The sequence below is a fragment of the Pelophylax lessonae genome (genome assembly GCF_965119305.1).
Source record: "Pelophylax lessonae genome assembly, chromosome: 4".
In the NCBI taxonomy this organism is placed as follows: domain Eukaryota; kingdom Metazoa; phylum Chordata; class Amphibia; order Anura; family Ranidae; genus Pelophylax; species Pelophylax lessonae.
Window position 1 is genome coordinate 642,822,551 of NC_138771.1, and position 72,089 is coordinate 642,894,639.

A 72,089-nucleotide genomic window follows, 5' to 3' on the forward strand; every position below is an offset into this window, starting at 1 on the left:
TGACCCTATTCCTATGGAGGTAGGAATCATACGCCCACCATTATCGTCTGTTGAACGAGCCAGGAGAAAATCTCAAAATCTCTGCATGTATTGCGCTTCCGCTGATCATCTGATAAGCGTCTGTCCCCTTGTCCGCAAAAAAGAGGGTGAGTGTTCACATGTATTACTGGCGGGATTAACGACTTCTTTTTCTAATCCCTATCTTTTCATTTATTTGATCTTACAGTGGGACCAAAATAGAATCACTACCAAGGCTATGATCGACACAGGATCTTGTGGGAACTACATTGATACTAGTTTTGTTGCTTTGAATAAAATACCTATTATTTTAAAACCTATTCCCGTTTCTGTTAGCTTAATTAACGGTATTCCGTTATCTTCTGGTCCAATTACCAATCAGACACAAGCACTTCTTGTTACTACTAACGAGTCTCATGTTGAGACCACCTCCTTTGATGTATTACCTTCACCACATTTTCCCATTATTTTGGGGCTTCCCTGGTTACACATACATCAACCAAACATTGATTGGAAAACGCTGACACTAACCTTCCCCTCTCACTATTGCGAGACCACGTGTAACCTCCAATCTTATAAAAAAATCCTGTCCATGGTGTCATATGAAATCACACCTCCACCATGCTATCAGGATCTATCTGAAGTCTTCCTTGAGAAAAATGCTCAAGTATTGCCTCCCCATAGGGACTATGATTGTTCTATTGATCTACTCCCTAATAGTAAACTACCTTTCGGACATGTTTATCCTCTATCTCAGGATGAACTTTCTCATCTTAAGGAATACTTGGATGAGAATTTAGCGAAAGGGTTTATTAGACCCTCTACTTCTTCCACAGCTGCAGGACTTTTCTTTGTCCGCAATAAGGATCTAAGTCTGAGGCCTATCATTGACTATAGGCAGTTAAATGCTATCACAATAAAGGATCGCTATCCTTTACCTCTTATTCCAGAACCCATTGAACAAGTGCGTGGAGCCACCTACTTTTCTAAGTTGGACCTAAAAGGGGCATACAATCTCATCCGTATCCGTAATGAGGATGAGTGGAAGACGGCATTCAGAACTAGATACGGACTATTCGAATATCTAGTGATGCCCTTTGGATTGTGTAATGCTCCCGCAGCATTCCCGCGGTTTATAAATGACATCTTCAGAGACCTACTCGATGTTTGTGTTGTAGTATATCTGGATGATGTACTCATTTACTCTAAATCCTTGTCCGAACATGTAAGACATGTAAGACTTGTGTTGTCCAGATTACTTGCACACAATTTATATGTAAAGCTGAAGAAATGCCTATTTCATAAGGAAGAAGTATTATTCCTAGGATACATCATATCAAAGAATGGCATCAAGATGGATATGACCAAGATATTGTGTATTCTGGATTGGCCTGTACCAACAACTCGTAAGGCATTACAATGCTTCCTTGGGTTCTCAAACTTTTATAGGAAGTTCATCAAGAACTTCTCTTCTATTGTAAGACCGCTCACACAACTTACAAGTGTGAAAAAAACATACAAATGGTCTGAAGAAGCAAATAAAGCTTTCCGCTTGTTAAAATCAAGCTTCACTTCTGCTCCCATACTACGCCATCCAGACCCATCCCTCCAATACATCCTAGAGGTGGATGCGTCAAATATGGCTGTAGGAGCAGTTCTTTCCCAACGACCAACGAATACTTCACCACTCCACCCAGTTGCTTTTTTCTCTAAAGCACTAAGTAGCCCAGAGGTGAACTACCCAGTGGGTGAAAAGGAATTGCTTGCCATAAAACTGGCACTTGAAAATTGGAGACATTTACTTGAAGGTACCCGGTTGCCAATACTCATATATACAGATCATAAGAATCTCCAATACCTTCAGACCAACAAGACCCTTTCCCATCGGCAGGTACGTTGGTCATTGTTCTTCCTAAGATTCAATTTCTTAGTGACCTACACACCTGCAGATAAGAACAAGAAGGCGGATGCGTTATCACGGTTAACCGAAGATAACTGTGCTGAAATCCCTTCACTTCCTATAATACCCCATGACCGTATTATTGGTGTTGTTTGTTTCTTAAAGGAAGAGATTCTGCACAGTCTAGGACTGGATTCACCACCACCACAACTAAGTGCTGATGCAGAAGGCTTCCTCTACTTTGACAACAAACTCTACATACCTCCTGGTATGCGTACTAAAATCTTGGAACTATCACATGACGTACCTATGGCAGGACATATGGGTATGACTAAGACATTTAATTTGCTCACAGGCAATTTTGGTGGCCTGGAATGAAGACGTCTGTACAGAAATTTGTTTCCTCATGTGACATTTGTGCAAGGTCCAAAATTGACACTACAAACCATCTGGTCTACTTTGCAGTCTACCAATACCCAAAGTTCCATGGGAAGTTGTGTCTCTAGACTTCATAGTAGAATTACCACCTTCCAAAGGATTTACTACCATCCTAGTGTCAGTGGACCATCTGAAAAAGATGGCACATTTCATTCCTATTCGCAGACTACCTTCATCTAAGAAAACAGCGGAATTACTAGTGAAACATGTGTTCAAACTACATGGAATTCCAAAGACTCTTCTATCTGATCGGGGTTCACAGTTCATCTCTAAGTTTTGGCAAGCTCTATGTCATATACTACATATTGAGCGAAAACTTACTTCCCCTTATCATCCACAGACCAATGGACAAACTGAAAGAGTCAACCAGTGTATTGAACAATATTTGCGTTGCTACACCTCATACCTACAGGATGATTGGGTGGACCTCCTCCCTTTGGCGGAATTTGCTTATAATAAATTCATCCCACACTTCTTCCACCACGCATCCTACCATCAAGTAATCCAGTAGCCTCTGACTATCTTACCCAAATAAAAGACTCTCTGGGTTTACTTAACACCACCATCTCACATGCTCATAGCCAACAAAAAAGGTACTACGACCTTCGTAGAAGACCTTCTACTCAATATACTATTGGGGATCTTGTTTGGCTATCTACAAAAAACTTGAGGTTGAAAATCCCCAGTAAAAAGCTTGGGCCTCTCTTTTTGGGACCTTTCCCAATCGAGAAACTCATTGGGACATCTGCAGTTCGACTTACTTTACCGGCAGATCTTAAGATACACCCCATTTTCCACGTGTCTCTACTAAAGCCACATATACCCAACCAAGGAATTAGACCTACCATCTTGCCTCCACCTCCAGTACAAGTTGAAGGGGGAGAAGAATTTGAGATTAGGGAGATTTTGGATTCTCGTATCCACAGAGGAAAACTGCAATATCTCATAAGATGGAAAAACTATGGACCCCAAGATGACACCTGGTTGGATGCTTCTGACGTTCACGCATCCAGGCTTATAAGAAGGTTCCACTCTAAATACCCTGAGAGACCAGTGCTATAGGCCTTCTGGAGCCGGCCTTATGGGGGGGGGGGGGGTACTGTAAGATTCTGGTACTTTCAGTACCTTTTAGCCTCTTACTTCCGCATTGCGTTCCACCATTCAGGTAGGTGGAACGCATATAGCTGCATGTCTCTTTAACATCTGATGACGTCATCACTACGCGCCGCTCTGAGCGGCTATTTCAACCGACGCTGTGCACTCACAAGGTGTTCGTGCAAACCGCTTGTTATACATCCCTGTCTGACGCTGCCGAATCCTCCAGCTATCTTCCTATACCTGGATTGACCGGAGCCTCGCTACCTGATCCTTTACCTCGCTACCTGATCCTTTACCTCGCTTACCAGATAGTGATAAGTACCCCGCAGGGGATCCCTTCCTATCAAGTCATACTATCCATTCTTGCATATTAAGAACTGTTGCTAAACTCTAGGATATATGCACTATAATATCTATCACCTGCACCGTTACTTAGATTGCTAGCTCTTGAACCTACTACCACCTGTAACTTATATCCTTGCATTAACTTAGCATCTCCTGTACACTTCATCTGCTATCCCCTACCACCTGTTACTTGTACATGATTGCTAACCCTCCTGCATACTATCTATCACCATCTGCTACCACTCCTGCAACATTACTACCTGAGTGCCTATCATTAATTGCTATCACTACACAAGCCTATCCCTTCAGTATATCACCTCAGTACTATTGCATAGATATCTATCACTCCAGCAACATCTTATCTGAGTGTTTGTGTATGTGCATACTGAAGCGGGCTGAGCCACTATGATGAGTCAGGAGAGTTGGATAAGGTGATTCAACACATCTCTACAAGACTACTGAGTGGAAATTCTGCAGCTGCAAATCCAGGTCACTAAATCAAACCCCAGAGCGTTACAAGGAGAAGGTGACCGGGCACAGAGCTCCTTCTTCTTACCCCTTCCCACCACACACTTATAGAGCTGGGACTGCCGGGCCTCAGATGTGGAAGCTGGAGCCAAGGGATTGATAATATCTAAGAGTACAGGATCTGGGATTTATCCAAAAGAACATATTCTAGGAGCCAGATTGAGGGGATGTATACCTCTAAGCCCACTAAAAGATTCATTTTGGTAAGAAGCAAGTCACTATAATGTTTCACATAGCATGAGATGTTGCACAAGGAGGCAAATCTGCACTGGAAAGAGCATAAGTTGGTCCAATTGGCTTGGTTGCAGTATAATAGATTTCATCTGGTAAGGAGCCACCCACAGTGCACATTTAGCCCCACCTAAGTGGATTGTGTGGAAATTTCTTCACAATTTTTTCCAGAGCACTTCAAGAGAAGAGATTTTTTTGGACACTTACCTGTTTGAAGGACTCTCTTCATTTTGGACTAGTTTTCTGATTATGACTGGTTGTTGGTTTATCAAGTCGACTTATCATTAAGTCCTTACACCCAGCCCATTTGTGGAGGGACATTGTTGCCCCTAATTTGTAGATTGCTGGCACTTTATTTTGTATATCACCCATACATAATGTCACATATTTTTTAGTTTGATGCAATTTATGTTATGCGGTGTTGTTCTATGTTAGTTTATATGTAACACTCAGCACAGGTTGAGCGCACTCTATGTTTTGTTTAATCCAATGATTACCGCTAGTGGCCATAGCATCCAGGTTATCTCTGTAGATCTAATGCTGCCCATTAATAGACAAAATACAGTGAATGAGCACTATCACCCTAAAACTAGTGATGTGCAGAACACCCCTGGGTTCTATTCTACACTTTGGAACTCTCTACCCCAATCTGTCTGACTGTCCCCTAATCTATCCATCTTTAGACGATTCCTGAAAACCCTTCTCTTTAAAGAAACCTATCCAGCTACTAACTAATACACTGTTTCACTTTCTTCATCAGCTCATCCCCACAGCTATTACCTTTTGTATCAATTGACCCTTCCTCTTAGATTGTAAGCTCTAACGAGCAGGGCCCTCTGATTCCTCTTGTTCCAAATTGTATTGTAACTGCAATGTCTGCCTTCATTTTGTTAAGCGCTGCACAAACTGTTGGCGCTATAGAAATCCTGTATAATAATAATAATAATAATAATAATAATACACCAGAACTCCCGAACAGGGAAAAAAGTGCTGATCAGAACCCAAAACTCTATTAAAGTCTATGGGACGACTATAACTTGAAAAATCTAAAGTCCCCATTTTTAGGACATAGATGAAAATGATTGGCCATAAAAAAGGGTATGGGGGTCTGGGTACTACCCTGGGGGATATGTATCAATGAAAAAAAAACATTTAAAAAATATAATTTTTCAATGAGCAATGATTTTAATGATGCTTTAAGTGAAATAATAAAAATGACAAATTCCTTTAAATATTGTGCCCCCTTAGTCCGCCTGTAAAGTGGCCCATCTGTACCTGGTATAGAACCTGCTGCAGTAAAACTGACATAAATAAAAAAAAAGACATTGTGCCCCCCAAAACCTATAGCAAAAAAATGAATTAAAGATAAAATAAACACCCATAAAGCTAGGCAGGCTAGACAGTCTTGCAGATTGCAGAGATTCCAGATCCCCAACAAATTTAATTAGCAACATCAGCATCAGGGGCTTGATAGCTGCTGCTAATCAAGAACTGAGCCATTTTGAGAAATGTCAGCTGGTCAACGGAGTCTGTGGACAGACGCACTATTTTATCTGTTACAAAACCTCCAGCAGTACTGAAAACCTGTTCCAAAAGTTCACTGGATGAAGGGCAGCCAAGCGGCTCAATTGCATGCTGGGCAAGATCTGGCCAGTGGATTATTCTCATGACCCAGAAACCCATTGGATCATCTACTGAAAAGCTCTCCATGTCTGTTTTCGCCCCATAGATAATCTTCTGCAATTTTATGCAGATGCTTCAGATGGGATGTTGAACCTGACAGCCCTATGAGCCGAGGACTTAAAAAAATTTGAAATGCATCACTGAGGCAGCCCCCTTCTCCACCACTTCTCCTTTGACCAACAGAAGCCTGAAATCTAGCTTTTACACGAGACTGTAACTTACCATAGTCTGCAAAGGCATTACATAAACTCCTCTTTAAGGTGTCTTCAAGATATTTAATTCTTTGCTCCCTCTGTGAGGCAGGATGAGTTCTTAGACTTTCCCCTTGTAACCGTGGTCAAGGAAGGTTGACAACCAATAATGATCCTTCCCCATTCCCCAAATTTTTGGGTCCTTTTGCATGCTTTGAAGAATAAGGGAGCCCATGCACTGCACATTTGTGGAGGCATGAGAATCACAGTGTCACTGAGGATTACACTATCTGGAACTACTAAAAAGATGACCAGCGCCATGGAGTGTGTGGGGTAGATAGATATTTGGTAGAAGATTAAAACAGAAATTCCAAATAAAATTTGTAGGTGTAAGCTGCCACCAACCAACCCCTGGAGTACAAGGGTTAAAATATGAGATAAAAGTAGAAAAGGTTGGAAAAAGGCGCTACCTGTGAAAATTATATATTAAAATGATTCTGTGTATGTGCGTTTCTAAAATCAACTATATGCATAAACAGATGAGAAAAAATTCAATGGTGACATAAAGTGCAAAAAGGCCAGTAGACGTCCTATGACAAAACGCATAGGGTGGAGTTTTACGTCAAACGTCACTTCTGGTTTCGGAGCCTGAGCCGTGCAACGCGGAAGCTTCCCGGCGTTCAAACTGATCCTGTTACGCCTACAGAGTGAGTCAGAATCACTTGCGTATAATCGCCTTGTATATCATACTATGGGGTTTCTCTTCTGTTTGAGCACATTGGATGACCATCTTCTTCCAAACTAACCTGCTCAACAGAAACAGAGGGGACCACTGGATTCTGCAGCCTGATTAACGCAGCTGATACCTCATACTGACAGGTTGTATAGAGAAAGTGTGACACCCAGTGGACTCCACAGGTGTAAACACCCTTTTATAAGTTTACTTATTGGAATATTTTGGTTTTTCACGGGTACTGCACCCAGCACTATTCAGGAAAGAGTCTCTCCTTTTCCTAAATGTATTTATCCACTACTTGTTTTATTATTTTAGAGGAACTTTTAATATTTATATTTTTTTTGCACTATATATTTTTTATCACCTGCACCATAAAATAAATATTTATCACAACTTGTGCACCTCTGCTTCAAATTATTGTCCACTGTATACCATTCAATTTATTGTTCACTGTATACCATTCTTTATACACTGAGCACCTTCTTGGGAACGTGAAAACTTAGCCCATTTATTATTTCTTACAGGCATTTTTGCACTTTATGTCACCATTGAATTTTTTCTCATCTGTTTATGCATATAGTTGATTTTTGAAACGCACATACTATCTGGAACTGTCTCTGCTTCAATGCCTCCACAACTGCCATAATTCTTCTCTTGTGTGTTCTGTGGCTTTGCAAGAATGGTGTCTGCATAAAGCTGGCCTTGAAAATAAGTCCTTCTCCTCCTCCTCCCGCTGCTCTGCCTGGAGTGCCCTCTCCATAATAGCACATAGAGTCTGCTGCAGCAGGAACACAAGAGGGATAGTGTCACTAATGCATACATTGTCATGGCTCACCATCCTTGTTGCCTACTCAAATGGTGCTTGTACAGGGCATGCTTCCTTTATCAGCAGCCATTGGTGTGGGAAAAAATGCTGAGCTCCCCTGAGCCTGTCCTTGTGCCATACTTACACAGGTACTCATTGGGGGCCCTCTGCTGCACGTGCAGCCTTTGCAGCATTGCCAAAGTTGAGTTTTACTTGGTTGGCCTGTCAAAAATCAGGATGTTTACGGGCACGTGGAATGCCTGCTGAATTTCAGCCAACTGAACACTGGCTGTATATGACTGCGTGAAGTAGCTACAGATGCTTCTGGCCTGCCATAGAAGATCTTACAACCCTGAGTACCTGTATAAAAAACTCTGAACCACCAAGTTGAGGACATTTGCCAGGCATGGTACATGTGTCAACTTTCCCTGTCAAAAGGCAGACAGAAGGTTAGTGCCATTATCGCACACCACCATTCCTGGCTCAAGCTGCCGTGGCATTAACCACCTTCGGGTCTGCCCCTGCAGAGCTGAATGAATCTCTGCTTAGGTGTGGCTCCTGTCCCCTAGACAGACCAGCTGAAGCACTTTATGGCATCTTTTAGCTTGACTCACTGAAAATCCCCTTGAACTCTTAGGGGGTACTGGTGGTTCATAGGACAGATCTTGCAGCATCACCACCAGCTGCATGGAGATGTGGTGGCAATATAAACTCCAGCACCGAGCCCTGTCCTGCATCCTTCCTAGTTGCAATCAGAGTTACTCAGTGTGCTGTGAATGAAACAATATTGTCCCTGACCATGCTTGCTGGACAATGTGTCATCAGTAATGTGGATCTTGCTGCTGACTGCCTTGCCCATGACAAATGACAATGACAAAACATTGCCATCCACGTGATGGTACATAACTGAAATAGCCTTACATGAAAAGAAATAGCTAACTGGGAACCAACCATTGTGGTACAGCACATTCTGAAAATTCCCTGAAGGGGGCAGAATCCACTAGATGGAACGGCAGGAGTTGTAAAGCCAGCAACTGGGTCAAGCTGAAATTTAGATGCTGGGCATGTGGGTGACAGAGAGTGTATTTGGCATGTGGGTGACAGAGAGTGTATTTTTTTTTCACTGCAGCAGCTGGGGAAGAGAAATTTGCCTGCTATACTCTACAGCTGGTGGCGTGCTGCTGTCAAACTTGTTGCAAGAACCTGTGACACCCTTTGCTATACCATCATTCCCATCAGTCGAGGCTGCTGAGGGGTCATCATTATGAGATACAGCGGGGGTAGAGATGAAAGGCGAAGAGAAGAAGTGTGTCCCTTTTGTGTGGCTTTAGGGTGGTGTTGCCAGTGGGCTAAGTGGTGGGAGATTACATGCCTTTCCAAGCATATGGTACCCAAATGGCTGGTGTTTTTGCCTCGCTTGATCTGCTTGTGGCAGAGACTGCAAATCGCAACAGTGAGAATGGCTGCACATGTGCTAAAAAAGCCCACACAGCTGAGCTCTGAGAAGTGGGTCGGGAGATAGATTGGTTGCTCCCTACCGTTCCATGATGGCTGCCTCTGAAAGACATCCCGGGGTTGTTCACCCCCCTCATTTTCCTTCTGCTCAATCCATCACTCAAGTTGAGTCAGTGACCTCATCATCATCATCCCCTCCATCCTCATTACTGGAGGCAACTTGACAATACCCTGTGGCTGGGGGAACATGACTTGCCATTTTTTTGTTTATCAGTGTTATCCCCTCTCTGTAGGCTCATGTTACTCCCTTCCTCAACCGCAGAACAAACTTTAGAATCAAGTAAGGGCTGTGCATCCTTAAGAAGCAAGTGGCTGATGCTGTGTTGAAATAAATCAGCTGACTCCTCCATGCATGATAGTGGGGCTATGCCAGGAGTAGCTGTGGACAAGGAGGCAGAATAGGCCGCTCTGACAGATGTGGTGGACTGTCAACTAGTGTCAGCTTGGGTAATAGAGGATGAGGAGGATGAGGATGGTTTAGTAAGCCAGTCCACCACCTCTTCTGCATGCTGGTGTTGGGTAGCACGGCCAACATCAGTAAAAAGACAAACGTGCCCTGCCTGAGGATGGACCACGTCCACCTTTGCCTGTGGACACGGGCGCTACTGGCCCCCACATAGTAGCCAGACATCAGGGCTGTTACAATGCATGGTGCAGCGTGCAGTGCATTGTTGGGCACTCGGCAGGAGAACATCCCACGAGTACCCTGCAAATTCAGGTGTTCTACAAACACCCGAATGGGTGCTGTTGGGGCTGAACTGATGCTCGGTCTGGACAGCTCGCCCATCACTAACTAATACAGGAAGTGTTTGTGCTATTGGCAGGATTGCAAGGTAAGAAGAAAAAAGAAAACAAATGAAACTTAAAAAAAGGAAATGCAGTCACCAACTCCAATGAATTGAAATCTGCAATATAATACATTTTTGTTCTTGTGTTTTACTATTATATTAGGAACACATTGGTATTACATTATGAAGTTGTTTGGCTATTAGGATGAAAAAAGGTTTTTGTTTTCTTTGATGTTTTGCTTTGGTGACTATGAATACAAGTTTTGGACTCTTTCATCTTTACAACAGTGCTGGGTTATATAGTTGGCAAGGATTTCAACCAAGAAGAAGAAAATTAAGGAAGATGTAGTTAAGAAGAAGCATGACACATTTATTGTTTTAATTACCACTCCTGCAGTTGGAACAGTCGGAAAAACAGACAATGAAATCCCAATGGTTAAAGAGAATAATTTTGTAATTTGTTTTCAAGGAGGCAGAACAGTATCTTTGAGAATCTTGGAGCAGGCAAGGAGATTGATTGAACACAAAGAAAAAAAAAAAACAGATAACAAATACAATTTTCAAAGGCTTCTGATATTAGCATTGTGAACCAATGATGATGAAAAAGAAAATACCCAACTTTTTATATATTATTCTTTCAGATCATGGAAGTGCACCATTACAGCAGCATAATCTTGCACTCTTGCATTTTGAATGACAATTGCGTGGACATGCAACACTGTACCCAAAAACTAAATTTTTATCATTTTGTTTACACAAATAGAGCTTTCTTTTGGTGCTATTTATTCACCACTGGGTTTGGTAATTTTTTGCAAAATAGACAAAGAATACCGAAAAATTGGGAAAAAAAAAAAACATGTTTTCTTTGTTTCTCGACATATTTACATTTTAACATTTAGTTTGTTACATAACAATAACAGAGACTGGGCCCTGTTTTTTTTTTTTTTACAGTTTTCTCAGGATACTTTCCTTTTTAAGTACATCAAATAATAATTGATATTTAGTGAACTTTTCATCTGCATACTAGGCCTTCCATACAGTAGTTACATAGCTAGTAAGGTTAAATAAATACACCAGTCTATCCAGTTCAGCCTGTGCGTGTGTGTGTGTGTGTGTGTGTGTGTGTGTGTGTGTGTATGTGTCCATATCCATGTACATTGTGTACACGGAGAAACACATTCAAACATTTTTGGAATTTGATGAATTAATATACAAAGTATATTCCTCGCGCCAGGGGATGTATGATATTAAATTATAATAAAAACTATGACTCTAGTTAATAAATCTGTATAAATAAATAAAATTTTATTTTTGGAATTTACCTACACTCCCCGCTAACACAACCAGCTGTGGAAGGGTGTTTCAGATTCTTACCGCTCTAAAAGTTAACTCCTAAGCAGTTATCTTCTCATCCAACTTCATTGTGTGGCCATTTGTCTTCTTTAGGGACCTTAGGCTAAATAATTGCCTTCCAATGCTAGTCATGATTCAAAGATTTGTATATTGTGATCATATCCCCTCCTAAGTATCTCTTCTCCAGGAAGAATAATTTTAATGTTTTTTTAATTATTCCTGATAAATGAGGTCCTACAGCCCCCCTTATTTGTTTGGTGTCCTTCTCTGGACTCTCTCCTGTTGAAGCTTATCCTTCTTAAAGATTGGTGAACAGAGCAGTAAAAAAAAAGCCATTGACAGCTGGGAGAGAATTGGTGTGCTTTAACTGGAGAGGGGGTGCTTTCTAGCCTCATGACAAAGTGCTCCTTAGCCACTTCAGTCCCAAAAGGTTTTACCCCCTTCATGACCAGGCCATTTTTTTAGTACAGCACTGCATTATTTTACCTGACAATTGCATGGTTGTGCAACCCTGGACCCAAATAAAATTGATCTTCTCCCCCCCCCATAAGTAGAGCTTTCTTTTGGTGGTATTTAGTGACCTCTGTGGTTTTTATTTTTTGCGCTATAGACAAAACAATTTATTTTTTACTTTCTGCTATAAAACATACCCAATAAAAAGATGCCAAGATGTATTCTGCTACATGTTTTGGTATAGAAAATACCCAATAAGCATATATTAATTGGTTTGGGCAAAATTTATAGCATCTACAAACTATGGGATACTTTTATGGAATTTTTACTGTTTTAATTTTTACTAGTAATGGCGGCGATCAGCGACTTATAGCGGGACTGTGAAATTGCAGCGGACAAATCGGACACTAAGTGATGCTTTTGACACTTTTTTGGGGGACCAGTGACACTAATACAGTGATCAGTGCTAAAAAATGCACACTGTCACTGTACTAATGACACTGGCAGAGAAGGGGATAACATCAGGGGCATTCAAAGGATTACATTTGTTCCTAGGGAGTTGTTACTAACTATGTGGGGGGTGCTTAAACTGTGGGAAGACAGAGACCCGTGTTCCTGCTTAGCAGAAACACAGGATCTCTATCTTCCCCTCTGACAGAACTGCTTCTCTCGGAACAATCATCAGGTGCCAGCAGATATTGGGTGCGCCAGAGCCACTGAAATCACAGCAGGTCGCTGGCAACGTGTGTGCGCGCCACAGACCCAGAGATAAAAATGATGTAATGATGTAAAAATGGGGTACAGGTACGTGATTTCGTGCAGAAAGGCCATCTTGCTGCAGTATATGCATGTGGGGTGGTCCAGAAGTGGTTAAAAAAAAGTCTACAGTCCTGAGTGATGGAAACCTGAGCCACCTGATGGGTAAATAGAGAAGAGGCAGATAAATTGCATGTGAACGATCCAAGACTAGATAACGAAGATATCCTGAAATAGAAGTAATAGAGACTAGAGATTGTGTAACTAGAGGGTAGGAATGTCCCACTGTGGGAGGGCAAGGCCTAAGAGGATCTGGTCTGGATTCTGGTGATGATGGAGTTGCTGGCACTCCCAGGATTTGTCCTTGCCTCAAAAGAGACAGATTTAAGACAAATACCCATGGATTACAGTGGGAGGTTTCATAAGCAATCATACAGACACAGAATATTCCAACAGCTGGTACAAAAGTCTGACTGGAAAGATAACACACATTTAGGATATTAGACAAACAATTAAAATTAAGTAGAATGGTAGGTTGCCAGAGCAGAAGCAATCCAATGACTTGCACCCAGACAGATGGCTGCAACTCAACAACTTGCAATTCCACAGATGGTTATCAGGAGAGACCTCACAGACAGAAGCAACCCAACAGCTTGCACTGGGACAGATGATTGGTAGAAAAAAGACAAGTGAAAAACAAGAATAAATGCTTAGGTCACAGCAAACAAAGCAGCAGAAGATAGTTATACATCAGATCATTTTGGTCCAGGAGGAGGAAAATAGACACATTACATTAAACAGAGGAAAGGTGAAAAAAACAGAAAGGTAGAAATGGTGAGAATGGAAATAACTGAGAAGAGACATTGGGGTTGATTTACTAAAGGCAAAAAGGTATTTACTTTGCCAGGGAATGTTCTCCTTACAAGGGAAGTTTCCTTAGCTTAACCACTTTACCACCGGAGGATTTTGCTGTCTTGTCCAGGCCACTTTTTGCGATTCGGCACTGTGTGAATTTAACTGACAATTGCGCGGTCGTGCGACACTGTACCAAAACAAAATTTACGTCCTTTTTTTCCCACAAACAGAGCTTTCTTTTGGTGGTATTTGATCACCTGTGCGATTTTTACTTTTTGCGCTATAAACAAAAAAAGAGAGTAAATTTTGAAAAAATAACAATATTTTTCACGTTTTTTTATATGAAATTCCTCCCCAAAAAAATTTAAAAATCAAAATTTTTTTAAATTTTTGGCCAATTTGTTTTCTGCTACATATTTTTGGTAAAAAAAAATTGTAATAAGTGTATTTTTATTGGTTTGCGCAAAAGTTATTGCGTTTACTAACTAAGGGGAAGATTTCTGTAATTTTTGGTGTTTTTTTTTTTAACGAGTAATGGCGGTGATCTGCGATTTTTTTTGCGGGACTGCGACATTGCGGCGGACAGATCGGACCCTTGACTGACATTTTTGACACTTTTGGGGGTACCAGTGACATTACTACAGTAATCAGTGCTATAAATATGCACTGTTACTGTAAAAATGACACTGGCAGGGAAGGGGTTAATTTTATTGGAGAGGGAGGGGTTAATGTATGCGTGGTGCTTACTGACATGTGTGGGGGGAGGTGACTGAGTGACACAGGGACAGATCCCATGTTCAGCTATGCTAAACCCTGCAATCTGTCACTTAGGAGATCCGCCCGCTTTGTTTACACAAGCGGGCGGATCTCCACACTCGATTCCCCGACGATCGGGGAAGAGCAGCGGTGATCGCCACTGCTCCTCCCCTGGCCCGACTCCCGCTGTGACTGAACGCGCGCCGCCCACAAGGGGAGGAGTCCAGCGACGTACGTCTACGTCGCTGGACGATAACGAGCCACATTGCTGCAGTAGAATCAATGTGAGCAGACGTAAAGTGGTTATTTAATTATGTAGAGCTCTGCTTATATCCCTCAGCCAAATGTACAAGAAAAATTATCATTTTAATTGAGAATTGTTTCAAATTGAATTTTCACCACATTCACTAAGCTAAGGGAAAAGTCACTTTTACAGTGAACAACCTATGTGCCTCTAGTAAATCAACCCCATTAGATAATAATCTGCAAGAAATATAAAACAGAAAACAGAGTGTACACAGGAAGAATATAGAAGAGGCAGTGTAAAGCATGCAACCAATCTATGTCCGAATCTAGCCTACAGCCAGTACATAATACTTAAACTGTATGCAAAGTAAACGGATGTGATTGCGACCAGACTTGGATAAATTTGGTCTGATAAGAAAATTATTGGTATCTATTGGAACTCTGTGACAAAAGATACAATTTGTCCAACCAATGTCAAAGGGAAAAAATCATTCAAAATCCTTCAACCATAAAGTTCATTCAAATGAGTGTCCAGAAGGCCGTAAAAACAGGTGGCTGAGGAAACAATATAAATTAAGAAAACCACAATGATCAATCTATGACTGCTAAACTTTTTAAAACAATGATGTAGAATCAGATCTAAAAGATTTCATAGTTGATATCAAGAGCAGAAATCCAACTTCAATTGCAACTTCCTAAATTATTATTATTTTTGTATTATTAATATTATTTACGGAAATGCAAATGCAGACAGTGGTTGATGATTTTATCTACAGCTTTTTTTAAGTCTTTATTCCTCAGGCTGTATATAATTGGATTCATTAGTGGGGTGACCACAGTGTACAGCAATGACAAGAATTTTGTGAAATCCCCCGACTGTCCTCTACGTGGTACCAAATAAACACAAACTAGAGTACCATAATAAATGCAAACCACAGTCAGGTGGGAGCTGCATGTTGAGAAAACTTTCTGTCTGCCGGTAATAGACGGGATCTTAAAAATGGTGATTATTATATATACATATGATACAATAATTATAAAGAATGGGATGACAACAAGAATAAAATTCATTAATTTCACTTCAAGTAGAACATTAGCAGTATCAGAGCAGGAGAGTTGGAGGATTGGATCAAGATCACAGAAAAAGTGATCAACAATATCGGGACCACAAAAATGTAATTGTGATATTGTTAAAGTGGGAATCAATACCACTAAAACACTTAAAACCCAACATGTGATAATCATTGCCCAGCAGAGCTGGACATTCATTGCTAAAGTATAATGCAATGGTTTACAGATGGCCACATATCTGTCATAACACATCACTGTTAGAAGAAGACACTCTGACATTTCTGAAACACAAAAGAAATAAAACTGGGTGATGCAATAAGAAAATGATATTATGATCCCTTTTATCAAAACAGCATGAAGCATGTTAGGAAGAATGTCAGTTGCCAGTAAGATATCCGAAACAGCGAGCTGGGAGAGGAAGAAGTACATGGGAGAATGGAGGGATTTGCTGTAGGACACCAGTGTGATGATCAGGAGGTTTCCACATATTGTCATACAATAAATCAAAAGGAAAAGAAAAAAGATCAGAAATGTTATACCATGTGGAGTCTGAAGTCCTAATAGGTGGATCATGGTAATACTGGATACATTTTTCTCCTCCATAACCTGAAGAGAGAACAAAAAAGGGAAACAGCTGTGTTCAGAAAGAAGAAAAACATTTTAATTAGGTAATCTAACTATTTTGTGCTGGTATATTTATAAAAGATGAAGAAAAGATACTGTATATAAAATGTACCATAAACCATACACTACATGATCAAAGATGTGTAGGCATTTCGACCATCACAACTACATAGGCTTGCTGGACATCCTATTCAAAATTCATGAGAATAATTATGGAGTTAACACCCTCCCACCACCAACCATTTATGATTTGCCTTTAAAAAAAACCTGCACTCATCATGGAAGGCTTTTCCTAAGATTTTGGAGGATGCTTGTGGGATTATTTGTCTACTAGGCTAAAAGAGCATTTGTCAGGTCAGATACCAATGTGGGACAAACAGACCTTGTTCACAGTTGGCATTTAAAATTATCCCAAAGGTGTTCAGTAGGGTTGAGATCAGGGCTATATGCAGACTGCACACATTCCTGTCCATCAAACACATTTAACTATGTCTTTTTGAAGCTGGTTTTTAAAACAGGAGCACAGTTATGGTGGAACACAAGTTGACCTTCCCCAAACTGTTATCACAAGATTGGAAGTGCACATCTAAAATTTCTTTGCATGCTGTACCATTAAGAGTATACATAACTGGAAATATGTGCACTTATTAATTTGGCTGGACATCTGTACAACAGTGTAGGTGAGCAGAACAGTAGCTTAGTGATCAGCACTTCTGTGCACCAAGACATTATTTGTATGGAGTTTGTATGTTCTTTCTCTGCATGTGTGGATTTTCTCCCATCCTTCTGGTAGGTTAATTGCCTACTATCTAAATTGGCCCCAATATGTGTATGTATGGGTGTAACATAGGGACCTTAGATTGTAAACTCCCTAAAAGGTAGAGGTTGATATGAAGTGTGGCGTAAATTGTTTGTGCTATATAAATGCCTGCAATACATAAATAGGGTAAGGTGGCCACAAACATTTGGTCATATATTGTATGTAGCTATGGGATATTTTATAAATTGCTGAGAAGAGGCAACATGTTGTATCATTTGAAATATATGTATGCAATGCTTAGACTTGGTGCTTGATCTCATGACCTGAAATAAGGAATCTCATCAAGGTCAACGTCGTAGTGCTTTGGTCCTTGATCTCATTACCTTAAAGAAATAATCTCACTGCTACCACCATTGGCTATCACCCCTTAAGTCCATCATGAATGCCGCTACCAGACTCATCCACCTTACCAACCATTCAGTGTCTGCTTCCCCTCTCTGCCAATCCCTCCACTGGCTTCCACTCACCCAACGGATTTAATAAATAGCACTAACAACTTATAAAGCCATCCACAACTCTTCCCCCAGCTTCATCATTACCTGGTCTCAAAATATCAACCAAACTGCTCTCTTCATTCCTCCCAAGACATCTTGCTTTATAGCTCCCTTGTCACCTCCTCCCATGCTCGCCTCCAAGACTTCTCCCAAGCTTCTCCCATCATTTGTCTGATTATCTCCAAATCTATCCATTTTTGGTTGATTCCTGAAAACCCTCCTCTTTAAAGAAGCCTATCCAGCGTCTAACTAATACACTGTGTTTTTCATTTCTCTATCAGCTCACCCCCCCCCTACCCCACAGTTATTACCTATTGTATCACTTGATCCTCCCTCTTAGATTGTAAGCTCTAACAAGCAGGGCCCACTGATTCCTCTTTTACCAAATTGTATTGTAACTGTAATGTCTGCCTTCAATTTGTAAAGCCGTGTGCAAACTAGTGGTACGATACAAATCCTGTATAATAACAACAATGGTGATGTTTGGCAGCCGGACTCTTGTTTCAATAATCAGATGAGATCTCAAATTCCTTGGCACTGGTAATTCAATGAGTAGATCTTGAAGAGACCTCCAATTGGTACCGATCATCTTAAATTATGTATTACACCCACAAAACTGGTTTTAAATGCAATTTAGATCTCTTGGCATAGTACCAATTAAATAACACATGTGCAATTAAAAGATGTAAAATAACTGATAATGGATAGCAGAGTATAGGAAATAGCAGTCTCCGGTCTCACTCTCATGTTCTGTCCATCTTAGCAATGGGGTCAAACTCATAAACATCCCTAATGGAATTTCAATAGTCATGATGCCATTTCTTAGATTGTAATGCACACCCAGCACACCTTTGAGCCTAGGCATTATAATCTTAAAATCAACAGCTTAGCAGTAATGTTGATTACAAATTTGGGACCCCAACAGTAGCTTTTCTCCAGACCCTTAATATAACACTGAGCTAGTTGTTTTTTTTTTTTTCTCTGTAGTAGACAAGACTGTTGCTCTTCGAACTCTAGTATTAGTTGCGGTTTGAGCCTAATAACTGGATAGGCAAGGTGTACACCAATCAGCCATAGCAATATGATTACCCCCCTAATATTGAGTAGGTCTCCCTTTTGCCATCAAAACAGCCCTGACTCATTGCAGCATGGATGCTCCTAGATCACTGAAGGTATACAGTGGTATCTGGCACCAAGCCAACACTGGCAGATCCTGTAAGTCCTGTAAGTTGTGAGTTGGAGCCTTAATAGATTACACTTGTTTTTCCAGCACATCCCACAGATACTAGTTGTCAAGTTCCTCAAACCATTCCTGAACCAATTTTGCAGTGTGGCAGGCTGCATTATCCTGCTGAAAGAGGCCACTGCCACCAGGTAATATCGTTCCCATGAAAGAGTGTACTTGGTCAGCAACAATGTTTTGGTAGATGGTGCATGTCAAAGTAACGTCCATATGACTGGCAGGACCCAGGATTTCCAAGCAGAACTTTGTCCAAAGCATCACATCACAAGCGATGCACAAAAACCCAGTCATTCACATGATGTAAAAGAAAATGTGATTAATCAGGCCAGGCAACCTTCTTCCATTTCGCCATGGTTTAGTTCTGATGGTGCACATTGCAGGAGTTTATAGCTGTGGAGATAGGTCAGCATGGGCACCATGACCAGTCTTCGACTACCCATACACAACAAACTGTGATGCCCATTTTTATGGCTTAACCACATTAACCTCATGGACATCATATATTCTTGCTGCCTAATATAACCCACAGGCTTTTTAGATGCTTAGATGCCATTCTCATGATAGAATCAATATTATTTACGTTACCTGTCAGTGATCTTAATGTTACGGCTGATCGGTGTATATCAATCTAGCAATAAAATACAATAAAATCAGTAAAGTATGCTTAACTCATTCAAGGAAAACAAGTAGACATTTCTTGCACAGGTTAACAAAAAGGATACAGTCCATTTTTCAATGAACCTTTTTTAGACCTAAAGTTGAAAACTGAATAAAGGTCCACCTGCCCCCTTCCCACCCCATGCTGCCTGCCTCTGGTCTGGAGTTGCTAGTTCCCTGATAGAGCATGCCAAAAGCCATCACCCAGGGACCAGAAATGTGAAAGGCAGATGCACTGACTGTTTTTTTTTTTTTTAGCTTTTCATGAAGAAGACAGATCAGGCGCGTCTGACCTCAAGGCATATTGTGACTTTAGGTCAGCTTTAATCATTCTTTTATCATTGTAATACATATTTATATCAAATGTATTCTCATGCACTTACAGTATTGTATAACCAGTTGATAATGATTTAATGCTACAAATACAAATTCTAAGGGATTCGGTGCACCACTACGTGTTTGCCCTCCAGTGTTCTATTGACTAGTTATACAGAATAGTGTTCCTTTATATAGAAGTCAAAGAAATTGCATGTAATCCCTGGGAACTGGAAGTGTTTAATGATAATTTCCCAGGGCTCATTATTTTTGATGGGGTAATATATTAAGATTTCTTTTTTTCTCAAAACCATTTTGTTAACTGGTTATTGGAATTAAATTGAATCATTTGAGAACTGTAGGAAGAATATACACTGATTTAAAGCAAGCTTGGGGCCAGGCTATGGACTTTCAAGAAATTACATTACCGTATATACTCGAGTATAAGCCGACCCGAGTATAAGACGAGACCCCTACTTTTACCACAAAAAGATGGGAAAAATCATTGACTCGAGTATACACGTCATTGCGCACGCGCCACCGCCGGGAATAGCCGAAATTACACGAGCGGCGGCGGCGCGTGCGCGGTGACATGTATGCGACGGGCGGCACCATTTTTAAACCTTAAACCCGTCGGAGCGGACAGGACATTTTTTTTTTTCCTTGACTCGAGTATAAGCCGAGGGGGACGTTTTCAGCACAAAAAAATGTGCTGAAAAACTCAGCTTATACTCGAGTATATACGGTACATTAAAAAGCAGCACCTGAGATTTATAACAACACAAGTGACCTCTGTAACTACAGGCACTGCAAAGCAAAAAGCCCCTAAATTAGGCTCAGAAGCAACAAAGTTGTCCAAGGCGACTGTTTCCTCACTCAGTCCCTGTCCTGCTGTGTACGGACTCTAAGTTTAAAAAAGAGATTCGATCGTTGGAAGGCTGCTAAACCAATAGAAGGCAGAAACAGGCAATGTTAAATGACTAAGACTAGGATTTCAGTGCTTCTGCTGTAAGTTTTGATGATGAATTGCTCCACTGTGATTGCAGCTACAAAGATCAGAGATATCTTGTTTCAAAGCACATTTTGTGATTAATAAGACTATGTAGATATCTGAATGATCATAGCTTGGCTGCACTTTCACTCTAACCAGTCTGGCAGTGATTTTACTATAGGCCGGACGGGACTTTTGTTGTGTGGGATGGACATCAGTTGACATCCCCCCCCGGATCACACTTTATGCATGGCCACAAGGCCGTGCTCTGGCGTGTCCTGTCACTGGGTGCGCTCATCAGACACAGCCGATGACTGATCAGTGCTCCAGCTCGATGCCGGTACCATGTGATCGCTGTGACCAATCACAGAAGATCACATGACAATAGAAGTAAAGCTTTCTTTCATGCCATCCATTGTGTACAATGGTGTTGCTAGCTGTGATTGGTCACAGTGATCACATGATACAGACAGGGCCAAACACAGTCCATCTGTACCATATGATTAGTTCTGGGCAATCACAGCTAATTACAACAAAGGAAACTGAATGAAACAATTTCATTCAGTAAAATGCTTGCTTATAGCGATTAAATTCACTGCCATAAGCAATCATAATGTGTAAAAAAAAAAAAAAAAAGAAAAAAACATGTTCCCTTGCCTAGGGTAGTAAAACATTTTTTTTTTTTTCTGTCTTTGACCCTGATCACCACCACAGCAGTTATATGATGAATCTGTACTGCACTGATGACTGTATATAAAAAAAGCAAAAGACAAAAATTGTGTTTTTTTTTTTCATTTACCAAAAAATTATGATAAAAAAAATTTAAATTTCAAAGAACTCACTATACCTCTTACTAAATACATTGCACTGTTTAATTTCCAAAAAATGGGTCTTTTTGGGGATATCTATACTGTCCTGACATGTCCTGGCACGGGAAAGGAGATAGGCCGTCAGTGCATCAGGACAGATCAATGTTCAGATATATAGTACCATAGTTTGTGGACTCTATAACTTCCCTGAAGACTAAATAATATACACTGATTTCGGTTATTTTCACTAAACAAATGTATCAGGGTACATTTTTGTCTAAATTTATGAAGAACATTTATTTATTTGCAAAATGTTATAAACGAAACAAAGAAAACATGTTTTTTTTTTTCAAATTTTTGGTCTTTTATTTTTTTGTCTATTTAGCAAAAAATAACAAACCCAGTGGTGAATAAATACCACCAAAAGAAAGCTCTATTTGTGTAAACAAAATGATAAAAATTTATTTTGGGTACAGTGCTACATGGCCACGCAATTGTCATTCAAAATGTGAGAGTGCTAAAATCTGAAAATTGGCCCGGGCAGGAAGGGGGGTATTGAAGTTGTTAAACTCATTTTAAAATAAAAATGCAATCAACACGTCAATACCTTTCAGAAAATTCTTTTTTTTTATAACATAGGTATTTGTACTATCATACATAAGAGATCTTGTGATCCAAGTTGATGAGGGCACTTCTGCATCTGTGGTACTCCTTTAACCAGGTACAATTATGAATGTAATATTTTTTGCCTTCTTTCTCACCAGTCTCTCTTCATGTTAAGGCCAAAAACCAAGATTATGCTGCTGTAATGGTGCACTTCCATGAAAAAATAATATATAGAAGTTAGGTCTTTTCTTTTTAATCATCGTTGGTTCACAAAGCTGATATCAGATGCCTTTGAAAATTTAATTTATCTGTTTTTTTTTTTCTTCTTTGTGTTCAATCAATCTCCTTGCCTGGTCCAAGACTCTCAAAGATACTGTTCTGTCTCCTTGAAAACAAATTACAAAATTATTCTCTTTAACCATTGAGATTTCATTACATAGTTACATAGTTAGTGAGGCTGAAAAAAGACACAAGTCCATCCAGTTCAACCTATGATGTGTGTGTGTGTTTGCTTTTAACCGTACATTGTATACCCCTGTATGTTGTGGTCTTTAAGGTGTCCATCCAATAGTTTTTTGAAACTATCAATGCTCCCCGCTGATACGACTGCTTGCGGAAGAGAATTCCACATCCTTACCGCTCTTACAGTGAAGAACCCCTTACGCACTTTAAGGTTAAACCGCCTTTCCTCTAGTTTTAGTGAGTGGCCACGTGTCTTATTGTATTCCCTTACTCTAAATAGTTTGTTCCTTATGCTAGGGTCGCCAGTACAGTATTTGTACATTGATATCATATCCCCCCTCAAGCGTCTCTTCTCCAGAGAGAATAGGTTCAGTGCTTGTAGTCTTTCCTCATAGCCGATGTCCTCCATTCCCCTAATTATTTTTGTTGCCCTTCTCTGGACTTTCTCCAGTTCCAGCACATCCTTCCTGAGGACCGGTGCCCAGAACTGGACAGCATACTCCAGATGTGGCCGGACCAGAGTCTTGTAGAGTGGAAGAATAATCTCTTTATTTCTGGAGTGAATCCCCTTTTTTATACAACCCAGTATTCTGTTGGCTTTGCTTGCAGCGGCTTGACATTGCATGCCACTTCCAAGCCTGTTGTCTACCAGTACCCCCAGGTCCCTTTCCATCCTAGACTCACCCAGAGGTTCCCCCCCTAGTGAGTAGCTTGCTTTCTGGTTTCTGGCCCCCAAGTGCATTACTTTACATTTTTCTACATTAAATCTCATCTGCCATGTAGTTGCCCACCCCGTTATTTTGTTCAGGTCTGCTTGCAAGATTTCCACATCCTGCATAGAAGATATTGGCATGCCTAATTTAGTATCATCTGCAAATACTGAGATTGTACTAGATATCCCCTCCTCTAGATCATTTATGAATAAATTAAACAGGATTGGTCCCAGGACAGAACCCTGGGGGACCCCACTTTCCACACCCGCCCAATCCGAGTACTCCCCATTAATCACCACCCTCTGTACTCTCCCCTGGAGCCAGTTCTCTATCCAGGTACTCACCTTATGGTCCATACCTACCTTCCTTAGTTTGTACAGTAAGCGTTTGTGGGGAACGGTGTCAAAGGCCTTTGCAAAGTCCAGATACACCACATCCACCGGCTTACCTTTATCTAGGTGGCAGCTCACTTCATCGTAGAAGGTTAATAGATTGGTTTGGCATGAACGATTTTTCATGAATCCATGCTGATTACTACTTATAATACCGTTTTCATTACTAAAGTCTTGTATGTGGTCCCTTATCATCCCCTCCAAAATTTTGCAGACTACAGATGTTAGGCTGACCGGCCTATAGTTACCCGGGATATATCTCGGCCCCTTTTTAAATATTGGTACCACGTTGGCTTTTTTCCAATCAGCTGGCACCATACCTGTCTGTAAACTATCCTTAAAGATCAAGAATAATGGTCTGGCAATCACCTGACTGAGCTCATTTAGAACCCTTGGGTGCAAGCCATCCGGTCCCGGGGATTTATTTATGTTAAGTTTCTCTAGTTTAGCTCTAAGTCTATCCTCTGTTAGCCATGGCGGCACTTCCTGAGGTGTATTATTTAGTTCGGCCTTACAAGCGGGGTTCGTGTAGCCCCCCGATTCCTTTGTGAAGACTGAAGAAAATAAATTATTTAACACTTCCGCCTTTTCTCTGTCCTCAGTGGCCATTTTTCCTTTATCATCTTTTATGGGGCCAATGTGTTCTGGCCTCGCTTTCTTACTGTTTATATACTTAAAGAATTTCTTGGGGTTCTTTTTACTCTCCTCCGCTATATGTCTCTCGTGTTCTATTTTAGCCGCCCTGATTTCATCTTTACATTTCTTATTACACTCTTTGTAATGCTTAAATGCTGCCAATGACCCCTCAGTCTTGTATTTTTTGAAGGCCTTTTCTTTAGCTCTAATATACATTTTCATGTTGGAGTTTAGCCACCCAGGGTTTAGTTTTGCTCTTTTAAATTTATTTCCCTGTGGAATGCACTGGTCCACCCCCTTGTTAAGTATGCTCTTGAAGCACTCCCATTTTTCCTCCGTGTTCTTTGTTCCCAGGGTTCTATCCCATTTGATATTTTCTAGCAGCGAGCTCAGTTTAGGGAAATTGGCTCTTTTGAAATTCAGTGTCCTTATATTACCCTTGTGTTTCCTATTACTGTAATTAATACTGAAACCAATTGACCTATGGTCACTGTTCCCTAAGTTGTCCCGTATTTCTATATCCGTGAGCAGGTCTGTATTGTTGGTAATCAGTAGGTCAAGTACCGCATTGTTTCTTGTCGGTGCATTCACCATCTGACCCATGAAATTGTCCTGCAAAACATTTAGGAACTGCCGAGCCTTGGCTGAGTGCGCGGTTCCTTCTGCCCAGTCTATATCAGGATAATTAAAGTCCCCCATTATAATGACATTTCCCGTCCTTGCTGCCAATCCTATCTGTAACATGAGGTCCACCTCACCCTCCTCCCTCTGGTTTGGGGGCCTATAGCATACGCCCAATATTACCTTCCCCACCGTGCCTTTCCTTTGAAGCTCTACCCATAGGGATTCTGCCTCGTCCATAGCTCCATTATTAATATCATCCCTCATATTTACCTGTATACTGTTCTTAATATACAAACATACCCCTCCCCCTTTTTTACCCTCTCTATCTCCGCGATAAAGGAAATACCCCTGAATGGTCGCCATCCAGTCATGAGAGCTGTCAAACCAAGTCTCAGTTATCCCCACAAAATCTAAGTCCTCCTCAAACATCAGCAGCTCCAGCTCTCCCATCTTGTTGGCCAGGCTTCTGGCATTGGTATATAAGCCTCGTAATTTTGATGTTTTTAGGCTGCTCTCTTGATTTATCCCCGTACCCACCCTGGGTATAGGAGCTCCGAACACCCTACCGCTAATGCCCCCATTTCTGCCCTCTGAAACTTGCTTTCCACTGGCTAATTCTACATCTGTACCCTCCCCCCTATTCCCTAGTTTAAAAGCCCCTCTAACTTTTTGGCCATCCTCTCACCCAGTACGGCTGCACCCACCCCATTTAGGTGCAATCCGTCCCTACCAAAGAGCCGGTGACCGACTGAGAAGTCGGCCCAGTTCTCCAGGAACCCGAAACCCTCCTTACTGCACCAACTCCTCAGCCACTCATTAACTTCCCTAATCTCCCGCTGCCTCTCTGGTGTGGCTCGAGGTACCGGTAGTATTTCGGAAAATACTACCTTGGAGGTCCTAGTCCTCAACTTAGCGCCTAAGTCCCTGAAATCGTTTAGGAATCTCCGTCTTCCTCTGCCTATGTCATTGGTACCCACGTGTACCATGACAGCTGGGTCTTCCCCAGCCCCACCCAATAATCTGTTCACCCGATCCGTGATGTGCCGAACCCGAGCGCCCGGCAAACAACAGACTGTTCGGCGCACACAGTCTTTGTCACAGATTACACTATCTGCCCTTCTAATAATTGAGTCCCCTACCACCAGCACCTGTCTTTCCTTTCCCTTTCTCCCAGCCTCACTGGAGGAGTTCGTCCCCTGGCAGCTAGGGGCGTCGCTCTGCTCCAGCAATGCTGGTCCCTGACTGGTTTCCCCAACATCACACAACGTGGCGTATCTATTGGGGTGCTCCAGCCCAGGATCAGCCTCCTTGACTTGTCCCCTTCTACCCCTCCTAACTGTCACCCCTCTGCTCTGCTCTGATGCCTGCACCTCCGATACTCCGCCCACCTCTGTGCAGACCCCTGCCTGCACCTGACTGGTACAATCCTGGCTCTCCTCCGGTATGGACATTCGTCTCAGTGTTGCCAGCTGCTTCCCTAGATTCAGGACCTGAGCTTCCAGGGAAACAACGTGCTCACATTTTGCGCATTTGTATTCGCCCTCGATCACATGACCGAGGAACGCATACATATCACAAGATGTACACCGAGTCGCATCTCCACACCCGCCGGGCATTGTACCTACTATCTAATCTAATGGGGATTCAGCGATTTAAGTCTATCCTATGTGGCTATTTCCTGGCTTCCTAACGCTACCTTCTCACCCTCTGGTGTTCCGCTCCACTCACTTGACACCGGTCAGTCACCCAACACTCACAATCTCACAGCCCGGTCAGACGCACAACACTGAGTCGCACAGCCCGGTCAGACGCACAACACTGAGTCGCACAGCCCGGTCAGACGCACAACACTAAGTCGCACAGCCCGGTCAGACGCACAACACTAAGTCGCACAGCCCGGTCAGACGCACAACACTAAGTCGCACAGCCCGGTCAGACGCACAACACTAAGTCGCACAGCGCGGTCAGACGCACAACACTGAGTCGCACAGCCCGGTCAGACGCACAACACCGAGTCGCACAGCCCGGTCAGACGCACAACACCGAGTCGCACAGCCCGGTCAGACGCACAACACCGAGTCGCACAGCCCGGTCAGACGCACAACACCGAGTCGCACAGCCCGGTCAGACGCACAACACTCAGTCGCACAGCCCGGTCAGACTCACAACACAGTCGCACAGCCCGGTCAGACGCACAACACTGAGTCGCACAGCCCGGTCAGACGCACAACACTGAGTCGCACAGCCCGGTCAGACGCACAACACTGAGTCGCACAGCCCGGTCAGACGCACAACACTGAGTCGCACAGCCCGGTCAGACGCACAACACTGAGTCGCACAGCCCGGTCAGACGCACAACGCTCAGTCGCACAGCCCGGTCAGACACACAACGCTCAGTCGCACAGCCCGGTCAGACGCACAACACTCAGTCGCACAGCCCGGTCAGACGCAAAACACTGAGTCGCACAGCCCGGTCAGACGCAAAACACTGAGTCGCACAGCCCGGTCAGACGCAAAACACTGAGTCGCACCGCCCGGTCAGACGCACAACACTGAGTCGCACAGCCCGGTCAGACGCACAACGCTCAGTCGCACCGCCCGGTCAGACGCACAACACTCAGTCGCACAGCCCGGTCAGACGCAAAACACTGAGTCGCACCGCCCGGTCAGACGCACAACACTGAGTCGCACAGCCCGGTCAGACGCACAACGCTCAGTCGCACAGCCCGGTCAGACGCACAACACTCAGTCGCACAGCCCGGTCAGACGCACAACGCTCAGTCGCACAGCCCTGTCAGACGCAAAACACTGAGTCGCACAGCCCGGTCAGACGCACAACACTAAGTCGCACAGCGCGGTCAGACGCACAACACTGAGTCACACAGCCCGGTCAGACGCACCACACAGAGTCGCACAGCCCGGTCAGATGCACAACACAGAGTCGCACAGCCCGGTCAGACGCACAACACAGAGTCGCACAGCCCGGTCAGACGCACAACACAGAGTCGCACAGCCCGGTCAGACGCACAACACAGAGTCGCACAGCCCGGTCAGACGCACAACACTCAGTCGCACAGCCCGGTCAGACGCACAACACCGAGTCGCACAGCCCGGTCAGACGCACAACACCGAGTCGCACAGCCCGGTCAGACGCACAACACCGAGTCGCACAGCCCGGTCAGACGCACAACACCGAGTCGCACAGCCCAGTCAGACGCACAACACTCAGTCGCACAGCCCGGTCAGACTCACAACACAGTCGCACAGCCCGGTCAGACGCACAACACTGAGTCGCACAGCCCGGTCAGACGCACAACACTGAGTCGCACAGCCCGGTCAGACGCACAACACTGAGTCGCACAGCCCGGTCAGACGCACAACACTGAGTCGCACAGCCCGGTCAGACGCACAACACTGAGTCGCACAGCCCGGTCAGACGCACAACGCTCAGTCGCACAGCCCGGTCAGACGCACAACTCTCAGTCGCACAGCCCGGTCAGACGCAAAACACTGAGTCGCACAGCCCGGTCAGACGCAAAACACTGAGTCGCACAGCCCGGTCAGACGCAAAACACTGAGTCGCACCGCCCGGTCAGACGCACAACACTGAGTCGCACAGCCCGGTCAGACGCACAACGCTCAGTCGCACAGCCCGGTCAGACGCACAACGCTCAGTCGCACAGCCCGGTCAGACGCAAAACACTGAGTCGCACAGCCCGGTCAGACGCAAAACACTGAGTCGCACAGCCCGGTCAGACGCACAACACTGAGTCGCACAGCCCGGTCAGACGCACAACGCTCAGTCACACCGCCCGGTCAGATGCACAACGCTCAGTCGCACCGCCCGGTCAGACGCACAACGCTCAGTCGCACCGCCCGGTCAGACGCACAACGCTCAGTCGCACAGCCCGGTCAGACGCAAAACACTCAGGTAGTGATAGGTACTCCCAGACACTCAGGTAGCAACAGGTACTCACAGATACTCAGGTACTCACAGATACTCAGGTACTCACAGGTACTCGGGTACTCACAGGTACTCAGGTACTCACAGATACTCACAGGTACTCACAGGTACTCGGGTACTCACAGGTACTCAGGTACTCACAGATACTTACAGGTACTCAGGTACTCACAGATACTCACAGGTACTCACAGGTACTCACAGGTACTCAGGTACTCACAGATACTCAGGTACTCACAGATACTCACAGATACTCACAGGTACTCAGGTACTCACAGATACTCAGGTACTCACAGATACTCAGGTACTCACAGATACTCACAGATACTCAGGTACTCACAGATACTCACAGGTACTCACAGATACTCAGGTACTACACTACACCCTCAGTCAGTGTACAATCTCAGTCACCAGTCTTACTTACCTAGTGTATGTCCCTTTAAGTCATTGTCTGTTATTCTGATTGTTCCAAGTGCAGGAGTGGTAATTAAAAAAAATAAATGTGTCATGCTTCTTAAAGCGGAGTTCCAGCAAACGAAAAAAAAAAAAATACCTAAAAATACCCCCTGGACAGTCAGGGGTACTGCATTTAAGCAACAATAGCCTCGGAACTGTCCCCTGTTTAACTGACCTTTTAGAAGAAATACTTACCTTGAAAATGTCTTGTCCAGCGCTGCCATCTCAGGTGTAGGCAGCTGAAGCCGGAGTGTCCTTTTCGGTGTCCTCTTCGGTGATGTCAGAGTCCCAGAATGCCCTTCTCGCCACTTCCAGTGCAGGCGCATCATCTCTGCACAGCTTCTGGGCATGCCCAGAAGCTGTTCAGCAGGGAATGATGCACGATGCACCTGCACCAGAAGTGACGAGCAGGGCCAGTGCAGGCGCGTTGACTCCTGGGATTGATGACACTTATCTCCCAGGAGTCAATGCAAGGAGGAATTGACAGCGGGGGCCGCGACCGCAGAGGGAGGAGGAGAAAGGAAGGTAAGTATATTTTCATTAAAAACAAGGTAAGTGAAACAAAAACTAATTTTTAATTATCCAATTCTTTTTCAGGTTTGTGTAAGCTAGCGGCCGGTGAAAAGTTTTTTTTTAGGGCGAAACTCAGCTTTAACTACATCTTCCTTAATTCCTTAAGGAGAACATCTCGCTGAGTACCTCGCAAATTCAGGTGTTCTACAAACACCCAAATAGGTGCTGTTCGGGGCTGAACTGATGCTTGGCCTGGACAGCTCGCCCATTACTACCTAGGACAGGAAGCGTGTGTGTTACTGAGTGCACATGCTCAGCATCATATCCAGAGGTTTTCTTTGGGAAATAGATGTATGAGTGCTGCCAGCATTGCTGAAGAGTTTGTAGGGGTGGGGGGATCAGCCTGTCAGTGCTCAGACCATACGTCGCACACTACATCAAATTGGTCTGCATGGCTGTTGTCCCAGAAGGAAGCCTCTTCTAAAGATGATGAACAAGAAAGCTCGCAAAGTTTGCTGAAGACAATCAGACTGTTCTGATGAGACCAAGATAAAGTAATTTGGTTCAGATGGTGTCAAGCGTGTGTGGCGGCAACCAGGAGTAAAAAGACAAGTGTGTCCAGCCTATAGTCAAGCATGGTGGTGGGAGTGTCATGCTCTGGTGCTGCATGGGTGCTCCTGGCACTGGAGAGCTACAGTTAATTGAGAGAATCATGAATGCCAACATGTTCTGTGACATACTGAAGCAGTGCATGATTCCCTCTCTTCAGAGACAGGGCCGCAGGGCAATATTCCAACATGATAACGACCCCAAACACAACTCCATGGTTACCACTGTCTTGCTAAAGAAGCTGAAGGCAAAGGTGATGGACTGGCCAATAGGGATGGCCTTGCGGTTCGCCCGGCGGTCGGTTCGTGGCAAATTTTTCTTGTTCGCTACCCACCAAATTTGCGGACACATGGCGTAGTTCGCGGTGGCCATATTTGTTTACATTAGGGAGAACTTTGACCCGTGACACAGCCGTCAGGTGGAATGGGACAGCCAATTGAAACATTCCAGCACATGGACAGTCCCCCTACCCTATAAATAGACCTGACCTGGCGGCCATTTCACATTCTGCTTTCTGCCAGTGTAGGGAGAGGTCTGCTGTGCTTATCAGGGAGAGTTTGCTAGACACATATAGCGCTGTGAAGATCTACAAAAGTCCTTTTCATGGTTGGTATTTCGGTATAGGCCTTCTACAGTCTCTTTTCAGGTTAGGGACAGGTATCCAGTGGTTGCTTTAGGGGCAGTTAGAGATCGGCTGCAGTCACACAAATCGCTATTTTAATGTCCACAAAAGTCCTTTTCAGGGCTGGTATTTTGGTATAGGTCCAGTCTCTCTTCATTATAGGGACAGGTTATCCAGTCTGTGCATCTAGAGATCGTCATCTGCAGTGACACAAATCGCTCTGTCAATGTCCACAAAAGTAATTTAAAGTGCTCCAATGTCGTGTTAGGGTCTATTACAGTCTCTTTACTATAGGGAGAGGTATCCAGTGGTTGCTTTAGGGGCAGTTAGAGATCGGCTGCAGTCACACACAAATCGCTCTGTCAATGTCCACAGAAGTCATTTAAAGGGTTGAAAATTTTTTGGTATTGCTGTGGAGTGCACTAAAAAGGGGGGGGAGAGGGGGGTAATCCACGGTATAATATACTTTGTGGAAAGCATATTATAGTGGATTAGTGGTATTATTGTGCACTGTGCAGCATTGTGACAGGTGTGGTGGTGAGACTGAGCGTTTCTGCAGCAATACTACACACAGTGATGAAAGCACTTACAATGTATTATAACTGGTGTGATAGACCAATTGCCCCCCCCCCCAATACCACATATTGAAGTGGGGTGTTATCTAAATATACTTTTACATGTTTATTTTTGTCATTCAACAATATTTGCTGAGTGAAGTCTGGTACACACAGCGCCAAACTCACTGGCCAATTTTTTGAACTGGTGTGATACACTAATGGCCCCCCAATACCACATATTAAAGTGGGGTGTTATCTGAGTAAAGTTTTACAAGTGTATTTGTGTCATGCAACAATATTGCCTCGTTTGCTGAGTGAAGTCTGGTACACACAGCGCCAAACTCACTGGCCAATTTTTTGAACTGGTGTGATACACCAATGGCCCCCCAATACCACATATTGAAGTGGGGTGTTATCTGAGTAAAGTTTCACAAGTGTATTTGTGTCATGCAACAATATTGCCTCGTTTGCTGAGTGAAGTCTGGTACACACAGCGCCAAACTCACTGGCCAATTTTTTGAACTGGTGTGATACACCAATGGCCCCCCAATACCACATATTGAAGTGGGGTGTTATCTGAGTAAAGTTTCACAAGTGTATTTGTGCCATGCAACAATATTGCCTCGTTTGCTGAGTGAAGTCTGGTACACACAGCGCCAAACTCACTGGCCAATTTTTTGAACTGGTGTGATACACCAATGGCCCCCAATACCACATATTGAAGTGGGGTGTTATTTAACAGTATAATATTTCTAAGATTTTATTTTAGTCCTGCAAAAATTTGGCCTCTTGCTGTGTAAACAGTGCTACACACAGTGACAACAGTTACTGGCCAATTATTTGTAGAACTGGTGTAATAAACCTGTGGCCCCCCAATACCACATATTGAAGTGGGGTGTTATCTGAGTAAACTTTTACAAGTGTATTTGTGTCATGCAACAATATTGCCTCATTTGCTGAGTGAAGTCTGGTACACACAGCGCCAAACTCACTGGCCAATTTTTTGAACTGGTGTGATACACCAATGGCCCCCCAATACCACATATTGAAGTGGGGTGTTATTTAACGGTATAATTTTCTAAGATTGTATTTTAGTCCTGCAAAATTTGGCCTCTTGCTGTGTAAACAGTGCTACACACAGTGACAACAGTTACTGGCCAATTATTTGTAGAACTGGTGTAATAAACATGTGGCCCCCCAATATCACATATTGAAGTGGGGTGTTATCTGAGTAAAGTTTTACTAGTGCATTTGTGTCATGCAACAATATTGCCTCGTTTGCTGAGTGAAGTCTGGTACACACAGCGCCAAACTCACTGGCCAATTTTTTGAACTGGTGTGATACACCAATGGCCCCCCAATACCACATATTGAAGTGGGGTGTTATTTAACAGTATATTTTTCTTTTTTTTAATTAATTTTTATTGGATTTTCAAGAAAGTACAAAACACGTAGTAACATGGTGTACAAAGTAAAATTTGACAAATTTGACTTGTGAACATATTGATTGAAAGAGTGTAGAAAACATTCTTAAACATGACTATCATTAATATGGCTGTGATTGCCATGTATTTCAGAAAATTTGCATAGTAGACCATACACAAAAAAACAGAAAGAGAAAGAAGGGGAGGGGAAAAACAATGGAAAAAGGGTGAACAGCAAGGTGGGGTAGTAGCCTTTCCACTCCACGTTGCCTGACATCTGTTGCAGTTACCTCAAGACACGCACAGACCCCAGGAAGCACCCAAATGGGAACATTTCCGCCCCCTGGAGTCGCACATGTCCAAGAGTTGTATTCTTAAAGAAAAGGAAAGAAAACAAGGTTACATTCTAGATGCTCGGAATGCCTCCCATAATTGCCACCTGCTATTGAATTGTTTGAAGTTTTGAGCAGAGCGTGAAAGAATTTTTTCGTATTCAAACAGTATATTTTTCTAAGAGTGTATTTTAGTCCTGCAAAAATTTGGCCTCTTGCTTTGTAAACAGTGCTACACACAGTGACAAAAGTTACTAGCCAATTATTTGTAGAACTGGAGTGATAAACTTGTGGCCCCCCCAATACAACAGATTGAAGTGAGGTGTTATTTAACAGAATACTTTTCTAAGAGTGTATTTTAGTCCTGCAAAAATTTGGCCTCTTTTGCTGTGTTAACTGTGTAAACACACAGTGACAATAGTTACTGGCAAATTATTTGTAGAACTGGCGGACTGACGGACCGGCAGATAGGGAGTAGAGGCAGGCAGAACTTGCATTGCACAAGAGGTACAAAGCAGACAGTCACATCTGGAGCTCCCAGGTCGCCGGCACATGGCTCCGCAGTGTAGGCTTTTTTAATGTGTCAGTTTCTGACACCAGTGTTGCCATCTGCAGCCTTTGCATTAAACGCATAAGTCGCGGTAAGCCCAACACTCACCTAGGCACAACAGCCTTTAGAAGGTACCTGAAATCCGCCATCACCGAGCCCAGTGGGAGAAACACCGTCAGAACCTACAAAGCCACACTCCATGCTCTCACCGTCCAGCCTCTTCTTCTTCTCCTGTCTCCTCACAGTTGTCCAACACTCAACCTTCCATGATGCCGTCGTCTCATTGTTCTGGAAAAAGGCAGGCTTCTGTGGCTCAAATGTTGGAGCGTAAAAAAAGGTGCCTGACAGGTGTCCGACTACATCGGGTTAACAGCCAACGTGGACGCACTGAGGAGTGATGAACCCCTGGACTACTGGGTGGGCAGGCTTGACCTCTGGCCAGAGCTTGCACAATTTGCAATGGAACTGTTGGCTTGCCCCCCGTCCAGTGTCCTGTCCGGAAGGACGTTCAGCGCAGCAGGGGGGATCGTGACCGATAAGCGCACTCGCCTAGCTCATGACAGTGTAGACTACCTCACATTTATAAAAATGAATGAGGCATGGATCTCTGAAGAATTCAACTAATGTGACCACCAGTAGACCATGTTTCATTCAATTCCTCATCACAGGCAACAAATATCTGCCAGACCGCCATCAACCCACAACAATTCCTGGTCCTTGTCTTCACTAAATACAGTGGCATAAAAGGCATTTCATGTCCATTGAATGGCTAATTTTTGGGGCCTATACAGGCCGACACTTACTGTTCTGTGTACTGTGAATGCCTACTGTACCTCTAGCCATCATATACTATGTTCTTTGCTGTCAGTTCAACCCATGTGAGCTATTTTTTGCAGCCTATACAGGCCGACACTTACCGTTTTCTGTACTGTGAATGCCTACTGTACCTCTAGCCATCAAAAATGAATTTCTTTGCTTTCAGTTCAACCCATGTGAGCTAATTTTTGCAGCCTATAAAGGGCCGCCACTTACTTGTGCATACTGTAAACGCCTACTGTACCTCTAGCCATCAAAAACGAAGTTCTTTGCTGTCAGTTCAACCCATGTGAGCTAATTTTTGCAGCCTATAAAGGGCCACCACTTACATGTGTATACTGTGAATGCCTACTGTACCTCTAGCCATCAATAACGAAGTTCTTTGATGTCAGTTCAACCCATGTGAGCTAATTTTTGCAGCCTATAAAGGGCCACGACTTACTTGTGTATCCTGTGAACGCCTACTGTACCTCTAGCCATCAAAAACAAAGTTCTTTGCTGTCAGTTCAACCCATGTGAGCTAATTTTTTGAGCCTATAAAGGGCCGCCACATACCGTTTTCTGTACTTTGAATTTCTGCTGTACCTCTAGCCATCAAAAACAAAGTTCTTTGCTGTCAGTTCAACCCATGTGAGCTAATTTTTGCAGCCTATAAAGGGTCGCCACTAACATGTGTATACTGTGAATGCCTACTGTACCTCTAGCCATCAATAACGAAGTTCTTTGCTGTCAGTTCAACCCATGTGAGCTAATTTTTGGAGCCTATACAGGCCGCCACTTACTTCTGTATACTGTGAACGCCTACTGTACCTCTAGCCATCAAAGACAAAGTTCTCTGCTGTCAGTTCAACCCATGTGAGCTAATTTTTGCAGCCAATGCAGGCCGACACTTACCGTTCTCTGTACTTTGAATGCCTACTGTACCTCTAGCCATCAAAAACAAAGTTCTTTGCTGTCAGTTCAACCCATGTGAGCTAATTTTTGCAGCCTATAAAGGTCCACCACTTGCTTGTGTATACTGTGAACGCCTGCTGTACCTCTAGCCATCAAAAACAAAGTTCTTTGCTGTCAGTTCAACCCATGTGAGCTAATTTTTGGAGCCTATAAAGGGCTGCCACTTGCTTGTGTATACTTTGAACGCCTACTTTACCTCTAGCCATCATATACTACGTTCTTTGCTGTCAGTTCAACCCATGTGAGCAAATTTTTGCAGCCTATACAGGCTGACACTTACCGTTCTCTGTACTGTGTATTCCTACTGTACCTCTAGCCATCAAAAACAAAGTTCTTTGCTGTCAGTTCAACCGATGTGAGCTAAGTTTTGCAGCCTATAAAGGGCCGCCACTTACTTTTGTATACTTTGAATGCCTACTTTACCTCTAGCCATCAAAAACAAAGTTCTCTGCTGTCAGTTCAACCCATGTGAGCTAATTTTTGCAGCCAATGCAGGCCGACACTTACCGTTCTCTGTACTTTGAATGCCTACTGTACCTCTAGCCATCAAAAACAAAGTTCTTTGCTGTCAGTTCAACCGATGTGAGCTAAGTTTTGCAGCCTATAAAGGGCCGCCACTTACTTTTGTATACTTTGAATGCCTACTTTACCTCTAGCCATCAAAAACAAAGTTCTCTGCTGTCAGTTCAACCCATGTGAGCTAATTTTTGCAGCCAATGCAGGCCGACACTTACCGTTCTCTGTACTTTGAATGCCTACTGTACCTCTAGCCATCAAAAACGAAGTTCTTTGCTGTCAGTTCAACCCATGTGAGCTAATTTTTGCAACCTATAAAGGGCTGCCACTTGCTTGTGTATACTGTGAACGCCTACTTTACCTCTAGCCATCATATACTACGTTCTTTGCTGTCAGTTCAACCCATGTGAGCTAATTTTTGCAGCCTATACAGGCCGACACTTACCGTTCTCTGTACTGTGAATTCCTACTGTACCTCTAGCCATCAAAAACGAAATTCTTTGCTGTCAGTTCAACCCATGTCAGCTAATTTTTGCTGCCTATAAAGGGCCACCACTTACATGTGTATACTGTGAATGCCTACTGTACCTCTAGCCATCAATAACAAAGTTCTTTGCTGTCAGTTCAACCCATGTGAGCTAATTTTTGCAGCCTATAAAGGGCCACGACTTACTTGTGTATCCTGTGAACGCCTTCTGTACCTCTAGCCATCAAAAACAAAGTTCTTTGCTGTCAGTTCAACCCATGTGAGCTAATTTTTTGAGCCTATAAAGGGCCGCCACATACCGTTTTCTGTACTTTGAATGTCTGCTGTACCTCTAGCCATCAAAAACAAAGTTCTTTGCTGTCAGTTCAACCCATGTGAGCTAATTTTTTGAGCCTATAAAGGGCCGCCACATACCATTTTCTGTACTTTGAATGTCTGCTGTACCTCTAGCCATCAAAAACAAAGTTCTTTGCTGTCAGTTCAACCCATGTGAGCTAATTTTTGCAGCCTATAAAGGGCCACCACTTACATGTGTATACTGTGAATGCCTACTGTACCTCTAGCCATCAATAACGAAGTTCTTTGCTGTCAGTTCAACCCATGTGAGCTAATTTTTGCAGCCTATAAAGGGCCACGACATACATGTGTATCCTGTGAACGCCTACTGTACCTCTAGCCATCAAAAACAAAGTTCTTTGCTGTCAGTTCAACCCATGTGAGCTAATTTTTTGAGCCTATAAAGGGCCGCCACATACCGTTTTCTGTACTTTGAATGTCTGCTGTACCTCTAGCCATCAAAAACAAAGTTCTTTGCTGTCAGTTCAACCCATGTGAGCTAATTTTTGCAGCCTATAAAGGGTCGCCACTTACATGTGTATACTGTGAATGCCTACTGTACCTCTAGCCATCAATAACGAAGTTCTTTGCTGTCAGTTCAACCCATGTGAGCTAATTTTTTGAGCCTATACAGGCCGCCACTTACTTCTGTATACTGTGAACGCCTACTGTACCTCTAGCCATCAAAGACAAAGTTCTCTGCTGTCAGTTCAACCCATGTGAGCTAATTTTTGCAGCCAATGCAGGCCGACACTTACCGTTCTCTGTACTTTGAATGCCTACTGTACCTCTAGCCATCAAAAACGAAGTTCTTTGCTGTCAGTTCAACCCATGTGAGCCAATTTTTTGCAGCCTATAAAGGTCCACCACTTGCTTGTGTATACTGTGAACGCCTGCTGTACCTCTAGCCATCAAAAACAAAGTTCTTTGCTGTCAGTTCAACCCATGTGAGCTAATTTTTGGAGCCTATAAAGGGCTGCCACTTGCTTGTGTATACTTTGAACGCCTACTTTACCTCTAGCCATCATATACTACGTTCTTTGCTGTCAGTTCAACCCATGTGAGCTAATTTTTGCAGCCTATACAGGCTGACACTTACCGTTCTCTGTACTGTGTATTCCTACTGTACCTCTAGCCATCAAAAACGAAGTTCTTTGCTGTCAGTTCAACCGATGTGAGCTAAGTTTTGCAGCCTATAAAGGGCCGCCACTTACTTTTGTATACTTTGAATGCCTACTTTACCTCTAGCCATCAAAAACAAAGTTCTCTGCTGTCAGTTCAACCCATGTGAGCTAATTTTTGCAGCCAATGCAGGCCGACACTTACCGTTCTCTGTACTTTGAATGCCTACTGTACCTCTAGCCATCAAAAACGAAGTTCTTTGCTGTCAGTTCAACCCATGTGAGCTAATTTTTGCAACCTATAAAGGACTGCCACTTTCTTGTGTATACTGTGAACGCCTACTTTACCTCTAGCCATCATATACTACGTTCTTTGCTGTCAGTTCAACCCATGTGAGCTAATTTTTGCAACCTATACAGGCCGACACTTACCGTTCTCTGTACTGTGAATTCCTACTGTACCTCTAGCCATCAAAAACGAAGTTCTTTGCTGTCAGTTCAACCCATGTCAGCTAATTTTTGCTGCCTATAAAGGGCCACCCCTTACATGTGTATACTGTGAATGCCTACTTTACCTCTAGCCATCAATAACGAAGTTCTTTGCTGTCAGTTCAACCCATGTGAGCTAATTTTTGGAGCCTATACAGGCCGCCACTTACTTCTGTATACTGTGAACGCCTACTGTACCTCTAGCCATCAAAAACAAAGTTCTTTGCTGTCAGCTCAACCCATGTGAGCTAATTTTTGGAGCCTATAAAGGGCCGCCACTTACTTGTGTATACTCTGAATGCCTACTGTACCTCTAGCCATCAAAAACAAAGTTCTTTGCTGTCAGTTCAACCCATGTGAGCTAAGTTTTGCAGCCTATAAAGGGCCGCCACTTACTTTTGTATACTGTGAATGCCTACTGTACCTCTAGCCATCAAAAACAAAGTTCTCTGCTGTCAGTTCAACCCATGTGAGCTAATTTTTGAAGCCTATAAAGGGCCGCCACTTACTTGTGTATACTGTGGACGCCTACTTTACCTCTAGCCATCAATAACAAAGTTCTTTGCTGTCAGTTCAACCCATGTGAGCGAATTTTTGCAGCCTATACAGGCCGACACTTACCGTTCTCTGTACTGTGAATGCCTACTGTACCTCTAGCCATCAAAAATGAAGTTCTTTGCTGTCAGTTCAACCCATGTGAGCTAATTTTTGGAGCCTATACAGGCCGCCACTTCCTTCTGTATACTGTGAACGCCTACTGTACCTCTAGCCATCAAAAACAAAGTTCTTTGCTGTCAGTTCAACCCATGTGAGCTAATTTTTTGAGCCTATAAAGGGCCGCCACATACCGTTTTCTGTACTTTGAATGTCTGCTGTACCTCTAGCCATCAAAAACAAAGTTCTTTGCTGTCAGTTCAACCCATGTGAGCTAATTTTTGCAGCCTATAAAGGGTCGCCACTTACATGTGTATACTGTGAATGCCTACTGTACCTCTAGCCATCAATAACGAAGTTCTTTGCTGTCAGTTCAAGCCATGTGAGCTAATTTTTGGAGCCTATACAGGCCGCCACTTACTTCTGTATACTGTGAATGCCTACTGTACCTCTAGCCATCAAAGACAAAGTTCTCTGCTGTCAGTTCAACCCATGTGAGCTAATTTTTGGAGCCTATAAAGGGCCGCCACATACCGTTTTCTGTACTTTGAATGTCTGCTGTACCTCTAGCCATCAAAAACAAAGTTCTTTGCTGTCAGTTCAACCCATGTGAGCTAATTTTTGCAGCCTATAAAGGGTCGCCACTTACATGTGTATACTGTGAATGCCTACTGTACCTCTAGCCATCAATAACGAAGTTCTTTGCTGTCAGTTCAAGCCATGTGAGCTAATTTTTGGAGCCTATACAGGCCGCCACTTACTTCTGTATACTGTGAACGCCTACTGTACCTCTAGCCATCAAAGACAAAGTTCTCTGCTGTCAGTTCAACCCATGTGAGCTAATTTTTGAAGCCTATAAAGGGCCGCCACTTACTTGTGTATACTGTGGACGCCTACTTTACCTCTAGCCATCAATAACAAAGTTCTTTGCTGTCAGTTCAACCCATGTGAGCGAATTTTTGCAGCCTATACAGGCCGACACTTACCGTTCTCTGTACTGTGAATGCCTACTGTACCTCTAGCCATCAAAAATGAAGTTCTTTGCTGTCAGTTCAACCCATGTGAGCTAATTTTTGCAGCCTATAAAGGGTCGCCACTTACATGTGTATACTGTGAATGCCTACTGTACCTCTAGCCATCAATAACGAAGTTCTTTGCTGTCAGTTCAACCCATGTGAGCTAATTTTTGGAGCCTATACAGGCCGCCACTTCCTTCTGTATACTGTGAACGCCTACTGTACCTCTAGCCATCAAAAACAAAGTTCTTTGCTGTCAGTTCAACCCATGTGAGCTAATTTTTTGAGCCTATAAAGGGCCGCCACATACCGTTTTCTGTACTTTGAATGTCTGCTGTACCTCTAGCCATCAAAAACAAAGTTCTTTGCTGTCAGCTCAACCCATGTGAGCTAATTTTTGCAGCCTATAAAGGGTCGCCACTTACATGTGTATACTGTGAATGCCTACTGTACCTCTAGCCATCAATAACGAAGTTCTTTGCTGTCAGTTCAAGCCATGTGAGCTAATTTTTGGAGCCTATACAGGCCGCCACTTACTTCTGTATACTGTGAATGCCTACTGTACCTCTAGCCATCAAAGACAAAGTTCTCTGCTGTCAGTTCAACCCATGTGAGCTAATTTTTGCAGCCAATGCAGGCCGACACTTACCGTTCTCTGTACTTTGAATGCCTACTGTACCTCTAGCCATCAAAAACGAAATTCTTTGCTGTCAGTTCAACCCATGTGAGCTAATTTTTGCAGCCTATATAGGTCCACCACTTGCTTGTGTATACTGTGAACGCCTGCTGTACCTCTAGCCATCAAAAACAAAGTTCTTTGCTGTCAGTTCAACCCATGTGAGCTAATTTTTTGAGCCTATAAAGGGCCGCCACATACCGTTTTCTGTACTTTGAATGTCTGCTGTACCTCTAGCCATCAAAAACAAAGTTCTTTGCTGTCAGTTCAACCCATGTGAGCTAATTTTTGCAGCCTATAAAGGGTCGCCACTTACATGTGTATACTGTGAATGCCTACTGTACCTCTAGCCATCAATAACGAAGTTCTTTGCTGTCAGTTCAAGCCATGTGAGCTAATTTTTGGAGCCTATACAGGCCGCCACTTACTTCTGTATACTGTGAACGCCTACTGTACCTCTAGCCATCAAAGACAAAGTTCTCTGCTGTCAGTTCAACCCATGTGAGCTAATTTTTGCAGCCAATGCAGGCCGACACTTACCGTTCTCTGTACTTTGAATGCCTACTGTACCTCTAGCCATCAAAAACGAAGTTCTTTGCTGTCAGTTCAACCCATGTGAGCTAATTTTTGCAGCCTATAAAGGTCCACCACTTGCTTGTGTATACTGTGAACGCCTGCTGTACCTCTAGCCATCAAAAACAAAGTTCTTTGCTGTCAGTTCAACCCATGTGAGCTAATTTTTGGAGCCTATAAAGGGCTGCCACTTGCTTGTGTATACTTTGAACGCCTACTTTACCTCTAGCCATCATATACTACGTTCTTTGCTGTCAGTTCAACCCATGTGAGCTAATTTTTGCAGCCTATACAGGCTGACACTTACCGTTCTCTGTACTGTGTATTCCTACTGTACCTCTAGCCATCAAAAACGAAGTTCTTTGCTGTCAGTTCAACCGATGTGAGCTAAGTTTTGCAGCCTATAAAGGGCCGCCACTTACTTTTGTATACTTTGAATGCCTACTTTACCTCTAGCCATCAAAAACAAAGTTCTCTGCTGTCAGTTCAACCCATGTGAGCTAATTTTTGCAGCCAATGCAGGCCGACACTTACCGTTCTCTGTACTTTGAATGCCTACTGTACCTCTAGCCATCAAAAACGAAGTTCTTTGCTGTCAGTTCAACCCATGTGAGCTAATTTTTGCAACCTATAAAGGACTGCCACTTTCTTGTGTATACTGTGAACGCCTACTTTACCTCTAGCCATCATATACTACGTTCTTTGCTGTCAGTTCAACCCATGTGAGCTAATTTTTGCAACCTATACAGGCCGACACTTACCGTTCTCTGTACTGTGAATTCCTACTGTACCTCTAGCCATCAAAAACGAAGTTCTTTGCTGTCAGTTCAACCCATGTCAGCTAATTTTTGCTGCCTATAAAGGGCCACCACTTACATGTGTATACTGTGAATGCCTACTTTACCTCTAGCCATCAATAACGAAGTTCTTTGCTGTCAGTTCAACCCATGTGAGCTAATTTTTGGAGCCTATACAGGCCGCCACTTACTTCTGTATACTGTGAACGCCTACTGTACCTCTAGCCATCAAAAACAAAGTTCTTTGCTGTCAGCTCAACCCATGTGAGCTAATTTTTGGAGCCTATAAAGGGCCGCCACTTACTTGTGTATACTCTGAATGCCTACTGTACCTCTAGCCATCAAAAACAAAGTTCTTTGCTGTCAGTTCAACCCATGTGAGCTAAGTTTTGCAGCCTATAAAGGGCCGCCACTTACTTTTGTATACTGTGAATGCCTACTGTACCTCTAGCCATCAAAAACAAAGTTCTCTGCTGTCAGTTCAACCCATGTGAGCTAATTTTTGAAGCCTATAAAGGGCCGCCACTTACTTGTGTATACTGTGGACGCCTACTTTACCTCTAGCCATCAATAACAAAGTTCTTTGCTGTCAGTTCAACCCATGTGAGCGAATTTTTGCAGCCTATACAGGCCGACACTTACCGTTCTCTGTACTGTGAATGCCTACTGTACCTCTAGCCATCAAAAATGAAGTTCTTTGCTGTCAGTTCAACCCATGTGAGCTAATTTTTGCAGCCTATAAAGGGTCGCCACTTACATGTGTATACTGTGAATGCCTACTGTACCTCTAGCCATCAATAACGAAGTTCTTTGCTGTCAGTTCAAGCCATGTGAGCTAATTTTTGGAGCCTATACAGGCCGCCACTTACTTCTGTATACTGTGAATGCCTACTGTACCTCTAGCCATCAAAGACAAAGTTCTCTGCTGTCAGTTCAACCCATGTGAGCTAATTTTTGGAGCCTATAAAGGGCCGCCACATACCGTTTTCTGTACTTTGAATGTCTGCTGTACCTCTAGCCATCAAAAACAAAGTTCTTTGCTGTCAGTTCAACCCATGTGAGCTAATTTTTGCAGCCTATAAAGGGTCGCCACTTACATGTGTATACTGTGAATGCCTACTGTACCTCTAGCCATCAATAACGAAGTTCTTTGCTGTCAGTTCAACCCATGTGAGCTAATTTTTTGAGCCTATACAGGCCGCCACTTACTTCTGTATACTGTGAACGCCTACTGTACCTCTAGCCATCAAAGACAAAGTTCTCTGCTGTCAGTTCAACCCATGTGAGCTAATTTTTGCAGCCAATGCAGGCCGACACTTACCGTTCTCTGTACTTTGAATGCCTACTTTACCTCTAGCCATCAAAAACGAAGTTCTTTGCTGTCAGTTCAACCCATGTGAGCTAATTTTTGCAGCCTATAAAGGTCCACCACTTGCTTGTGTATACTGTGAACGCCTGCTGTACCTCTAGCCATCAAAAACAAAGTTCTTTGCTGTCAGTTCAACCCATGTGAGCTAATTTTTGGAGCCTATAAAGGGCTGCCACTTGCTTGTGTATACTTTGAACGCCTACTTTACCTCTAGCCATCATATACTACGTTCTTTGCTGTCAGTTCAACCCATGTGAGCTAATTTTTGCAGCCTATACAGGCTGACACTTACCGTTCTCTGTACTGTGTATTCCTACTGTACCTCTAGCCATCAAAAACGAAGTTCTTTGCTGTCAGTTCAACCGATGTGAGCTAAGTTTTGCAGCCTATAAAGGGCCGCCACTTACTTTTGTATACTTTGAATGCCTACTTTACCTCTAGCCATCAAAAACAAAGTTCTCTGCTGTCAGTTAAACCCATGTGAGCTAATTTTTGCAGCCAATGCAGGCCGACACTTACCGTTCTCTGTACTTTGAATGCCTTCTGTACCTCTAGCCATCAAAAACGAAGTTCTTTGCTGTCAGTTCAACCCATGTGAGCTAATTTTTGCAGCCTATAAAGGTCCACCACTTGCTTGTGTATACTGTGAACGCCTGCTGTACCTCTAGCCATCAAAAACAAAGTTCTTTGCTGTCAGTTCAACCCATGTGAGCTAATTTTTGGAGCCTATAAAGGGCTGCCACTTGCTTGTGTATACTTTGAACGCCTACTTTACCTCTAGCCATCATATACTACGTTCTTTGCTGTCAGTTCAACCCATGTGAGCTAATTTTTGCAGCCTATACAGGCTGACACTTTCCGTTCTCTGTACTGTGTATTCCTACTGTACCTCTAGCCATCAAAAACGAAGTTCTTTGCTGTCAGTTCAACCGATGTGAGCTAAGTTTTGCAGCCTATAAAGGGCCGCCACTTACTTTTGTATACTTTGAATGCCTACTTTACCTCTAGCCATCAAAAACAAAGTTCTCTGCTGTCAGTTAAACCCATGTGAGCTAATTTTTGCAGCCAATGCAGGCCGACACTTACCGTTCTCTGTACTTTGAATGCCTTCTGTACCTCTAGCCATCAAAAACGAAGTTCTTTGCTGTCAGTTCAACCCATGTGAGCTAATTTTTGCAGCCTATAAAGGTCCACCACTTGCTTGTGTATACTGTGAACGCCTGCTGTACCTCTAGCCATCAAAAACAAAGTTCTTTGCTGTCAGTTCAACCCATGTGAGCTAATTTTTGGAGCCTATAAAGGGCTGCCACCTACTTGTGTATACTTTGAACGCCTACTTTACCTCTAGCCATCATATACTACGTTCTTTGCTGTCAGTTCAACCCATGTGAGCTAATTTTTGCAGCCTATACAGGCTGACACTTTCCGTTCTCTGTACTGTGTATTCCTACTGTACCTCTAGCCATCAAAAACGAAGTTCTTTGCTGTCAGTTCAACCGATGTGAGCTAAGTTTTGCAGCCTATAAAGGGCCGCCACTTACTTTTGTATACTTTGAATGCCTACTTTACCTCTAGCCATCAAAAACAAAGTTCTCTGCTGTCAGTTCAACCCATGTGAGCTAATTTTTGCAGCCAATGCAGGCCGACACTTACCGTTCTCTGTACTTTGAATGCCTACTGTACCTCTAGCCATCAAAAACGAAGTTCTTTGCTGTCAGTTCAACCCATGTGAGCTAATTTTTGCAACCTATAAAGGACTGCCACTTTCTTGTGTATACTGTGAACGCCTACTTTACCTCTAGCCATCATATACTACGTTCTTTGCTGTCAGTTCAACCCATGTGAGCTAATTTTTGCAACCTATACAGGCCGACACTTACCGTTCTCTGTACTGTGAATTCCTACTGTACCTCTAGCCATCAAAAACGAAGTTCTTTGCTGTCAGTTCAACCCATGTCAGCTAATTTTTGCTGCCTATAAAGGGCCACCACTTACATGTGTATACTGTGAATGCCTACTGTACCTCTAGCCATCAATAACGAAGTTCTTTGCTGTCAGTTCAACCCATGTGAGCTAATTTTTGGAGCCTATACAGGCCGCCACTTACTTCTGTATACTGTGAACGCCTACTGTACCTCTAGCCATCAAAAACAAAGTTCTTTGCTGTCAGCTCAACCCATGTGAGCTGTGAGCTAATTTTCGGAGCCTATAAAGGGCCGCCACTTACTTGTGTATACTCTGAATGCCTACTGTACCTCTAGCCATCAAAAACAAAGTTCTTTGCTGTCAGTTCAACCCATGTGAGCTAAGTTTTGCAGCCTATAAAGGGCCGCCACTTACTTTTGTATACTGTGAATGCCTACTGTACCTCTTGCCATCAAAAACAAAGTTCTCTGCTGTCAGTTCAACCCATGTGAGCTAATTTTTGAAGCCTATAAAAGGCCGCCACTTACTTGTGTATACTGTGGACGCCTACTTTACCTCTAGCCATCAATAACAAAGTTCTTTGCTGTCAGTTCAACCCATGTGAGCGAATTTTTGCAGCCTATACAGGCCGACACTTACCGTTCTCTGTACTGTGAATGCCTACTGTACCTCTAGCCATCAAAAATGAAGATCTTTGCTGTCAGTTCAGCCCATGTGAGCTAATTTTTGCAGCCTATAAAGGGTCGCCACTTACATGTGTATACTGTGAATGCCTACTGTACCTCTAGCCATCAATAACGAAGTTCTTTGCTGTCAGTTCAACCCATGTGAGCTAATTTTTGGAGCCTATACAGGCCGCCACTTACTTCTGTATACTGTGAACGCCTACTGTACCTCTAGCCATCAAAGACAAAGTTCTCTGCTGTCAGTTCAACCCATGTGAGCTAATTTTTGCAGCCAATGCAGGCCGACACTTACCGTTCTCTGTACTTTGAATGCCTACTGTACCTCTAGTCATCAAAAACGAAGTTCTTTGCTGTCAGTTCAACCCATGTGAGCTAATTTTTGCAGCCTATAAAGGTCCACCACTTGCTTGTGTATACTGTGAACGCCTGCTGTACCTCTAGCCATCAAAAACAAAGTTCTTTGCTGTCAGTTCAACCCATGTGAGCTAATTTTTGAAGCCTATAAAGGGCTGCCACTTGCTTGTGTATACTTTGAACGCCTACTTTACCTCTAGCCATCATATACTACGTTCTTTGCTGTCAGTTCAACCCATGTGAGCTAATTTTTGCAGCCTATACAGGCTGACACTTACCGTTCTCTGTACTGTGTATTCCTACTGTACCTCTAGCCATCAAAAACGAAGTTCTTTGCTGTCAGTTCAACCGATGTGAGCTAAGTTTTGCAGCCTATAAAGGGCCGCCACTTACTTTTGTATACTTTGAATGCCTACTTTACCTCTAGCCATCAAAAACAAAGTTCTCTGCTGTCAGTTCAACCCATGTGAGCTAATTTTTGCAGCCAATGCAGGCCGACACTTACCGTTCTCTGTACTTTGAATGCCTACTGTACCTCTAGCCATCAAAAACGAAGTTCTTTGCTGTCAGTTCAACCCATGTGAGCTAATTTTTGCAACCTATAAAGGACTGCCACTTTCTTGTGTATACTGTGAACGCCTACTTTACCTCTAGCCATCATATACTACGTTCTTTGCTGTCAGTTCAACCCATGTGAGCTAATTTTTGCAACCTATACAGGCCGACACTTACCGTTCTCTGTACTGTGAATTCCTACTGTACCTCTAGCCATCAAAAACGAAGTTCTTTGCTGTCAGTTCAACCCATGTCAGCTAATTTTTGCTGCCTATAAAGGGCCACCACTTACATGTGTATACTGTGAATGCCTACTGTACCTCTAGCCATCAATAACGAAGTTCTTTGCTGTCAGTTCAACCCATGTGAGCTAATTTTTGGAGCCTATACAGGCCGCCACTTACTTCTGTATACTGTGAACGCCTACTGTACCTCTAGCCATCAAAAACAAAGTTCTTTGCTGTCAGCTCAACCCATGTGAGCTGTGAGCTAATTTTCGGAGCCTATAAAGGGCCGCCACTTACTTGTGTATACTCTGAATGCCTACTGTACCTCTAGCCATCAAAAACAAAGTTCTTTGCTGTCAGTTCAACCCATGTGAGCTAAGTTTTGCAGCCTATAAAGGGCCGCCACTTACTTTTGTATACTGTGAATGCCTACTGTACCTCTAGCCATCAAAAACAAAGTTCTCTGCTGTCAGTTCAACCCATGTGAGCTAATTTTTGAAGCCTATAAAAGGCCGCCACTTACTTGTGTATACTGTGGACGCCTACTTTACCTCTAGCCATCAATAACAAAGTTCTTTGCTGTCAGTTCAACCCATGTGAGCGAATTTTTGCAGCCTATACAGGCCGACACTTACCGTTCTCTGTACTGTGAATGCCTACTGTACCTCTAGCCATCAAAAATGAAGATCTTTGCTGTCAGTTCAGCCCATGTGAGCTAATTTTTGCAGCCTATAAAGGGTCACCACTTACATGTGTATACTGTGAATGCCTACTGTACCTCTAGCCATCAATAACGAAGTTCTTTGCTGTCAGTTCAACCCATGTGAGCTAATTTTTGGAGCCTATACAGGCCGCCACTTACTTCTGTATACTGTGAACGCCTACTGTACCTCTAGCCATCAAAGACAAAGTTCTCTGCTGTCAGTTCAACCCATGTGAGCTAATTTTTGCAGCCAATGCAGGCCGACACTTACCGTTCTCTGTACTTTGAATGCCTACTGTACCTCTAGTCATCAAAAACGAAGTTCTTTGCTGTCAGTTCAACCCATGTGAGCTAATTTTTGCAGCCTATAAAGGTCCACCACTTGCTTGTGTATACTGTGAACGCCTGCTGTACCTCTAGCCATCAAAAACAAAGTTCTTTGCTGTCAGTTCAACCCATGTGAGCTAATTTTTGAAGCCTATAAAGGGCTGCCACTTGCTTGTGTATACTTTGAACGCCTACTTTACCTCTAGCCATCATATACTACGTTCTTTGCTGTCAGTTCAACCCATGTGAGCTAATTTTTGCAGCCTATACAGGCTGACACTTACCGTTCTCTGTACTGTGTATTCCTACTGTACCTCTAGCCATCAAAAACGAAGTTCTTTGCTGTCAGTTCAACCGATGTGAGCTAAGTTTTGCAGCCTATAAAGGGCCGCCACTTACTTTTGTATACTTTGAATGCCTACTTTACCTCTAGCCATCAAAAACAAAGTTCTCTGCTGTCAGTTCAACCCATGTGAGCTAATTTTTGCAGCCAATGCAGGCCGACACTTACCGTTCTCTGTACTTTGAATGCCTACTGTACCTCTAGCCATCAAAAACGAAGTTCTTTGCTGTCAGTTCAACCCATGTGAGCTAATTTTTGCAACCTATAAAGGACTGCCACTTTCTTGTGTATACTGTGAACGCCTACTTTACCTCTAGCCATCATATACTACGTTCTTTGCTGTCAGTTCAACCCATGTGAGCTAATTTTTGCAACCTATACAGGCCGACACTTACCGTTCTCTGTACTGTGAATTCCTACTGTACCTCTAGCCATCAAAAACGAAGTTCTTTGCTGTCAGTTCAACCCATGTCAGCTAATTTTTGCTGCCTATAAAGGGCCACCACTTACATGTGTATACTGTGAATGCCTACTGTACCTCTAGCCATCAATAACGAAGTTCTTTGCTGTCAGTTCAACCCATGTGAGCTAATTTTTGGAGCCTATACAGGCCGCCACTTACTTCTGTATACTGTGAACGCCTACTGTACCTCTAGCCATCAAAAACAAAGTTCTTTGCTGTCAGCTCAACCCATGTGAGCTGTGAGCTAATTTTCGGAGCCTATAAAGGGCCGCCACTTACTTGTGTATACTCTGAATGCCTACTGTACCTCTAGCCATCAAAAACAAAGTTCTTTGCTGTCAGTTCAACCCATGTGAGCTAAGTTTTGCAGCCTATAAAGGGCCGCCACTTACTTTTGTATACTGTGAATGCCTACTGTACCTCTAGCCATCAAAAACAAAGTTCTCTGCTGTCAGTTCAACCCATGTGAGCTAATTTTTGAAGCCTATAAAAGGCCGCCACTTACTTGTGTATACTGTGGACGCCTACTTTACCTCTAGCCATCAATAACAAAGTTCTTTGCTGTCAGTTCAACCCATGTGAGCGAATTTTTGCAGCCTATACAGGCCGACACTTACCGTTCTCTGTACTGTGAATGCCTACTGTACCTCTAGCCATCAAAAATGAAGATCTTTGCTGTCAGTTCAGCCCATGTGAGCTAATTTTTGCAGCCTATAAAGGGTCGCCACTTACATGTGTATACTGTGAATGCCTACTGTACCTCTAGCCATCAATAACGAAGTTCTTTGCTGTCAGTTCAACCCATGTGAGCTAATTTTTGGAGCCTATACAGGCCGCCACTTACTTCTGTATACTGTGAACGCCTACTGTACCTCTAGCCATCAAAGACAAAGTTCTCTGCTGTCAGTTCAACCCATGTGAGCTAATTTTTGCAGCCAATGCAGGCCGACACTTACCGTTCTCTGTACTTTGAATGCCTACTGTACCTCTAGTCATCAAAAACGAAGTTCTTTGCTGTCAGTTCAACCCATGTGAGCTAATTTTTGCAGCCTATAAAGGTCCACCACTTGCTTGTGTATACTGTGAACGCCTGCTGTACCTCTAGCCATCAAAAACAAAGTTCTTTGCTGTCAGTTCAACCCATGTGAGCTAATTTTTGAAGCCTATAAAGGGCTGCCACTTGCTTGTGTATACTTTGAACGCCTACTTTACCTCTAGCCATCATATACTACGTTCTTTGCTGTCAGTTCAACCCATGTGAGCTAATTTTTGCAGCCTATACAGGCTGACACTTACCGTTCTCTGTACTGTGTATTCCTACTGTACCTCTAGCCATCAAAAACGAAGTTCTTTGCTGTCAGTTCAACCGATGTGAGCTAAGTTTTGCAGCCTATAAAGGGCCGCCACTTACTTTTGTATACTTTGAATGCCTACTTTACCTCTAGCCATCAAAAACAAAGTTCTCTGCTGTCAGTTCAACCCATGTGAGCTAATTTTTGCAGCCAATGCAGGCCGACACTTACCGTTCTCTGTACTTTGAATGCCTACTGTACCTCTAGCCATCAAAAACGAAGTTCTTTGCTGTCAGTTCAACCCATGTGAGCTAATTTTTGCAACCTATAAAGGACTGCCACTTTCTTGTGTATACTGTGAACGCCTACTTTACCTCTAGCCATCATATACTACGTTCTTTGCTGTCAGTTCAACCCATGTGAGCTAATTTTTGCAACCTATACAGGCCGACACTTACCGTTCTCTGTACTGTGAATTCCTACTGTACCTCTAGCCATCAAAAACGAAGTTCTTTGCTGTCAGTTCAACCCATGTCAGCTAATTTTTGCTGCCTATAAAGGGCCACCACTTACATGTGTATACTGTGAATGCCTACTGTACCTCTAGCCATCAATAACGAAGTTCTTTGCTGTCAGTTCAACCCATGTGAGCTAATTTTTGGAGCCTATACAGGCCGCCACTTACTTCTGTATACTGTGAACGCCTACTGTACCTCTAGCCATCAAAAAAAAAGTTCTTTGCTGTCAGCTCAACCCATGTGAGCTAATTTTTGGAGCCTATAAAGGGCCGCCACTTACTTGTGTATACTCTGAATGCCTACTGTACCTCTAGCCATCAAAAACAAAGTTCTTTGCTGTCAGTTCAACCCATGTGAGCTAAGTTTTGCAGCCTATAAAGGGCCGCCACTTACTTTTGTATACTGTGAATGCCTACTGTACCTCTAGCCATCAAAAACAAAGTTCTCTGCTGTCAGTTCAACCCATGTGAGCTAATTTTTGAAGCTTATAAAGGGCCGCCACTTACTTGTGTATACTGTGGACGCCTACTTTACCTCTAGCCATCAATAACAAAGTTCTTTGCTGTCAGTTCAACCCATGTGAGCGAATTTTTGCAGCCTATACAGGCCGACACTTACCGTTCTCTGTACTGTGAATGCCTACTGTACCTCTAGCCATCAAAAATGAAGTTCTTTGCTGTCAGTTCAACCCATGTGAGCTAATTTTTGCAGCCTATAAAGGGCCGCCACTTACTTGTGTATACTGTAAACGCCTACTGTACCTCTAGCCATCAAAAATGAAGTTCTTTGCTGTCAGTTCAACCGATGTGAGCTAAGTTTTGCAGCCTATAAAGGGCCGCCACTTACTTTTGTATACTGTGAATGCCTAATGTACCTCTAGCCATCAAAGACAAAGTTCTCTGCTGTCAGTTCAACCCATGTGAGCTAATTTATGCAGCCAATGCAGGCCGACACTTACCGTTCTCTGTACTTTGAATGCCTACTGTACCTCTAGCCATCAAAAATAAAGTTCTTTGCTGTCAGTTCAACCCATGTGGGCTAATTTTTGCAGCCTATACAGACCGACACTTACAGTTCTCTGTACTGTGAATGCCTACTGTACCTCTAGCCATCAAAAATGAAGTTCTTTGCTGTCAGTTCAACCGATGTGAGCTAAGTTTTGCAGCCTATAAAGGACCGCCACTTACTTTTGTATACTGTGAATGCCTAATGTACCTCTAGCCATCAAAGACAAAGTTCTCTGCTGTCAGTTCAACCCATGTGAGCTAATTTATGCAGCCAATGCAGGCCGACACTTACCGTTCTCTGTACTTTGAATGCCTACTGTACCTCTAGCCATCAAAAACAAAGTTCTTTGCTGTCAGTTCAACCCATGTGAGCTAATTTTTGCAGCCTATTAAGGTCCACCACTTGCTTGTGTATACTGTGAACGCCTGCTGTACCTCTAGCCATCAAAAACAAAGTTCTTTGCTGTCAGTTCAACCCATGTGAGCTAATTTTTGGAGCCTATAAAGGGCTGCCACTTGCTTGTGTTTACTGTAAACGCCTAGTTTACCTCTAGCCATCATATACTACGTTCTTTGCTGTCAGTTCAACCCATGTGAGCTAATTTTTGCAGCCTATACAGGCTGACACTTACCGTTCTCTGTACTGTGTATTCCTACTGTACCTCTAGCCATCAAAAACGAAGTTCTTTGCTGTCAGTTCAACCGATGTGAGCTAAGTTTTGCAGCCTATAAAGGGCCGCCACTTACTTTTGTATACTTTGAATGCCTACCTTACCTCTAGCCATCAAAAACAAAGTTCTCTGCTGTCAGTTCAACCCATGTGAGCTAATTTTTGCAGCCAATGCAGGCCGACACTTACCGTTCTCTGTACTTTGAATGCCTACTGTACCTCTAGCCATCAAAAACGAAGTTCTTTGCTGTCAGTTCAACCCATGTGAGCTAATTTTTGCAGCCTATAAAGGGCTGCCACTTGCTTGTGTATACTGTGAATGCCTACTTTACCTCTAGCCATCATATACTACCTTCTTTGCTGTCAGTTCAACCCATGTGAGCTAATTTTTGCAGCCTATACAGGCCGACACTTACCGTTCTCTGTACTGTGAATTCCTACTGTACCTCTAGCCATCAAAAACGAAGTTCTTTGCTGTCAGTTCAACTCATGTGAGCTAATTTTTGCAGCCTATAAAGGGCCACCACTTACATGTGTATACTGTGAATGCCTACTGTACCTCTAGCCATCAATAACAAAGTTCTTTGCTGTCAGTTCAACCCATGTGAGCTAATTTTTGGAGCCTATACAGGCCGCCACTTACTCGTGTATACTCTGAATGCCTACTGTACCTCTAGCCATCAAAAACGAAGTTCTTTGCTGTCAGTTCAACCCATGTGAGCTAAGTTTTGCAGCCTATAAAGGGCCGCCACTTACTTCTGTATACTGTGAACGCCTACTGTACCTCTAGCCATCAAAAACAAAGTTCTTTGCTGTCAGCTCAACCCATGTGAGCTAATTTTTGGAAACTATAAAGGGCCGCCACTTACTTGTGTATACTCTGAATGCCTACTGTACCTCTAGCCATCAAAAACGAAGTTCTTTGCTGTCAGTTCAACCCATGTGAGCTAAGTTTTGCAGCCTATAAAGGGCCGCCACTTACTTTTGTATACTGTGAATGCCTACTGTACCTCTAGCCATCAAAAACAAAGTTCTCTGCTGTCAGTTCAACCCATGTGAGCTAATTTTTGGAGCCTATAAAGGGCCGCCACTTACTTATGTATACTGTGGACGCCTACTTTACCTCTAGCCATCAATAACAAAGTTCTTTGCTGTCAGTTCAACCCATGTGAGCGATTTTTTGCAGCCTATACAGGCCGACACTTACCGTTCTCTGTACTGTGAATGCCTACTGTACCTCTAGCCATCAAAAAGGAAGTTCTTTGCTGTCAGTTCAACCTATGTGAGCTAATTTTTGCAGCCTATGAAGCGCCACCACTTACCAGTTTCTGTACTTTGAATGTCTGCTGTACCTCTAGCCATCAAAAACGAAGTTCTTTGCTGTCAGTTCAACCCATGTGAGCTAATTTTTGCAGCCTATAAAGGGCCGCCACTTACTTGTGTATACTTTGAATGCCTACTGTACCTCTAGCCATCAAAAACAAAGTACTTTGCTGTCAGTTCAACCCATGTGAGCTAATTTTTGGAGCCTATACAAGCCGCCAGTTATTTCTGTATACTGTGAACGCCTACTGTACCTCTAGCCATCAAAAACAAAGTTCTTTGCTGTAAGCTCAACCCATGTGAGCTAATTTTTGGAGCCTATAAAGGGCCACCACTTACTTGTGTATACTCTGAATGCCTACTGTACCTATAGCCATCAAAAACAAAGTTCTCTGCTGTCAGTTCAACCCATGTGGGCTAATTTTTGCAGCCTATACAGACCGACACTTACCGTTCTCTGTACTTTGAATGCCTTCTGTACCACTAGCCATCAAAAACGAAGTTCTTTGCTGTCAGTTCAACCCATGTGAGCTAATTTTTGCAGCCTATAAAGGGCCACCACTTACTTGTGTATCCTGTGAACGCCTACTGTACCTCTAGCCATCAAAAACAAAGTTCTTTACTGTCAGTTCAACCCATGTGAGCTAATTTTTTGAGCCTTTAAAGGGCCGCCACTTACCGTTTTCTGCACTTTAAATGTCTGCTGTACCTCTAGCCATCAAAAACAAAGTTCTTTGCTGTCAGTTCAACCCATGTGAGCTATTTTTTTAAGCCTATAAAGGGCCGCCACTTACTTGTGTATACTGTGAACGCCTACTGTACCTCTAGCCATCATATACTACGTTCTTTGCTGTCAGTTCAACCCATGTGAGCTAATTTTTGCAGCCTATAAAGGTCCGCCACTTGCTTGTGTATACTGTGAACGCCTGCTGTACCTCTAGCCATTAAAAACGAAGTTCTTTGCTGTCAGTTCAACCCAAGTGAGCTAATTTCTGCAGCCTCTACAGACCGACACTTACCGTTCTCTGTACTTTCAATGCCTACTGTACCTCTAGCCATCAAAAATAAAGTTCTTTGCTGTCAGTTCAACCCATGTGAGCTAATTTTTTGAGCCTATAAAGGGCCGCCATTTACAGTTTTCTGTACTTTGAATGTCTGCTGTACCTCTAGCCATCAAAAACAAAGTTCTTTGCTCTCATTTCAACCCATGTGAGCTAATTTTTGCAGCCTATAAAGGGCCGCCACTTACATGTGTATACTGTGAATGCCTACAGTACCTCTAGCCCATCAATAATGAATTTCTTTGCTGTCAGTTCAACCCATGTGAGCTAATTTTTGGAGCCAATACAGGCCGCCACTTACTTCTGTATACTGTGAACGCCTTCAACCTCTAGCCATCAAAAACAAAGTTCTTTGCTGTCAGCTCAACCCATGTGAGCTAATTTATGGAGCCTATAAAGAGCCGCCACATATTTGTGTATACTCTGAATGCCTACTGTACCTCTAGCCATCAAAAACGAAGTTCTTTGCTGTCAGTTCAACCCATGTGAGCTCATTTTTGGAGCCTATAAAGGGCTGCCACTTACTTGTGTATACTGTGAACGCCTACTTTATCTCTAGCCATCATATACTACGTTCTTTGCTGTCAGTTCAACCCATGTGAGCTAATTTTTGCAGCCTATACAGTCCGGCTTTTACTTATGTATACTGTGAACGCGTACTGTACCTCTAGCCATCAAAAACAAAGTTCTTTGCTGTCAGTTCAACCCATGTTAGCTAATTTTTGCAGCCTATACAGGCCGACACTTACCGTTCCCTGTACTGTGAATTCCTACTGTACCTCTAGCCATCAAAAACAAAGTTCTCTGCTGTCAGTTCAACAAATGTGAGCTAATTTTTGGAGCCCATAAAGGGCTGCCACTTACTTGTGTATACTGTAAAAGCCTACTTTATCTCTAGCCATCATATACTACGTTCTTTGCTGTCAGTTCAACCCATGTGAGCTAATTTTTGGAGCCTATAAAGGCCGCCACTTACTTCTGTATACTGTGAAAGCCTACTGTACCTCTAGCCATCAAAAACGAAGTTCTTTGCTGTCAGTTCAACCAATATGAGCTAATTTTTGCAGCCTATACAGACCGACACTTACCGTTCTCTGTACTTTGAAAGCCTACTGTACCTCTAGCCATCAAAAACAAAGTTCTTTGCTGTCAGTTCAACCCATGTGAGCTAATTTTTGCAGCCTATAAAGGGCCGCCACTTACTTGTGTATACTGTGAACGCCTACTGTACCTCTAGCCATCAAAAACAAAGTTCTTTGCGTTCAGTTCAACCCATGTGAGCTAATTATTTTAGCCTATAAAGGGCCGCCACTTACCGTTCTCTGTACTGTGAATGCCTACTCTACCTTTAGCCAACAAAAACGAAGTTCTTTGCTGTCAGTTCAACCCATGTGAGCTAATTTTTGCAGCCTATAAAGGGATGCCACTTACTTGTGTATACTGTGAACGCCTACTTTACCTCGAGCCATCAAAAACGAAGCTCTTTGCTGTCAGTTCAACCCATGAGAGCAAATTTTTGCAGCCTATAAATGGCCGCCACTTACATGTTTATACTGTGAATGCCTACTGTACCTCTAGCCATTAAAAACAAAGTTCTTTGCTGTCAGTTCAACCCATGTGAGCTAATTTTTGGAGCCTATAAAGGCCGCCACTTACTTCTGTATACTGTGAAAGCCTACTGTACCTCTAGCCATCAAAAACAAAGTTCTCTGCTGCCAGTTCAACCCATGTGAGCTAATTTTTGGAGCCTATAAAGGGGCGCCACTTACTTGTGTATACTCTGAATGCCTACTGTACCTCTAGCCATCAAAAACGAAGTTCTTTGCTGTCAGTTCAACAATTAGGAGCTAATTTTTGCAGCCTATACAGACCGACACTTACCGTTCTCTGTACTTTGAAAGCCTTCTGTACCTCTAGCCATCAAAAACAAAGTTCTTTGCTGTCAGTTCAACCCATGTGAGCTAATTTTTGCAGCCTATAAAGGGCCGCCACTTACTTGTGTATACTGTGAACGCCTACTGTACCTCTAGCCATCAAAAACAAAGTTCTTTGCGTTCAGTTCAACCCATGTGAGCTAATTATTTGAGCCTATAAAGGGCCGCCACTTACCGTTCTCTGTACTGTGAATGCCTACTCTACCTCTAGCCAACAAAAACGAAGTTCTTTGCTGTCAGTTTAACCCATGTGAGCTAATTTTTGCAGCCTATAAAGGGATGCCACTTACTTGTGTATACTGTGAACGCCTACTGTACCTCTAGCCATCAAAAACGAAGTTCTTTGCTGTCAGTTCAACCCATGTGAGCTAATTTTTGCAGCCTATAAAGGGCCGCCACTTACTTGTTTATACTGTGAACGCATTCTGTACCTCTAGCCATCATATACTACGTTCTTTGCTGTCAGTTCAACCCATGTGAGCTAATTTTTGCAGCCTATGCAGGCCTACACTTACCTTTCTCAGTACTTTCAATGCCTACTGTACCTCTAGCCATCAAAACAAAGTTCTTTGCTGTCAGTATAACCCATGTGAGCTATTTTTTGCAGCCTATAAAGGGCCGCCACTTACTTGTGTATACCGTGAACGCCTACTGTACCTCTAGCCATCAAAAACAAAGTTCTTGCTGTCAGTTCAACCCATGTGAGCTAAATTTTGGATCCTATACAGGCTGCCACTTACTTCTGTATACTGTGAAAGCCTACTGTACCTCTAGCCATCAAAAACAAAGTTCTTTGCTGTCAGTTCAACCCATGTGAGCAAATTTTTGCAGCATATAAAGGGCCGCCACTTACTTGTGTATACTGAGAACGCCTACTGTACCTCTAGCCATCAAAAACAAAGTTCTTTGCTGTCAGTTCAACCCATGTGAGCTAATTATTTGAGCCTATAAAGGGCCGCCACTTACCGTTCTCTGTACTGTGAATGCCTACTCTACCTCTTGCCAACAAAAACGAAGTTCTTTGCTGTCAGTTCAACCCATGTGAGCTAATTTTTGCAGCCTATAAAGGGACGCCACTTACTTGTGTATACTGTGAACGCCTACTGTACCTCGAGTCATCAAAAACTAAGTTCTTTGCTGTCAGTTCAACCCATATGAGCTAATTTTTGGAGCCTATACAGGCCGCCACTTACTTCTGTATACTGTGAACGCATACTGTACCTCTAGCCATCAAAAACAAAGTTCTTTGCTGTCAGCTCAACCCATGTGAGCTAATTTTTGAAACCTATAAAGTGCCGCCACTTACTTGTGTATATTGTGAACGCCTACTGTACCTCTAGCCATCAAAAACAAAGTTCTTTGCTGTCAGTTCAACCCATTTGAGGTAATTTTTGCAGCCTATAAAGGGCCGCCACTTACTTTTGTATACTGTGAATGCCTAATGTACCTCTAGCCATCAAAAACAAAGATCTTTGCTGTCAGCTCAACCCATGTGAGCTATTTATTTGAGCCTATAAAGGGCCGCCACTTACCGTTCTTTGTACTGTGAATGCCTACTCTACCTCTAGCCAACAAAAACAAAGTTCTTTGCTGTCAGTTCAACCCATGTGAGCTAATTTTTGGAGCATATACAGGTCGCCACTTACTTGTGCATACTGTGAATGCCTACTGTACCTCTAGCCTTCAAAAACTAAGTTCTTTTCTGTCAGTTAAACCCATGTTGGCTTATTTTTTGGGCCAATACTGGCCGACACTTACTTCTGTATCCTGTGAATGCCTTATGTACCTTCAGCCACAGAATACTACGTTCTTAGCTGTCAGGTAAATGCATATGGGCTAATTTTTGGAGCCTATAAAGGGCCACCACTTACTTGTGTATACTGTGAATGCCTACTGTACCTCTAGCCATCAAAAACAAAGTTCTTTGCTGTCAGTTCAACCCATGGAATGGCCGACACTTACTTTTTTATCCTGTGAATGCCTAATTTTTCAGACTGGGAATGAAAAACAATGGGTCTGTAAAGGTTCCGCCAAATTGTGGAATGAATGCGGACCCATTTTACAGATGTGTGAATGGACCCTATATGTATTAGACAATGTATTTACCGGCTGCTGTCAGTTCTGGCTGATTTATGAAAAGAATATATATTTTTTGCTGTAAAAAAAAAATAATAATTTAGGGCAACTTTTTCAATTGTAATACTTCTGTTATTACATTGTCCATGTGCTGGGACTATTTGTGCACAGCTAGTACGTGTTTTGTGGCTGCAAATATGACTTAAATGTTTTTAAAGTTTGCATCCCATTAAAGTCAATGGGGCCTGCCGCGAACTCGCGGTTCGCTGACTTTTGAGAAAATTTGCAGCTGCCATTTGTGAACCGCCCCGGCCCATGTTCGTCCATCTCTACTGGCCAAGCATCTCTTCTGACCTAAACCCTATTGAGCATCTGTGAGGCATCCTCAAATGGAAGGTGGGGGAGCGCAAAGTCTCTAACAATCACCAGCTCAGTGACGTCATCAGGGAGGAGTGGAAAAGGACTCCAGCGGCAAACTGTGGAGCTCTGGTGAACTCCATTCCCAAGGGGATTAAGGCAGTGCTGGAAAACATTGGTGCACTGATCAGTCATCGGAAGTGACCGATGAACGCACCCAGTGACAGATCGCACCGGGGCACGGCCTCATGGCCACGCACAAGGTACGATCCGGTAGGACATCATCTGGCGTCCATCCCACACCACAAAAGACCGGTCAGGCCTATAACAAAATGATAACCAGACTGGTTAGAGTGAAAGTGCAGCCAAGCTATTATCATTTAGATACCTACATAGTCTAATTTTTCACAAAATGTGCTTTGAAGCTGATTCATTCAGTTTATTTTGTTGTAATTAGCTGTGATTGCCCAGATCAGTGATCAGAGCACCAGCTCGCTGCCGGTACCATGTGATCACTGTGACCAATCACAGCAAGCAACACCATTGTACACAATGGATGGCATGAAAGGAAGCTTTACTTCTATTGTCATGTGATCTTCTGTGATTGATCACAGTCATCACATGGTACCAGCAGCGAGCTGGTGCACTGATCAGCCATCGGCTGTGTCAGATGAATGCACCCAGTGACAAAACGCGTAAGGTGCAATCTGGGGGGATGTTAGATGATGTCCATCCCACACAACAAAAGTCCCCCGGCCTATAGCAAAATGATAGCCAGACTGGTTAAAGTGAAAGTGCAACCAAGCTATGATCGTTCAGATATCTACATAGTCTTATTAATCACAAAACGTGTTTTGAAACAAGACATCTCTGATCTTTGTAGCTGCAATCACAATGGAGCAATTCATCATCAAAACATACAGCAGAAGCACTGAAATCCTAGTCTAAGTCATTTCACATTGCCTGTTTCTGCCTCCTATTGGCTTGGAAGACTTCCAACTATATAAAATCTTTTATGTAAACTTAGAGTCCCTACGCAGCAGGACATGGACTGAGTGAGGAAACAGTCGCCTTGGACAACTTTCTTGCTTCTGAGCTTAATTTAGGGGCTATTTGATTTGCAGTGCCTGTAGTTACAGAGGTCACTTGTGTTGTAATGTTTTTACTATAAATTCCAAAACCTGGCCCCAAGCTTTCTTTAAATCGGTGTATATTCTTCCTACAGTTCTCAAATCATTCAATTTAATTCCAATAACCAGTTAACAAAATGGCTTTGAGAAAAAAAGAAATCTAAATATATTATCCCAACATCGAAAATAATGAGCCCATGAAATTATCATTAAACACATCCAGTTCCCAGGGATTACATGTAATTTCATTGACTTCTATATAAAGGAACACTATTCTGTATAACTAGTCAATAGAACACTGGAGGGCAAACACGTAGTGGTGCACTGAATCCCTTAGAATTTTTATTTGTAGCATTAAATCATTATCAACTGGTTATACCAGTGGTTCTCAAATCCGGTCCTCGGGACCCACTAACAGGCCAGATTTTAAGTATTACCTTGGGGGATGCAGACTAGAATACTGCAATCACTGAGAAGCAAATGAGATCACCTGTGATGTAATTTAGTTATCTTGCAAACCTGGCCTGTTGGTGGGTCCCGAGGACCGGATTTGAGAACCACTGGGTTATACAATACTGTAAGTGCATGAGAATACATTTGGTATAAATATTTATTACAATGATAAAAGAATGGTTAAAGCTGATCTAAAGTCACAATATGCCTTGAGGTCAGACTGTGCCTAATCTGTCTTCTTCATGAACACCTAAAAAAAACAGTGTATCTGCCTTTCACATTTCTGGTCCGTGGATGATGGCTTTTGGCATGCTGTATTAGGGAACCAGCCACTCCAGATCAGAGGTAAGTATTTGGTTGGTCTTTTTAGCATTACCAGAGGCAGGCAGCATTGGGTGGGGAGGGGGGCAGGTGGACCTTTATGCAGTTTTCAACTTAAGGTCTAAAAAAAGTTTGTTAAAAAATTGACTGCATCCTTTTTGTTAAGCTGCCCAAGAAATGTCTACTTTTTTTCCTTTAATGAATTAAGCACATTTTATTGATTTTATTGTATTTTATTGCTAGATTGATATACACTGATCATCTCTAAAATTAAGATCACTGACAGGAAATGTGAATAAAATTGATTATATCACGAGAATGGCATTTGAAAGCGTGTGAGATATATTAGGCAGCAATAAAATATGATGTCCATAAGGTTGATGGGTTTAAACCAGAAAAAAATGGGCATTACAGTTTGCTGTGCATGGGTAGTCGAAGACTGGTCATGGTACCCATGCTGACCCATGTACACAACCATAAACTCCTGCAATGGGCACATGACCATCAGAACTAAACCATGGCACAATGGAAGAAGGTTGCTGTGCCTGAATAATCACTATTTCTTTTACATCATGTGACTGGGTTTTTGTACATAGCATGTGATGTGATGCTTTGGACAAAGTTTTACTGGGAAATTCTGGGTCCTGCTAGTCATGTGGATGTTACTTTGACATGCACCATCTACCAAAACATTATTTCTGACCAAGTACACCCTTTCATGGGAATGGTATTGCCTGATGGCAGTGGCCTCTTTTAGCAGGATAATGCAGCTTGCCACACTGCAAAAATGGTTCAGGAATGGTTTGAGGAACTTGACAACGAGTATCTGTGAGATGTGCTGGAAAAACAAGTGTAATCTATTGAGGCTCAAACTCACAACCTACAGGACTTAAAGGATCTGCCACTGTAGACTTGGTGCCAAATACCACAGTATACCTTCAGTGATCTAGTAGCATCCATGCTGCAATGGGTCCGGGCTGTTTTTATGGCAAAATGGAGACCTACTCAATATTAGGGGGGTAATAATAATGTTATGGCTGATTGGTGTATACCTTGCATATCCAGTTATTAGACTCAAACGGCTTCTAATACTAGAATTCAAAGAGCAACTACAGAGAAAAAAAACAGCATATAGCTCAGTGTTATATTAAAGGTCTGGAGCAGAGCTGCTGCTGGGATCCCAAATTTGTAATTGATGTTACTGCTGAGCATTTGATTTTAACATTAGAAGGCCTAGGCTCAAAGGTGTGCTGGGTGGGGCTTTAAGATGTAAGAAATGGCATCATGACTATTGAAATTCCATCAGGGATGTTTAAAAGTTTGACCCCATTACTGAGATGGACAGAACCTAAGAGTGAGACTGGAGACTGCTATTTCCTATACTCTGCTATCAATATTCAGTTATTTTACTTCGTTTAATTGCATATGTGTTATTTAATTGGTACTATGTCAAGAGTTTTTGTTGGGTTTAATACATCATTTAAGATGATCAGTACCAATTGGAGGTCTCTTCAAAATCTACTCATTGAATTAACAGTGCCAAGGAATTTGAGATCTCATCTGATTATTGAAACAAGAGTCCAACAGCCAAGCAATACCATTTTTTTTATTATACAGAATTTATATAGTGCCACTAGTTTACAAATTGAAGGCAGATATTACAGTTACAATACAATTTGATACAAGAGAAATCAGTGGGCCCTGCTCGTTAGAGATTACAATCTAAGAGGGAGGATCAAGTGATATAAAAGGTAATAACTGTGGGGTGGGTGAGCTGCTGGGGAAAGTAAAATGCAGTGTATTATTTAGAAGCAGGATAGGCTTCTTTAAAGAGAAGGGTTTTCAGGAATTGTTTAAAAATGGATAGATTAGGAGATAGTCGGACAAATTGGGGTAGTCAATTCCGAAGAATGGGAGAAGCTTGGGAAAAGTCCTGGAGGGGAGCATGAGAGAAGGTGACAATGGAGCTAGAAAGCAGAATGTCTTGAGAGGACTGAAGAGAGAGGTTTAGTTGATATTTTGAGACCAGGTAATGTTGAAGCTGGGGGCAGAGTTTGGATGGATTTATAAGTTGTTGTTAGTGCTTTGAATTGAATCTGTTGGGTGAGTGGAATCCAGTGGAGGGATTGGCAGAGAGGGGAAGCAGACACTGAATGGTTGGTAAGGTGGATGAGTCTGGTAGCGACATTCATGATGGACTGAAGGGGTGATAGCCAATGGTGGCAGCAGTGAGATTCTTTCTTTAAGGTAAAGAGATCAAGCACCAAAGCACTACAACATTGACCGTGATGAGATTCTTTATTTCAGGTCATGAGATCAAGCACCAAGTCTAAGCATTGCATACATATATTTCATACGATACAACACTTTGCCTCTTCTCAGCAATGTATAAAATATCCCATAGCTGCATACAATATATGACCAAATGTTTGTGGCCACTTTACCCTATTTATGTATTGCAGACGTTTATATAGCACAATCAATTTACGCCACACTTCATATCATTCTCTGCCTTTTAGGGAGTTTACAATCCAAGGTCCCTATGTTACACCCATACATACATACATTGGGGCCAATTTAGATAGGAGACATTTAACTTACCAGAAGTATGGGAGAAAATCCACACATGCAGAGAAAGAACATACAAACTCTGTACAAATAATGCTTGGTGCGCAGAAGTGCTGATCACTAAACCACTGATCTGCTCACCTACACTGTTGTACAGATGTCCAGCCAAATTAATAAGTGCACATGTTTCCAGTTATGTATACTCTTAATGGTACAGCATGCAAAGAAATTTTAGATGTGCACTTCAAATCTTGTGATAATAGTTTAGGGAAGGTCAATTTGTGTTCCACCATAACTGCGCTGTTTTCAAAACCAACGTAAAAAAAAAATGATTAGATGTGTTTGGTGGACAGGAATGCATGTAACCTGAACAGAGCCCTGATCTCAACCCTACTGAACATCTTTGGGATGATTTTAAATGCCAACTGTCAACAAGGTATTTTTGTCCCACATTAGTACGTGACCTGACGAATGCTCTCTTGGCCTAGTAGACAAATAATCCCATAAGCATCCTCCAAAATTTTGGGGAAAGCCTTCCCAGATGAGTGTAGGCTTTTTTAAATGCAAATCAGAAATATGATTGGGGGGGGGGGCAACTCCATATTCATTCTGAAGGTTTTTGAATAGGATGTCCAACAAGTTGTGATGGTCAAATGCCTACATGTCTTTGATGATGTAGTATACGGCTTATGGCACATTTTATATGTCTTTTCTTCACCTTTTATAAATATACCAGCAAGAAATAGTTAGATTACCTGATTGAAATATTTTTTTCTCTCTAAACAAAGCCGTTTCCCTTTTTTGTTCTCTCTTTAGGTTATGGAGGAGAAAAATGTGTCCAGTATTACCATGGTCCACCTATTAGGACTTCAGACTCCACACGGCACAACATTTCTGATCTTTTTTCTTTTCCTTTTGATGTACTGTGTAACAATATGTGGAAACCTCCTGATCATCACACTGGTGTCCTACAGCAAAGCCCTCCATTCTCCCATGTACTTCTTCCTCTCCCAGCTCTCTGTTTCGGATATCTTACTGGCATCTGACATTGTTCCTAACATGCTCCATGCTGTTTTGCTAAAAGGGGTCATAATATCATTTTCTGATTGCATCACCCAGTTTTATTTCTTTTGTGTTTCAGAATTGTTAGAGTGTCTTCTTCTAACAGTGATGTGTTATGACAGATATGTAGCCATTTGTAAACCATTGCATTATACTTTAGCAATGAATGTCCAGCTCTGCTGGGCAATGATTATCATATGTTGGTTTTTAAGTGTTTTAGTGATATTGATTCCCACTTTAACAATATCACAATTACATTTTTGTGGTCCCGATATTGTTGATCACTTTTACTGTGATCTTGATCCAATCCTACAACTCTCTTGCTCCGATACTGCTAATGTTCTACTTGAAGTGAAATTGATTAATTTTATTTTTGCTGTCACCCCATTCTTTATAATTATTGTATCATATGTATATATAATAATCACCATTTTTAATATCCCGTCTATTACCGGCAGACAGAAAGTTTTCTCAACATGCAGCTCCCACCTGGCTGTGGTTTGCATTTACTATGGTACCATAGTTTGTGTTTATTTGGTACCACGTAGAGGACAGTCATGGGACTTCACAAAATTCTTGTCATTGCTGTACACTGTGATCACCCCACTGATAAATCCAATTATATACAGCCTGAGGAATAAAGACTTAAAAAAAGCTGTAGCTAAAACCATCAACCACTGTCTGCACTTGCATTTTAGTAATTAATATTAATAATACAAAAATAATAATAATTTAGGAAGTTGCAATTGAAGTTGGATGTCAGATCTTGATATCAAAGATGAAATCTATTAGATCTGACTCTACATTATTGTTTTAAAAAGTTTTGCGGTCAAAGATTGATCATTGTAATTCTCCTAATTTACAGTATATTGTTTCCTCAGCCACCTGTTTTTGCTGCCCTCTGGACACTAATGTGAATGAACTTTATGGGTGAATGATTTTTTCCCTTTGACATTGGTTGGCCAAATGGTATATTTTGTCACAGAGTTCCAACAGATACCAATCATTTTCTTATCAGACCAAATTTATCCAAGTCTGGTCGCAATCACATCCGTTTACTTTGCATATATAATGAGTATTATGTACTGGCTATAAATCTAAATATTGCTGCACTGATTTAAGAATATAAATTAATATAACAACATTAAACTAAATATGTGTATGAAGCAGCTACACAAATGATCTTTGAAAGAAAAGCAATAATAACAATAGGAGTGGAGGTGTAGCGCTAATAGCAATAACCAATATGAACAGTCCATCAAAGAATAATAAAAGTCCAAGTGAACCTTAAAACATCACACCAGCGAACTTGATAATGAGAAGAAAAAGTGAATCCACCACCGGAAATAATCTGATATGCCCTTACCAGACCAATAGACCTGGATAGGTCTTAAGAAGCAAAACAGCAGATAATACAGTGGATCTTAGACACAATCTTCTCACTCTTTACCGGACACTGTAATACCACTTGCCAATCTTAAATTCTCTCAAAGACATAAAAAACACCTTCATAGTGCATTATGCTTCAAAGATTTTACCATTTAGAATTCAAGATAAAAGGCTTACACAAATGCAGAGTGGCAGCAGCGTCTCATAATGTAATAGAGCCGGCGTGGTGTTTGTTTCCAACCTGAAAGATGGCTACCGAACTTCCCAACTGCGCATGCGTCCATCCACTAGGGGCTACGCCCAACGTACGTTTCGTCATACGTGTTGACGTCGTCAGGGGCGGTGTACTGGCTGTAGGCTAGATTCGAACATAGATTGGTTGCATTCTTTACGCTGCCTCTTCTCTATTCCTTATGCATACACTCTGTTTTCTGTTTTTTATCTCTTGCATGTCTACTGATAATTACCTAATGGGGTTGATTTACTAGAGACAAATAAGTTGTTCACTATACTGTATATGCAAATTTTCCCCTTAGCTTAGAAAATGTGGTGAAAATTCAATTTGAAACAATTCTCAATTACAATGATAATTTTGCTTGTACATTTGGCTGATGGATATAAGCAGAGCTTCACATAATTCACTAAGCTAAGGGAATTTCTCTTGAAAGGAGAAAATTCCCTGAAAAGTAAATACCTTTTTGCCTTTAGTAAATCAACCCCAATGCCTCTGCTCAGTTATTTCCATTCTCACCATTTCTACCTTTCTGTTTTTTCCACCCCTCCTCTGTTTAATATAATGTGTCTATTTTCCTACTCCTGGACCAAAATTATCGGATCTATAACTATCTTCTGCTGCTTTGTTTGCCGTGACCTAAGCATTTATTCCTATTTTTGACTTGTCTTTTTTCTACCAGTCATCTCTCCCAGTGCAAGCTGTTGGGTTGCATCTGTCTGTGAGGTCTCTATTGATAACCATTTGTGGCATTGCAAGTTGTTGAATTGCTTCCATGTGTGAAGTTTCTCCTGACACACATCTGTCCTGGTACAAGTCATTGGTTTGCTTCTGCTCTGGCAACCTACCATTCTACTTCCTTTTAATTGTTTGCATAATGTCCTAAATGTGTGTTAAATTTCCTGTCAGACTTTTGTACCAGTTGTTGGAATATTCTGGGTCTGTATGATTGCTTATGAAACCTTCCACTGTAATCCATGTTTATTTGTCTTACATCTGTCTCTTTTGAGGCAATCATATCTGTTCCCCTCACCCCAAAACCAAAAATGTATTATTTTAAACATATATTATTTTTTTATGGGGGGGAGAGATATTATTGTTGCCCACAGAGGTTCTAGGTAGGTAGGGGATTTAACGCCAGGGCTGCAAGGCAGAATTTCTAACCACTTCACCACTTGTTGCTTAGGACATTTCTGATTGTATTAGTGATGTGGGTAGACTTGGTGAAGTAGATTTGTAACTGAAATCTGTGATAATTTAGAATGTGTTGGAGCATGCATGGTTGAGCTGAAAAACATGAGAATTTGCAAAGTGTTTGGCCATTTGCAGTTGAAGCCACAGACAACCAGAAACGACACCATTAGGGTGTGCACAAGTTTCCGGAAGTTGTACAGCTCCTCGCGTGATACGGAGAACCATGGCTCCTTCCCTGTACTCCAGCGAACAGCTAGTGTTCATTTGCAGGGTAAGTCTGGGAGGGCTAATTTTGTTCCTTAGACATGGGGGGGTCTGTCAGTTAGCTGGTGGGGGGAGGTGGAATGTTTTTTTCGTGCACCTCACCACACATGCACTTCCTGCCTAGCACACACGTCAGTTCCTAATTGTAGCCACATTATACTTCCTGAATGTGAACATGTTCCAGGATACATAGAGCATGATCTATATATAATGTGTGTATGCATGTATATGTATATATGTGTGTATGTATATGTATATAAATAAATATATATATATATATATATATATATATATAATTACACAGTGGGTACGGAAAGTATTCAGACCCCCTTAAATTTTTCACTCTTTGTTATATTGCAGCCATTTTCTAAAATCATTTAAGTTCATTCCTCTTCCTCATGAATGTACACATAGCACCCCATACTGACAGAAAAACACAGAATTGTTGACATTGTTGCAGATTTATTAAAAAAGAAAAACTGAAATATTACATGGTCCTAAGTATTCAGACCCTTTGCTCAGTATTTAGTAGAAGCCCCCTTTTGATCTAATACAGACAGGAGTCTTTTTGGGAAAGATGCAACAAGTCTTTCACACCTGGATTTGGGGATCCTCTGCCATTCCTCCTTGCAGATCCTCTCCAGTTCTGTCAGGTTGGATGGTAAATGTTGGTTGACAGCCATTTTTAGGTCTCTCCAGAGATGCTCAATTGGGTTTAAGTCAGGGCTCTGGCTGGGCCATTCAAGAACAGTCACGGAGTTGTTGTGAAGCCACTCCTTCGTTATTTTAGCTGTGTGCTTAGGGTCATTGTCTTGTTGGAAGGTAACAAAGAAAATGGCCTCTGCCCCCACCTATAACTGGCCTTCATAGCAAAGAACACATGGAAGGGCAACGCACATGAAACAAACAAAAATAAAATTCCCAGTTCAATTTGCCAACCAGTCTGCTTACCAACCAAATTGGCCTGTCTAACAGTTTGCGTCAATACAGGGGTTTAGTTAGCACACATTTGCAAACGCATGTGAAAGCTGCAGGGCCACGTCAAGGCTCCCTGTTACCTGCAGCCCTAACTCTAATGGACCTTCGGCCCAGTCTGAGGTCCAGAGCACTCTGGAGAAGGTTTTTGTCCAGGATATCCCTGTACTTGGCCGCATTCATCTTTCCCTCGATTGCAACCAGTCGTCCTGTCCCTGCAGCTGAAAAACACCCCCACAGCATGATGCTGCCACCACCATGCTTCACTGTTGGGACTGTATTGGACAGGTGATGAGCAGTGCCTGGTTTTCTCCACACATACCGCTTAGAATTAAGGCCAAAAAGTTATATTTTGGTCTCATCAGACCAGAGAATCTTATTTCTCACCATCTTGGAGTCCTTCAGGTGTTGTTTAGCAAACTCCATGCAGGCTTTCATGTGTCTTACACTGAGGAGAGGCTTCCGTTGGGCCACTCTGCCATAAAGCCCCGACTGGTGGAGGGCTGCAGTGATGGTTGACTTTCTACAACTTTCTCCCATCTCCTGACTGCATCTCTGGAGCTCAGCCACAGTGATCTTTGGGTTCTTCTTTACCTCTCTCACCAAGGCTCTTCTCCCCCGATAGCTCAGTTTGGCCGGACGGCCAGCTCTAGGAAGGGTCCTGGTCGTCCTAAACATCTTCCATTTGAGGATTATGGAGGCCACTGTGCTCTTAGGAACCTTACGTGCAGCAGAAATCTTTTTGTAACCTTGGCCAGATCTGTGCCTTGCCACAATTCTGTCTCTGAGCTCTTCAGGCAGTTCCTTTGACCTCATGATTCTCATTTGCTCTGACATGCATTGTGATCTGGAAGGTCTTATATAGACAGGTGTGTGGCTTTCCAAATCAAGTCCAATCAGTATAATCAAACACAGCTGGACTCAAATGAAGGTGTAGAACCATCTCAAGGATGATCAGAAGAAATGGAAAGCACATGAGTTAAATATATGAGTGTCACAGCAAAGGGTCTGAATACTTAGGACCATGTGATATTTCAGTTTTTCTTTTTTAATAAATCTGCAACAATGTCAACAATTCTGTGTTTTTCTGTCAGTATGGGGTGCTATGTGTACATTCATGAGGAAGAAGAATGAACTTAAATGATTTTAGCAAATGGCTGCAATATAACAAAGAGTGAAAAATTTAAGGGGGTCTGAATACTTTCCGTACCCACTGTATATACATATATATATATACTGTATATACACAAACCCAATTCCAAAAAAGTTGGGACACTGTACAAATTGTGAGTAAAAAAGGAATGGGCTAATTTACAAATCTCATAAACTTATATTTTATTCACAATATAATATAGATAACATATCAGATGTTGAAAGTGAGACATTTTGAAATGTCATGCCAAATATTGGCTCATTTTGGATTTCATGAGAGCTACACATTCCAAAAAAGTTGGGACAGGTAGCAATAAGAGGCCGGAAAAGTTAAATGTACATATAAGGAACAGCTGGAGGACCAATTTGCAACTTATTCGGTCAATTGGCAACATTATTGGGTATAAAAAGAGTATAAAAAGAGTGGCAGTGTCTCTCATAAGTCAAGATGGGCAGAGGATCACCAATTCCCCCAATGCTGCGACGAAAAATAGTGGAGCAATATCAGAAAGGGGTTTCTACGAGAAAAATTGCAAAGAGTTTGAAGTTATCAGCATCTACAGTGCATAATATCATCCAAAGATTCAGAGAATCTGGAACAATCTCTGTGCGTAAGGGTCAAGGCTGAAAAACCATATTGGATGCCCATGATCTTTGGGCCCTTAGATGGCACTGCATCACATACAGGAATGCTACTGTAATGGAAATCACAACATGGGCCCAGGAATACTTCCAGAAAACATTGTCAGTGAACACAATCCATCGTGCCATTTGCCGTTGCCAGCTAAAACTCTATAGGCCAAAAAAGAAGCCAAATCTTAACATGATCCAGAAGAGCAGGCGTTTTCTCTGGGCCAAGGCTCATTTAAAATGGACTGTGGCAAAGTGGAAAACTGTTCTGTGGTCAGACAAATCAAAATTTTAAGTTCTTTTTGGAAAACTGGGACGCCATGTCATCCGGACTAAAGAGGACAAGGACAACCCAAGTTGTTCTCAGTGCTCAGTTCCGAAGCCTGCATTTCTTTCAAAAGATTTTTATTTGTAATATAATGGAACAGATACAAAACAAGCATTATGAACCATGCACTAGAAGCAAATATTTGACAAATTGAAACATACTAACCAGAATACATACAACTCTCGAAAATATCAAAGTGTAAGTAAGCAAGTGGTCTTCACATGTTCCACAATGCGAAAGGCGCAGAGGAAAAGTTATGCGCCGTGACATGGAGATCCGGAGAGGCCCGCCCAATCCCAAGGAGACCCCTACTGGGGGCTAAGACTGTCCCCTCAGGAGAGATAGGGCAACCCCGGCTCCCCCATAACTCAGCAAACCAAGTTGAGGTATTAATGATTTACCCATATAAAAGAGAGCCGTAAAGTTATAAACTTAGATCCATATGCTATTGAGTAATATGCAACCCTACGAGTCGAGAAGGCTTCCAATACCGTGAAGGTAGGGAGCAACTAGCGTCTCAAAAACTTCACAACAAGCATGGTATGCTTAAGAGAAAATTGTGTGGAGAAGAGAAAGAGAAGAGACAAAA

General features: G+C 42.6%; 2 protein-coding genes across 2 annotated transcripts; one reads left to right on the forward strand and one right to left on the reverse strand.

The window, feature by feature from the left end:
* Nucleotides 1-15,421: 15,421 nt before the first annotated feature.
* On the reverse strand, nt 15,422-34,325 carry LOC309552931 (olfactory receptor 11L1-like; the record flags this gene model as incomplete). The annotated part of the gene is made up of 2 exons (XM_082253837.1): nt 15,422-16,400; nt 34,285-34,325. 2 exons carry the CDS (start codon nt 34,323-34,325, stop codon nt 15,422-15,424), a joined length of 1,020 nt encoding a protein of 339 aa, XP_082109963.1.
* Nucleotides 34,326-65,078: 30,753 nt separating this feature from the next.
* LOC309552932 (olfactory receptor 11L1-like) lies at nt 65,079-66,041 on the forward strand (the record flags this gene model as incomplete). Its single annotated transcript, XM_082253838.1, has 1 exon — nt 65,079-66,041. Exon 1 carries the CDS (start codon nt 65,094-65,096, stop codon nt 66,039-66,041), a length of 948 nt encoding a protein of 315 aa, XP_082109964.1. The 5' UTR covers nt 65,079-65,093.
* Between the last annotated feature and the right edge of the window lie 6,048 nt (nt 66,042-72,089).